Here is a 72,089-nt window from a genome sequence, read left to right on the forward strand (position 1 = left end):
TATTACTATAAATATCAAAATAAATAAATAATTTAAATTCGAATTTGAAAATCGTCCTATTTCTATACTTGATTTTTAATACTAACTTTACAACGTTAAAAAATTAGCGAATGAAGCAGAAACTAATGATGAACCTTAAAAAGAAATAGAATGAAGGAAGTATCGAGAAATTAATTATACGTCGATTAAAAAAAGAAAAAGAAAATTTGCATGAGCAAGTAATCAAAGCATCAATGTTGAGTACGAAATTTTTAATATAAAATTTAAGAATAGTCACTTAGGCTATGTTAATTCTACTGCCAACACGTTCACTATAAATTCAATACGTTCCTTGAATGTTTACCAATTTCCATTTACTATACTCATTATACTCCCAAAAATTTCTCTGCTAAATATTATTACATTTTGTCATTTTAATTAAATTCAGTTCTTGAAATTCAACAATAACACTGTCACCCACACGTGAAAGACCCAGACCATCACACACGAGTGACACGATTACCAATGTGTTAATAAATCAACAGCAACCTTTCGGACATTATAACAATCTATTGTTCCATTGAAAACATAGACAGTAACGAAAATTCGTGTATCCTATCTTCACGACCGTGTCAGGGAAGATGAACCTATCACACCATGGCCAATCAAACTAGCATACCTTTCATTCGTGCTAACTCCTGAACTGTGCACTGTATGTCTTCGTGAAAAAAGCACTAGTGAGCTGATACACGATCGTGATCCACGGATGGGGCAAGCAAGGCTTACCCTGAGTCCGCAGATGCGTAACACATCCGCCTTTACTACCTACTCTGTCGAGATGCGACGCACGTGTCACGGTTTCAGAGTTCTTTTATCGCAATAAAAATAAAAAGCGAGGCAGTGATCGTGGGAATTGTATAGCGAGATATCGATATGTTTAATATTGTAGCATAACATTTCGAAAGAAATCGCGAATCGACTACTGCCAACAAAAATAAATTATAAACCGATCAATATTTTCTAGAAGCAAATGGAAAAGTTATTTTGGATAACAAAATTAAGTTAAACGTGAAACATTTGTCTGACCATTTTTTGACAAACTGCTTAAAGAAATGTAGCACTAGAAGTATGAAAAAGGTCGAAATCATTTGTATGAGACATTTTATTGGAAATAGCAATTAGAATTTCATTATCAGTAATAGAATTATTATTATATATGTAGGATACCATTTCGAAAGAAATCGCGAATCGGCCATTGCCAACGAAAACAAATTATAAACCGATCAATATTTTCTAGAAGCAAATGGAAAAATTATTTTGGGTAACAAAATTAAGTTGCGTGGTCCCTATAGGGAGGTTAAGCATAGGTTAAGAAAAGCATAAAAGCAGGCTCCTCTGCGACCAAAACAGAGTCCTTAGAAATGAATTGTGATTGGTTAAATGAGTTAAATTAGAGTCTTTATGTGTTTTTGTTAGGTTATCTTAAATGTTACATATATTGACAAATTATTTACTCACCAAAAATATTAAAATATTATTGAAACATTAAATGTAACAAAATATAATTTATTTAATTCTAAAATGTATTAAGTTCTATTGATTTCATTAAATAAATTTCCATACATCTAAATATATTACATATTTGAGCATTAAATATTAAATATATTTAAATATTGTTTAACATTACCCATGCTAAAATCTCTCAAAAGTATATATGTAAATATAATTTCTTGAAACACCATCTATTTTATAAAAATTATTGTCAATCTCAAAATTAAACTCTTTTTGTGAGTATTATTATTATAATTTTTTCATTTTAATTTATTTGCGTATTTCTTGAAAAATTGTATAGATGAAATTATTTAAATATTATATTCTTTGGAAGATTGTGTAAAGATTTTAAAATATGGTAATTGCAAGTACATGATCAGAATAGGAAAGACGTGAGAAAATTTTGTATTCTAATCCATCCTGTTTATTTCTTTGAAATAATGAATTACCTATTCCTATTTGTCTTGATTTATGCATTCGCTTAACTCATGCGGAACCCATTTGTCCACCTTTCTTGTTCTTCTTATTTGAACCAAGTGACAAATAATGATAGAATGGCTTACTTTCGTTGGTCACGCTGTTTCTTTCACTATTTTACATAGATTATTTTCAGCAGTTTCTTTTAGAAGATTATTATCTATCCCTCCACTTAAGTGGTTTTCTGAAAACGAATCAATAATCGAAATTGCTCTATCATCCTTAGTTTTTTTAAAATTGTAAGTTTGTCTAAAAACGCACGATTTTTAGACTAAAATGAAGTATTGCATAAAAATTAAGAACATTAAGGAGGTTCATTGTTATCTTACGAGTTGGGCGAGAGTATCAGAAATTTATCAGTGTCTATAATTATAATTATTTATGTCCTTGAATAATCATAGTTGGTCATCAATGTTTAAAGATAAGTCCCCGAGTGCACTACGCATATTCTTGCACTTTTAGAAGAAGTTCTTCATCTGACATAAATTTACTAAACAGTATCGTATTCTGCAGGCTCTTCTAAAAACAAAGCTATGGAACAGAATTTTCAGAACAGTTTTCAATTCGATTAAATCAAGAAAATATTATATATGCAACAATTGCTCACTTCTCTAGTCTCGACAGTGTCATAGCTACGCATAATTCCTGTACCAAGCTTAATGGAGCTAATATATAACAATCTGCGACAAAAAAGGAAAAGAAAATACACTATTGTTATAAAATTTCAGAAAATTGACAAAGTTCAAAAGAAACTTTGAAAATTTGCAATAAATAGGATATGTCTTAAACTTGGTGCGTAGCTCTTTGCTTGGTATTGCTTCCCAAAAATTATTCTCTGGAAAACAATACCAATTACCAGGTCTCACCACGTGGAGGTGGCTACGCATCGAGACCCAGACATGCGCCCTAGCGGCGCAGCCTGCTGGCGCCATTTGCATTAAAGGCACCCTAACCTAACTTGGAGCGAATTAAGTTAAAGCGACTCTACTGACACTTTATTATATTTAGTGTCTTACAAAGGGGATTTCGATTCGGTATACTAAAACTCTACTGTCGCGACACTAAGATATTTTATTTCAACAGACCGAGTTCCCATAAAAATAGGGAATGAAATATGAAAATCGCGACGCGCCCGAACGAGTTCGCGATTATTCGAAAGACCGACTAGCCTACGCGACGCACTCCCGTGCACAAGACAACTTCAGGCCTCAGCACCCTCCCGATCGGGCCTTGTCCATCCTGCCACCGCCGACCTCGCCATGGCTTACTCGATGACCTAAGGCAGTCAACGAACCAGTGAAACACCCAGAGTCAATCCGAGGGTCCTATGCGAGGCCTAACAGTCGGGATTACGCGCATGCTCCATACCCCGGCTCTATGCAAACATAACCACATAGCCGCCAAGTGCTAGGGAGGCAGGCAGGCACGCTCTTGCAATGATTCCGACTGCAGGGCCCATCCCCCACGAGAGGGATAAGGAAATGTGTATATTCGCTCCAAGTTAGGTGGTTTACCTTTGAACCGATAGCGCGCACATGATACATAGTCTAGAGATCTATCTTATAACTGCTTACAAATTACTTATGTCTAATCGCTCGCATCCGCGTAGTCCAACGATGTATTGAAAAACCTGAATAGCTGAAAAGAAACAGATTTGTAAAAGATTAGTACAATACAATAAAACAATTACGAACAAATATAAACAAGTGAAATAAATATAAACCATGAATATCAAATAAATGGAGCGAACAACCCAACGATGAGACATTAAGAACCTAACAATGAGACATGAAGAACCCAACGATGAGACATAGGAACATAAGAATGACGAAACATTCGAATATTATACGAAATATTTGAATTTTCAAATAATAATAAAATCTGAAATGTAAAAAATAATTAAAACCTCAAACGAAACGGATTAGTAAGAGAAAACGAAATAAAAGAGGAAGGAATATAAACCAGAAAGATCTACCAAGTAGAAAGAACAACCCAATGATGAGACATAAAAACATAAGAATGACGAAACATTCGAATATTATACGAAATATTCGAATCGTCAAATAAAAATAAAATCTGAAAAGAAAAAAATATTAAAATCTGAAAAAATTATAAATTAGTCCTGAAAAAGAATTATTAAGGACCCAACGATGAAACATTCGAATATCAAGTAAAAATAAATAGAAAGGAATAAATAAGATCTGAAAGAGAAAAAATAATTAAAAGCTGTAAAAAGAAAAAATAATTAAAAGCTGAAATAAAAAAATAATTAATACCTGAAAACAAAATAAAAATTATTAGTAAATTGTTTAATGGGGTGGGATGAGGGTGGGGTGGCTAGCCCCAACCTCCCTTCGGGCCCCCACCCCTCGCTCGCAACGAAAATTTTAACGTGACACTTCCGAAGTCGAACCGACAAATGACTTCTGCCGCGTTGCGTCGTCCCTTATATAGCCGCCGATCGGCCGAATCCCCCACCCCGATCAAAAATTTTCAAACCATACTGATTCCATTATTTATTATTTTTCCGCTCTAATAGCCAATAATTTATTAATTTTTTCACTGTTATTGTACATATACGTTGTGAACAATTTGTTAGTAACAATATTAATTTGTTACTAACAATCAGTGTAATAATTTATAAATTTCTTGTAAATTATAAGTATATTTTAACACAAGTATACGTTATAATTTCTAGTTATAGCTGGTAATTTATTAATTTTTTCACTTTTATTATAAATTTACATTGTGAACAATTTGTTATTTACAATGTTAATTTGTTTTTAATAATAAATTTGAAATATTTTATTTTAGCCAAAAATCGTGCGTTTCTAGAAAAACTCGCAGTTTATAAAAGCTAAGAGTGATAGAGCAATTTTGATTACGGATTCATTTTCAGAAAAGTAAACTCTACAGGAATTACTAAATATGTAGATATTACAGATTAGAGAAAAAGTTGAGATTTGTTGTACAGTGTAATATTAAATTTTATGAATGTTTTCAGCAATTTTTATGATCCTTTTTAAAAATTTAAACACGTGAAGAATGCATATGAATATTTTCATTATTTATAGTGTTTAATTGTAATAAAACTTTTAATTTAGTAAACTTAATTTATTGCACAAAGTTAAAAGTTTTCTAATGTGACATTACGACAAAAGAAGAAGAAGAGAAAAAGAAAGGAAAGGTATTAAAATCGTATCAAAACTAACAGTACTCTAAAATTATAAATCATAGATCCTAAATCCTCGCGAATTAATATAATTAGTAATGATCTTTTAAAGTAAAAATATTCTTAAACTGAATAACAAGTAATGAGCGAGAAAGCTGTCTTGCAAAATATAGTTTCAAAAGTCTTGTTTGTTATCTCTCCATGATAATTACAGATTCAATCCGATTGTCGAAAGTGTGATCGTAATATTTCTCAATGGACGCAGAAACATGTGCACGCGATGAACTAACATAGTAATTTCGGTCGCCTTAAATAATCCTGATAATAGTGACCAAAAAAGGTTGATCATATCGCGAAAGGAAGGAGAAAGTGCAATAAATACCAAGTTAATCGCGTTTCAGTGTACGAAATTCAGGTGCCCGAGAGTGCAAGCTTCAAACAAGTCATGGACACGATACAGAACACCTTTTCTTTTTTCACCACCTGTTATTTACAGAATTGAAAGTTAATTTAAGGTTCCAGTGAACTGAAATATGAGTCGCGTCGAATACGCCATTTCTTGTTTACTTTTTACAAGCAACTTCGATAATAATAGGTAACAAGGACTTAGACTTTATATATAAGAAATACACACTCAATTATGAGTTTACTCAAAAGTCTGGGAAACTGAAGAACTGAAAAGTTGGAAGGGGAATATACAACAATTGATCAAATTCGCCTTATAAAAATTTGTTAATTTTAGTTCATCAATAGAAGGTGAAATATTTCAGTAAAAGGTAACACTTGTTCCTTAGTTTACGTCAGTGACAACTAGCGCCACGAGGACGTAACTAGTCCTACTCCGATCTGCAACAGAAAAGTAACCTCTTCTTGAAGATCCATTATAATATAATAAATTCAACCATAAATTAATTTATAGTGGGAAAAATAATTACACTATTTTTCAGTTACTTTCAATCTTGTAGAAAATCAAATTTTTAACGCCCATTTCTTTTACTATAATACATGATCAGTGTTTAATTTTCCAAGAATCGATTTGGTACTAAAATCACTAAATCAGACAAAACAATTGATTTCAGAATTTTCATTTTGCTCTTAGAAAAATCAATATTGACTTATATATATACTTATATACTATGCAACGAAGTGCATTCAGTGTACTTCGTTACGAACACTGGTATCTACAAACCGTAGGGTATTTTAAAATTATACATGATTCTGTTAATGCAGCAATTGCTTATATTAGAGCTGATAAGATAATTCTCGGCTGTCTTCCAGTGCAGCATCACGAAGGAACGACATATTTATCCTCACCATTCTCTGTTCTACATCTCCGACATTCTATTCCCCAGTGTCTTTGAGTTCCATACAAACATCGTTCAAATCATACCTCAATTTTAATTTATTTCCTCCGCGTACTCCAAATTTAATCTAACAGTGTCAGAAGAATAGTCGTCAAGCGATTATCGAGTCATGAAACACCTGGACCCTCTATCAGTGCTACCACTTCAAGCGAGGAGTGGTCTTCCTCCAGCTGCACTCCGTCCCTAGACTTCAGTGACATGGAATCAAACGTAGATCCTACTAATCAAAACGAAATCATCTCTGAACTATCCTGGTCATTTAACATATCCCATGAAGCAGTTGCAGAATCCATACCACGAAACCCTTTGCTCACAGACAGGTCCAGGAACAGGACCAATTCATAGAAGCATGTTTCAACCTATCTATCGATAATCAAATAATCGACACAATGATCACGTATACGAATCAAAAGGCAACTCAGTATTACAACGATTAATGGGACAGAACTTGGAAGCCAGTAGACAGAATAGAGATGAAAGCATTCGTCTGTCCTCTCTTGATCCTGAGCAGCTTCAAAGGGTCAATTCTCTTCAGAGAGAATTGACCACCTGTGGAATAGAGATGCACCATTACCTAGGAAGATTTACAGTTTCCATGTTATGTAATGGGTTTTTTTCGAAATCCTATGGTACATTCGTTTCGACGACCCACTTTTAAAGAGGAAAGCAAGCGATAGATTAGTTCGACTGAAAACCATCAGCGCCATCTTTGCAGCTAACTGCAGGGGATCCTTCAATCCATCGACTGACTGCATTTCAAAGTGCTCTCCAAACAAGTCAGGGAAGTATAGGATAAGATGGTGGACCCTGTTGACGTAAAGACTTTCTCTGCTATTACAATTTTGAGGTCTACTAAGAATAGAATTGTGGTAATGGTTATATAGATTTTTGAATATATATATGTTGATATAATAAAGTATATAAAAGGATAAATTTCTCATACTTAAATGTTTATTTAAAAATTCCAGATTGAAATTTCGAGAAATCATAATTAACGAAAGAGATCATTCGCATTTAACTGCAGGGGATCCTTCAATCCATCGACTGACTGCATTCCAAACTGCTCTCCAAACAAGCCAAGAAAGTATAGGATAAGATGGTGGACTCTGTGTGACGTAAAAGACCTTCTACAGACATCTGTTACAATTTTGAGATTTACTAAGGACAGAACAACGATTCACAGAGGTACCAAGAGAGACAAATGGTGAGACAATTAATGATGGATTCTTTATTGACATTTGTATATATGTATATTCATTAAATATAAATAGTTTACACTGATAGTTCTGGAATTGATAAAGCAAATTTATATTTTGTGTACATCTTAATTCATAAATCCCTCAATCATCAATCGTCATCAGAATTAAATTTCTCGCACTTAAATATTTATTTAAAAACTCCAGATTGAAATTTCGAGAAATCATAGTTAGCGAAAGAGATCATTAAACTCCTTTTATTTATATAAACTCTTCGTCCCTCTTCGATATGTTTATGCATGCCAAGAAAATGGCACGAACAACCCTAAATCCCAAAATAAAATTGAAAGAACTAATTTTCGAGATATCCTCACCTTTTTCCACTTTCCACTTTATGAAATCGAGCAATGTTAATCTAACATCGCCTGGAATATTTTTGCACGTGCATTAACATAGTAATTCGAAGTAACACGAGCTAAAGCTAGATGAAGATATACCATTTCTTGTACGTTGAATTTATTTCGCATTTACAAGAACAATAAGAGACATCCTACTGCATTCGAATTAAGTTGAAGTGAATTATCACGTCTGTTTTTATCACGCCTGAGCAGGATCACGTGCAGCCACCGGTTAATTAGTCGGTGGCTTGTAAATGCATGTATCCGTTACACGAGGTGCCATTGTGGAATCCACTTTTCCATTTGTTCTCGAATAAATTTTCCTTACGCTATTATTAAGCGAAATCATAAATTCAGGCGTAATTTCGAGTCGTGGCTGCCTTAGAAAATTTTACATTGTAAGATAATCCACTGAAAATTCAATACTACCATTAAGTCGTAAAATATATGTACACGAGCCCTTTGGATGAGATGTTTATCGAGTACTTTTTTATTTCTTGAACAAAATGGAATTATCCTTTCGATGCAGTGAATCGTCCGGTCGCATGGTGACATGCTGATAACAGTGGAGAAAGTGTGTTATTAAACGGCACAGTTGTAATTATTCTGCAATTATATAAATGCCAATTATTCCTCACTCGAAAAGAACAAAGAGAACATGTGATGATTACGTTTTAAAATGGGGATGAAGTTTTAAAATTGTCTCTCCATTTGGTTTTGGAATTGATGAAAATGGTAAATATATATATTTACCATTTTGTTTTTTAATATTTCAAACGTATATAAAGAGGAATTTTTTCAGGAATTCTTCATGGTTTTATTATTTGGTTTTGGAAAATGTTTGCATCAAAATTAACGTGAAAGTTTAAAAATTAAGAGAAATTAACTTACTTCGCTTTTTCTGCAAAGTTTCTATTTGTAATTATTTTAATCGTTGACTGTAAATGTCATAACTCTTTGATTCTCTATTCTGGAAATTAAAAATATGAAGAAGAAGATAATATAATGTATTCAAAAAAATGATCCCAAATAGTTATCATTGTTGTTATCTAAATAACATTGCACAATATTCTACAATTTTTGTTGTTATAATTAATAATATATTCCACTGTTATTGTACAATATCTCATCATATATAAATCATTAAAAATTTTCTTCAAGTAGCATCAATCTCATACAATTCATACCTCAAATTCGTCATAAAAATCCACATATATACGATGAAACACTATACAAAGTCACTAAAAATATACCTGATATTTAAATAATTACTCAATCCAACCAAAAACGAAATTTATTCCATGTTGTATTGAAATTTATATTTTATAATTATATTATATATTTAATATGTAAATGTAATATATTAATATGCTAAAATTAATTTTATCAATCCAACATCGTTTCTAAAGTTAGAGTATATATAAAGTATAAATATATAAAATATATAGTGTTTCTCAAACACACTCTAGAATCCAATCTTAAATTTGTATTTCCCACGGGACTCCTTTTATTGCGACAAAAAATGTCAGATAGATTGTTGTCAGAATCGGAGGAAAAGTGTAATAGAGAAACCGTACGCGTTCAAAGGCGAGGAAGGCGGATAAAGGATATTTATATACGACATAGACGAATGATATAGTAGCCACGTAGTTAATTGATCAACTGGTTTGGCCATTAACCGCAATTTCGATTAGTTGCTTTCACAACGTTGACGCTCGTTAACGTTGCAAGTCGTAATTACGATGCCATCGGCACCGTGTATAATTTTGAAACATGGTCGAGGTCGTTTCTACTTACGTACTCGGGAAATGCAAAGTTTCATGACGGACTTTGATTCGAAGACAATTACAAAAAAGGAGCTCAAAGTTGCTCGGCGTTTCACTATATCTTTGGTTTCACTTCCATTCTGTTTCAGAATGTGTCTGCCATTTTGTATACACGATTCGTGTAATTAGAGAAGATTTTAACGCTTTGAATTTTAATTATTATGTTAAATTATGGACTTCAATTTTTCTGAATTTTAATTACAATGTTGAATTATAGATTTTAATTAAAATATTATAATAATATTTGGAGTAGATATTTTAGTATTAATTTTGTAATTTGCAATTTGCTATTAATTTTGAATTATTGATCGTTCGTTTAGAATTAATTAGTCATTTGTTAACGCATAAATATTGTGAATCGATATACTTAATATAGATGTAAAAATACTAAGAATATTTAAAAACACGAATAAATGCAGTTTATAATGAAATAGTGAAACAGTAAAATATACTGAATAGTGAATATAGTAGATATAATAAGTATAAAAATTTGAAGAATTAGAATTTGAAGGAAAAAATACTCCATGAATTTTCAACCTTACTTTTCTTAAAAATAAAAATTCAAACGAAAAAAATTTCTTTTTTTCGACTTATTTTTTAATGTAAATAATTTCTGTTCGATTGTATTACCAATTACTAGACACCTTGTATATAATTTCGTTTCTATCTGGATGAAACGAAGTTAATATTAATTTTATCAAAACTAAATGTACGTTTTGATAAATTCTGTAGTTTTAATGTTAAATTCAGTTTGTTTTCCGTTATGTTTGTATTAGATATATATAGAGTCCACTAGTGAGCAAGTCACTCTATTTGAAATAGTCCTGTATTCCTAAAAATTTCTAAAAATTTATTTATATTTATCGTTATTGGAAATATATAGGAATTTTATTAAGAGCTTATGAATATTTTACATATTTAAGAATATGTAGGAAGTAATTAACATTTATTATAATTAAAAATTTATAAGAATGCATTACTGTCAAGAATTTACAAGATTTCATTAATAATTTATTAAGAACAGAAAAAGATAATTATTTTCTGTTTTCCTTACTATGATTATTTTTAATACTTGTGTCAAGTCATTCTATAATTAATATCATATTTTTTTACACTTTGAATTTCTAGGGCAAAGTAGAATGGTATTAAATGAAATTCGTGGTTAAAAATCAGGATTACCAATAGCATCAATATAAAATCAAGGTAAAAAATACAATATATTAACAATACAAAATTAACATAGATCAACATTTATACTTCAAATTTGATGTTTGCTTCATTAAATAAAATACGAGAGCAAAATGTAATTCGAAGTTATTACTTCATTCGCTTTACACCTAGAACCAATAAATTTTCATCGACAAAAATTTTATTTCTGTAGTCTGTCGAGGAGTATCAAAAAATTGTTTTATCTTTTAATTAGTCACTGAAGTATTATTTACTTATACTATCACATTTGAAAAAATAATTGCATGATCCCCTGCAATTTAAGTTATTATCACATATTTGAAATCAATATTCATTATTAATGAGATTTAGATGGAAACTAAAATATGATCACATTATCTAACATTTTATGTTCAACTTCTATGTACATAATGTATTACATTTAAAATCATATATATTGAATATATTATATACAATCGTATCTAATTATATGCATTAAATTATAAATACATTGAAATAAAATATAATTATTCTGACCAATATTTGTATACGTAAGTTTCTTTAAAAAATTAAAAAATACTCTATTTAATCACACAATTATAAATACCACTATTATAATTATAAATGCCAATTAAAGGTAATATTAATTTCGATAAAAAACGAGAATTTTAAATTACACGTTAACACACACCTAAAAGAGTCTCGATGAAATTTTTTTACTTGTTATATTTTGCTATTCTAATGATAGTTCTAAAGATAGATCATCACTTACACCTTGAGATAAATATCGCATTAACGCTCGAAAATACAAAATGATGTACTATCATACTAGCCAATAAATAATTCATTCCCATCACGTTGGTGCAAACCATAAATATCTTATATGATATATCTAACGATTCAATTCGAAACGAGCACTACTCGATGTATCAGCACGTATCCTGCTTTACTGATATTTTGTTGAAAAGTATCGCGATGATGACATCGTTTCAGGGCATCGTTCATGTTTTATCTAGAAAGAAACGACACGTGTGTTGATCGTAACGTGTTCCGTGTGATATGAATGAGAAAAGGTGGCCACCTTGTAATAACAATTTGGATTTAAAATTCTAATCTGATACTCGCAACACACCCAGTCGAAAAACTGGCTTTAAATATTTTTCCTGGCTTCAATATTAACCAATGTCTGTCGTCTGTGTATATCGTGGGGAAAATATTGAATAACGAATGCAACTTGTTTTTGTTAAATAAATTTTAATAATATTAATATTCGCGCGAATAAACTAAACGTGTTTAACGGTGATTTAAATAGCGCGCCAATTTTCTCGCATGCAGTGCTGTAATGACGACTTGGTTGGTCATAGAAAAAGAATTCGTGATATAGAATTATTTTAATTCCTATTGTATCATATTTCTATATTATATTCCCATTATAATAAATTTAGATATCATAGCTGTGTTATAGTGAACATTCTTATTATATTTCTCTTATTCTAGATTTTTACGTTATATTTTTATTATAGTATTTATATTATATTATTTCTACATTGTGTGTCTATTTTATCGAATTTTTATAACAAGTTTTTATTCTACTATATTTCTATATTATATTTCTATATTACATCTCAATTGTTATATTTATATTTCTCGTTAGTGAAATAACCTCATTTACAAGGCTGATACTGAATTTTTAAAATGGCGGATAAATGGCGGCAGCTGACATCTTTCACAGTGCTTTTGGCGGTATATTTGAAACATTGTTAAAATTATTGGAACGATTTGTTTCAAACTTTGAAGAAGTTTAAAATTTAAGAATAATTAACTAAATAAATATGTCCAAAAGACTATATCGACAGATAATATGATTGTCTTTAGACGATTTAATTACTTCAGTTCCTCTTTATGTAAAATATTACGTATCACTCATAAAAATTCATAACTTCTGCACTTGATATAGCTGTAAGATGTCAGATGTAATTACGAATTTGCACAAGACTCCTCAAGCGTGCAGATACCACAAAATTTGTTTCACTGTTTAATCATCGAATCTACGTTTCCGAAGATATTCGTGGCATGGAAGCATTCTGAATAAAAGATAATTATACCCTGACATTATTTTTTCTTCGGAGAATATCATAATTATTTTTGAAGGATGTCTGCGAATAGCGTGTGTGAGATGTATTCGAAGATATATATTCTTTTATCAAGGAGCAGCATCAGATTTATGCGACTGCTACGAACTGGTTAATAAATTTTTCTCTCTGACATATTTGGATGGGTCATTACAAAAATTCTCTCTCAAATACACATTTACTAAAATAAAAACTGAAATAAAATTAGAAAAGGAAAATCTCACAGACATTTTATATAAGAAGTAATAACAATTAATAAAAAATATTAATAATCAATGTGAAATGAAAAAGAAGTATTTCCATGCGATTCAAAAAATAGCATAATATTGCAGATAAAAGACAATAGCTTCTCGATAGCTTTTATCAAAATTTATATCTCGCGAGATAATCATTTGATTTTAATACAGTTTCTTACTTAATTTGTTTATGTTTTTAATTCAGCAGAGACTTATAACGCTAATTATAATTATGCTTCCTAACTTTAATTGAATTTTTGTTACTTGCAGAAATCTGGAAGAGTTCTTGATTGATTAAACTAATCGAAGTATGTCATACTGCACCGCCATCTTGAAATAGAAGACGTCTTCGTCGCTCTGATTTAATCCATATTTAATCTTCCACATGATAAAATAATAGGTATTAACAAAATTCCATTATCGTTAAACTTGTACTTATTTTCAAATTAAAAGATTATTTATAAATATCCGTATATAATACCGCGAAACGTGTATACAACGGTGATAAAGAAATTAAGTACTTACGACGTTTATGTATTTCGATAAGAAGTAAAAATCAGAGTATAACAAAGTTTAACAAAGTAATCTTCTGTGATAAAAATACTTCTCCTTTTCTTGGCATTAAATACAATATTTGCTATTAAATATAATAGGTCTGTAAATATATATTAAAAGCAAAACCAAATAAAATTATAATTAAAGACAAGTTGAGAATGAAATATTAAATATATAACACAGTCATATCAATACATATTTGCTATGATTTCCATTTGAGGACTATAACAAGAAATTTGCATAAATTTCAAAATTATTGATCACAGTCAAATAAAATTTTTTATATTAAATATATAGGATTATATGCCATAAATATATTAAATATTATTTACATTAACAATACTTCTAAATAACATGATATGTAATATATTTATAACTTTATCTGTAATATATTAAATATTATTTAGTATTGTTAATATAAAATATTATATTTAAATTATTTATATTAAATACACTGAATTATGTAAATATATATTAAAAACGAAACCAAATAAGATTGTAATTGAAGACAAGTTAAAAATGGAATATTAAATATATAACACAGTAATATCAATACATAGTTGCTTTGATTTCCATTTATAGATTATAACAAGAAATTTGAATAAACTTCAAAATTATTGATCACAATCAAATGAAATTTTTGTATATTAAATATATAGGAATATAAGTTATAAATATATTAAATATTATTCATATTATTTAATAAGACTATAATTCAACATTTAATGTACGAAATACCATATTATTTAGCATTGTTAATATAAAATATTATATTTAAATTATTTATATTAAATACACTGAATTATGTAATATATTGTATATATTAAGAATATATTTGAATTATTCATATATCGAAACGACAATATTTTATACGACAATTATATAATTTATTAATATAAGGAATTATCTGATACTTCCTACAAACATATTTCTTACCTTAAAAAAATATTTTAATTATCCATCCGTTGGAAGCCAATTAAAGGTTTACATTCTACCAAAATTGCAGAACAATTCTGGAAGAAAAAATACCAGGCAATAAGCGAATTTACATTAAAATCCGTTTGTTATTAACAGCATGTACAATTTCGTACCACGTTTAGCTTTCATTCTACAGCAGTCCATCGTCGATTATCTTCCAAATATACGGCCATCCACACCTGCGACACGTCGGGCATATTTCCATGCCTTTACATCGTTCGCGGCGCAGGTGAAAGAACTAATTGAATCGCATGGGTGTAGGTGTGTACAGGTGTAACCGTTAATTCGGCTGATATATGAGGAAATAAAGCGTGACAACTCCTGAAACTTCAGGGACCTGGTGTTCAAAAGAAAAAAGAAGAGAAGGAAGGAAAACGTCAAGGAAGCAGAGACACGCAGAGAAAGAGAGAGAGAAAGAGAGAAAAAATATTTAATAGCCTCCATTTAAGGGAATCGAAGCTTTCGCGAGGAAATTTACGATTTCGACCTGTGAACTAACGATTATTTTCGCGTCAAACGCTTTCGAACGGGATTTTACGTCTATGAGAAGGATCACTTCCTGCGAAGTGTCAAACAAAACGTCAAGAATTATTAATTGCCGGGATAATAACACTTTCCCTTTATTTTTATGCTTATTATGTGTGTCAACGAATCGAAATGTCCAGCTTTTACAGGAAGGAAATTTTTGTAAGAAGTAATAACAATTAATAAAAAATATTAATAATCAATGTGAAATGAAAAAGAAGTATTTCCATGCGATTCAAAAAATAGCATAATATTGCAGATAAAAGACAATAGCTTCTCGATAGCTTTTATCAAAATTTATATCTCGCGAGATAATCATTTGATTTTAATACAGTTTCTTACTTAATTTGTTTATGTTTTTAATTCAGCAGAGACTTATAACGCTAATTATAATTATGCTTCCTAACTTTAATTGAATTTTTGTTACTTGCAGAAATCTGGAAGAGTTCTTGATTGATTAAACTAATCGAAGTATGTCATACTGCACCGCCATCTTGAAATAGAAGACGTCTTCGTCGCTCTGATTTAATCCATATTTAATCTTCCACATGATAAAATAATAGGTATTAACAAAATTCCATTATCGTTAAACTTGTACTTATTTTCAAATTAAAAGATTATTTATAAATATCCGTATATAATACCGCGAAACGTGTATACAACGGTGATAAAGAAATTAAGTACTTACGACGTTTATGTATTTCGATAAGAAGTAAAAATCAGAGTATAACAAAGTTTAACAAAGTAATCTTCTGTGATAAAAATACTTCTCCTTTTCTTGGCATTAAATACAATATTTGCTATTAAATATAATAGGTCTGTAAATATATATTAAAAGCAAAACCAAATAAAATTATAATTAAAGACAAGTTGAGAATGAAATATTAAATATATAACACAGTCATATCAATACATATTTGCTATGATTTCCATTTGAGGACTATAACAAGAAATTTGCATAAATTTCAAAATTATTGATCACAGTCAAATAAAATTTTTTATATTAAATATATAGGATTATATGCCATAAATATATTAAATATTATTTACATTAACAATACTTCTAAATAACATGATATGTAATATATTTATAACTTTATCTGTAATATATTAAATATTATTTAGTATTGTTAATATAAAATATTATATTTAAATTATTTATATTAAATACACTGAATTATGTAAATATATATTAAAAACGAAACCAAATAAGATTGTAATTGAAGACAAGTTAAAAATGGAATATTAAATATATAACACAGTAATATCAATACATAGTTGCTTTGATTTCCATTTATAGATTATAACAAGAAATTTGAATAAACTTCAAAATTATTGATCACAATCAAATGAAATTTTTGTATATTAAATATATAGGAATATAAGTTATAAATATATTAAATATTATTCATATTATTTAATAAGACTATAATTCAACATTTAATGTACGAAATACCATATTATTTAGCATTGTTAATATAAAATATTATATTTAAATTATTTATATTAAATACACTGAATTATGTAATATATTGTATATATTAAGAATATATTTGAATTATTCATATATCGAAACGACAATATTTTATACGACAATTATATAATTTATTAATATAAGGAATTATCTGATACTTCCTACAAACATATTTCTTACCTTAAAAAAATATTTTAATTATCCATCCGTTGGAAGCCAATTAAAGGTTTACATTCTACCAAAATTGCAGAACAATTCTGGAAGAAAAAATACCAGGCAATAAGCGAATTTACATTAAAATCCGTTTGTTATTAACAGCATGTACAATTTCGTACCACGTTTAGCTTTCATTCTACAGCAGTCCATCGTCGATTATCTTCCAAATATACGGCCATCCACACCTGCGACACGTCGGGCATATTTCCATGCCTTTACATCGTTCGCGGCGCAGGTGAAAGAACTAATTGAATCGCATGGGTGTAGGTGTGTACAGGTGTAACCGTTAATTCGGCTGATATATGAGGAAATAAAGCGTGACAACTCCTGAAACTTCAGGGACCTGGTGTTCAAAAGAAAAAAGAAGAGAAGGAAGGAAAACGTCAAGGAAGCAGAGACACGCAGAGAAAGAGAGAGAGAAAGAGAGAAAAAATATTTAATAGCCTCCATTTAAGGGAATCGAAGCTTTCGCGAGGAAATTTACGATTTCGACCTGTGAACTAACGATTATTTTCGCGTCAAACGCTTTCGAACGGGATTTTACGTCTATGAGAAGGATCACTTCCTGCGAAGTGTCAAACAAAACGTCAAGAATTATTAATTGCCGGGATAATAACACTTTCCCTTTATTTTTATGCTTATTATGTGTGTCAACGAATCGAAATGTCCAGCTTTTACAGGAAGGAAATTTTTGTGGCATAATACCGGAATTGATTTGCGGTATTAGGAAATTTGGATGGGAGCCTGTTTTATGATAGACTTTTAAATTATTTAAGGCCATCTGCCAACGTGATTTGTCTTTTAGTATACGCATAATAAATTTTTCAATATTTCCTCTTATTCCATTCTTTTTAAGTTCCTTAAAAACCCTCTTTTCGTTTATCTGTCATTTTAACCGGTCGTGGTAGGTCTGTTTTTAAAATACAAAGACAAATTTCAATAAAAGATACACGTACACATTTCTACTGTTTAGCACTCAGTAAAATTTTGTCCCCATTCGAAAGTGTTCCCTGACTAGAGAAACACGAGAAAGGGTTAACACATTATCTACTACGCAGTGTTTATATGGCGCCCCCAGGGGGCACGATACAATTCCCACGGTGGACATTTAATATGCAAATGTAATTTAAATGTAAATATAAATTTAATTTTCTCAGGCTGTAGTGCTGAGTTATCAAAAAATATGGCAGGAGAAGAAGAAAATGGCGCAAGTTATCAATATTCTTTATTTATTCACGTCGTTCAAATTTCCCCCCCCCCCAAAAAAAAAAAAAAATATGAACGAGTACCACCGATGATCGTAATGACCTCACTGACACAAGCAGTCATTGGTGTCCACCATGACAGTCAACGTGGAGCAACACGAGGAAAGGTTAAGAACCACTGGCCTATAGACTCACCTCGCGGAAAACACGGTTGAATCAGAAAGACGAAGACGGCACCGCGTGCTGAAAATACGCCGACCCCTCCCCCCCTCTTCGGCTTTCATTGACCCGCCAAGGACTCGTTCGGTACCTTGCTTTTGTTGTATGTAAATTAACAGACGAGAGACTCCGCGTCTTTGTGTCTCCTTTCATATTCGCGCGTCTCTCCGCCACTCCTTGCCCCCTCTCGGCGCCATTATGCGCAAGAAGAGCGGCGGAGGGGGTAACAAACGCGAGTACGAGAGGGGAAATTTTTCCAGTCGCGCAATTTCTGCCTGCGCCGTTTTTTTACCTCGTAAAGCGGATTTAAGGGTCAATAAAACGCTTCCTCTATCGGGACGACCCCCTTCATCGCGTGGCCGTTGGCTAGCCTGCCGGCCGAGTGGTGGGGGGCAAGGAGATAATCGAACGGGGCTCGCGATCGAAAAAATCAGATTTCCATGGCGTCATTTCGGGTCGTCGCGACGAATGGCGTGACGACGCCATTATCCTACCATTTAACCCCTTACCTGACCACCCTGTGACAGTCGTGGACTAACTGGGCACCGGTTATGCTCGTCTCGAGGCCCCCAGCGCGAAAAGCATGGCCACCGTGGGGTTCTACTTGGTAAAAATCCGACATACCCCTTCTCCTTCGCCATGGGTCCGGGATATTTTTGGATGATTTCTCCCAGGTAAAAAAAGAAATGACTAGACTCGATCGCGATGCACAGTGGGGAATTTCGCCGAAAAGTTGGCCAAAAGTCAATTTTGCCAAGTGTAAAACTGCGTTTTGCTTTTATAGCGTACTCATTCTATACATTCCATTGTATCAAACATCGCGTGAAATTTTGAAATATAATGATCAATTCTGGAAACACAGATCATTAAGGTTGACAAAATTTTGTGTTCCTATATGTTTTAATATTTATAGCATGTTTAATCTATTGGCATATCTTGAACTTACACATTTTTAAACAATTTTAAATATTTTTCTCATAAGCTATATTCTATAAACGTAAATCGCACAGTATACGCCCAAAAATTGATGAAATTTGGAAAATGACTTTGAAAAAAGGACTATTTTGTCCAAAATAAATTTAGTGCCGCGATTTCGAAAAGATGCATTATCATGTTTGTACACGATTGCAATACAATCGAGTTACAGTGTTTCCAATGATTGATTTGCCAATTGTGTAATTCTGGACTTATGTTAGTCCCTTTCACTTTCTCGTTTCGAATAAAATATTACTGTTTACTTTCTGTTGCTGGTTCGAATCTTTATTGGTTTCGAAGGAATGTAGAATTAAATGTAAAATGTAAATATAGTCACTTAAAAATGAAATAATTTTCGAACGATCTTTTATGTTTTAATGATCATGCGAGTGGCTGACTGTGGGGATTGGTAATATTTGATTTTCGAAAGATAGAATTAGGATGATGCATAATGAGTAAATAGGGTATTTATGAATTAATGGTTGGCTACATGGTCATTGAACTTAATTTAGATGATGACTATAGTCGACACCGCTATCTGGAAGCTGTTTTTGGACGACGACTAAGTCCATTTCGCGGATGATGACTAAAGCCAGCGTTAGGGATGAAAGGGTTAAGAGCCTTTAAATTGCAGTCAAATTGAGTTAATTAATAATAACATAATTCTACGGAGTCAGTCATAAGAGTGTAACAACCTGTGTTACTTCGAAATTATTGCAGACTTCGCATGAGCTTTGTTTTAAGTTATATATGCTATAATCATTAAGAGTGAGATAAATTTTGAGAGAGACAAGTTCTGAAAATCCAAAAAGTTTCTTTACTTACCTGCTTAAATGGAATATTTTATTTTGAAATAAAATATATTAATATAAAATTAAATATCATTTATTCGACACAAATTTTTCTGTTATGCAAGTTTGGGAAATTATTTATGGCACTATTATATAATAATTAGGTAATTTTTATATATAAAATTATATTTCGTATAATATTGTTATGTACAATTATATGCTATAAATATATTCTATAATCATTAAGGGTGAGATAAATTTTGAGAGAGACAAGATCATGACAAGACAAAATTAAAAATTAAAATTAAAGATTGAAGTTAAAATTAAAATTAAAATTAAAAATTTTATTACTGATATGTTTATTCAATAATTTTATTATTTTACTTATTTGTGTTTGCTTGAATTTTATTATCACATTTTTATTAAAATACTGCATTTTTTTATTATCTCTTTTATGTAAGAAAACAATTCTGAACCATTCGATGCAGCTTGTAATATTTTTCACAAAATTTGTAATACTTGGAAATTCAATCTCTCTCTGTACATATTGAGATTGTTTACTTGTTGTTTAATTATTCAGTCGATTTATTTCGAGTGCTCTTTATGTGAAATCTTGCTCGCGTTAACCCGTGATATTGATATAAACTATAACGTTGTTATTGAATCGTTAACTTTCCAATAAAAATTTTATTTGATTGATTACTTTTTGTTCTTTTATTTTAATCTAAAATCTGAATACTAAAATTGCTGTAAATAGATCGTGTAATCACGATAAACCTGTATATTAATATAATACAGTCTATGTTTTGTTCACGTTTAGACTGAAAGGTTATCTTACCATGCCTTATAAACAAAATTTTATTATAATTAATTAACTCTTTCAAAAATTATAACATCTCAAGGATGCATACAGACAAAATATATTTTCACCATTTAGTGTCTCTTATATCATAAATTATTTAAATATTATCCACGTTTGTTATTTACTCTGATATTACAAAATTCTTTCAACGACAGAGACTAAAATTCTTCTGGAAATTATGAAAAAGATTCTTTCAAGAACGTTTCATTAACGAGTCTAACATTTCCCGAAGGAACTAAAATTTTTAGGTTATCTCAAACATGGCGGCGAGTCGCACAAACAGATGTTTCACGTCATATTTAATAAGGAAACAGTTAAATGAAAATACAAAGCTTCTTTGTTTGCCAACAACTTGTCGCAAAGTTTCACATCGATTCGATATGATCGTAAACGACTGAATAATTAATTCATCATAACCATGTTCGTAAATATGTCGAATCCTAACCTCAAAATTTCAATGTTTGCACTACGGAAGACGAACAATTTGAAATTGAACGAAACTCTGTTAACGTGGAACGATTTTATTGAATTTTGCGTATTCTCTGGTCATCAAACCCAGTCGTAAATTTTTCCACGAGGACCAAAGTTCGTGGTGACGCGCGTCAGTGGACTTTCCTTGCTCGAAAGATACGAGCGCGTGTACAGTTTGACCAATCGATATGTATTTATTATTGTTAACGCGACATTCCGTTGTCTATCGAGCGATAAACCGACTCGATTACTAATAATCCTTTCGACTCGCTGTGACCTTGGGGTAGAAACAAGAGAAAAGGAAAGAAACGAAGTTGATGTCACGCATTATGTCCGCCAAGGATTTCATTCTGTTGGAGTTGCACATAAATCGCCTGCGTGTTTGCGTTTCCACTGGTAAACAAGGTGTCGCATGTGTAATCCAGGTCCAATGTGCGAAACGCTCTGACAGAGAGCGTCCTTGGCAGATTTCGCGCGCTTTTACATTTAATCTAACCTAGGACGAGGCTACTATAGTACGTTCAACTCGAAAGGTTACGAAGTTTCGTCAAAACAAATTTGTTTTGCTACTATTCTAATTTTAGATGTTGGAAATATTTCGTATAATCATCGTATTGAGCACAATAATAATATAAGAAATTTAATTTTATGTTAATAAATAAAATATAATATTTCAATATTATATAGTATAATAATAATAATAATAATAATAATAATAATAATAACAGTAACATGACAACAGTGTATTGAAAAATAATAGCAATAGTAACGTGATAATAGTATATAGTGTAGTAATACTAATAATAGTACACAGTATTATACCAATAGTAACAGTAATGCTATAATTCATCATGTCAGTTTTAAGAGTCAATAAAAATGATCGATTTTCTTTGTATTTACGGAAATATTCCAGAAATACTTTTATCAAAAATACTATCGTATGGTAAATATTAACTTTACTCTGTAAAATCACACGTGACTTATAATCATGATTCCTTTTCTCATACGATTTACACCACTTGGAAATTGTTCAAGAAAGACTGTAAATCGTGGAGTGTGCTACCATTTTGTCGCTTGCTATAAATTTCGGCAGAATTGAAATTTTCACGACCGAATGTGCCTTGTAGCCTAGAGCAGTGCACCAAGCCGTAGTTCTCAAGGATGGATTATGTACTCAAAGGAGAGAAGAGGAGGAAAGGTAGAAGAAATATTGTCATAATTTCACTCTCAAGCAACTCAGGACACTAAGTGCCTTAGCAGTTGTCTTCAATTAAGTTAAGTCATACGATTTGAGAATTACAGTTGTTGACGATGATGTTGCCTTTGTTCAGGACTTAGGGAAAATATGTCATCTAGAATAATTATGCTAAATATTTTCTGGTTGTTTAAACAATGTTTCATTAACCACATACATATATTCGGATATATATAACAATTTTAAATATTATTACTGTATTGGTAATATTATTAGCAATACACTATATTACTAATACAGTAATAGTATTTAAAATTGTAGAAATTCAGAGCAATTATGCTAAATTTTTTCTGGTTGTTTAAACAATGTTTCATTAAGCACTTACATATATTCAATTATACATGACAATTTTAAATATTATTAGCAACACACTATATATGCTATAGCATATAATATAGTACTATACAGTATAAAATATTATAATTATACTATATATCACACTACACAGAGCTCCTAATAATTTCTAATACATATATATGATGCATAAATATGATATTAAGCTCAGTGTACTACTACAAAGTAAAAATTCTATAAAAATTTTAATCATCGTTCATTTTATGCGATTATACTAAGAATTCCATTAAGCAAACTCCTTCAAGTGTATTTACGTTTCTCCATATCAATTGAGTTAAACAAATTATTTTAATTGCCCTGGTAATTTTTACATGAATCATTCACGTCACCTGGGTCAATGACCATGGTCATTAAAATTAAAATATTCGCCGAGGGAATAAATACGTTTCTTCGTCTCACACGAGCACCGTCACCATAAATGGAGTCGCTCTATCAAAATCTTAATACTCTCGATATCCTTCTGCAATTAAATATTCTTCGGTATAATTCTTCGATTTCATTATCCCTTCAAGGACCACGATGCTTCCCGATTTCTTCCCAGTTGGTCGGTATTTCGTCTAATATCAATTTTCAGTGTGTATCAGAATTAAGTCAAGCTTTCATGTATTTTTTAAAAACAGTAGAACCTCTGCTATGTGAACATTCTATTATATACAGTGATTTGCTATGAAATTGGTATAGTACGTTAAATAGTGAAAATAATAATAATTAAAAAATGTCGTTGTTATGGTCTAATATTATTATAGTAATATGACAATACTGTGATCCAGTATGAAATCAGTATAGTAGTTTATATGACAATAATAATAATTAAGTAATATTGTCCTTATGGTGTGATATTATTATAATAACAGAATAGTAATAAATAATAACACTTATCTGACATAATGTTACCAAAAGAGGAACAAGAAGTACTAACAATGAAATTATGTCACCATGATTATGTGATCATCGTCAAATCTAAAGATGAAAAATTCAAGAAATTTAATGGGAAAATATGATCAGTGCAAAATTAATCACTATAAATTTTATTTCTCTAATTTCCTTAAAAAGAAAATTCGAAATTGTATGTATTCGAATTGATTTTGGTCTTTGAACAAATATTATTCTTTTAATTTAATTTTGTATCTAATTATTATATTAAATTATTAGATACATTAATATATAAAATTTGAATATTATTTTCTCTTTTTGATTTTGATCTTTGAACATTTAATTTAATTTTGATTTTATTTAATTATATTTAATTTGAATTTTAATTTTAATTTTGTGTTTAATTATTATGTAAAATTGAATGCTAACCGCGGGTTCTATCACATGAACATTCTCTTATGCGAATGTTTTTTGCCTCCTAAATTAATTCATACAATGAATACACCACTGTAATTCCTCGACTTTAGTTGGAACTTTGTTTCCTTGCAGCACGACACGTGACGTTATTGATGTGACATTTTTCCTTCTTGTCGATGAACCATTGTTAGCGACGACGCGTTAACCATCCCTGTCTGATAATTTTATTTCACTTACGTGCCAGGAATATGTAAACATTTATTATTAAGACGCACAAGCCTTGTCTCGAATTTCCCATCGAATTTATTTCTCCTTTTTCCCCGAGCAATAATTGGTCGTCGATTCACGAAGGGGGAATTGTTGGATTTTGTTAGAAGAATGCACGGTACAGTTAGGTGATTCTGAGGATGCAAATTAGGATAGGGTCGCTCGATGTAAAATAATTTTTGCTACGCGAGAAAAACCGTGGAACAGGTACAGTCGATTTAATGAGCGACAAGTTCACTCGTCGCTTGTAATTCGTACTTTGATTTTTATTTAATTTGCGCAAAAACTGAATAAATTAATCGGTGGTACAAGGGTAAACACCTTAAAGTGGCAATAATAAATCTTAATGGAACAGTCTAACGCCTTGGCGAATGGTGAAAATAAAAAGTGTCACTAGCCATGTATGAACATGGCTTAAAAATGAGTATACTATATTTTATGTTAAGCCGGCTGTTTATTGGGCTCCAGCCAATTAATTAGCGTGTTTTAATTATATATCGAAGTATCGTTTTTATTTATTCGTTTAGTCTTCGCAAATGTTACATTCAATGAAAATTTATGGCGTACGTACAGCGTGCGTATGCGTAATTCAGTTAACTACATAATTATTGCGAAATGGCGTATAAATTATTCACGTGCACCATTATTTGACACGTAATAAAATATTTCTTGTTTCGTGTCCTCTTCTTTAAACCACATGCCCCGTCTCCTTTCATTTTTAACGCTGTAATATAATATTGCGATATTCCGTAAAAGAAATTTTATTTCGCTGCTCGTTCTCAGAATTTCTGAAACTCTTGATAATTGGAAAATTATATATGTTACGTCACCTTGGCAAGTGTTATGTTTATTTTACCACACGTGTCTACTAAATAATCAACTATCTTCCTTTTTTCCTTTTTTTAAGAATTTATTAAGCGTGAAACGCGTATATTTGGTGGTTCGATTACAAAAGAGGTGCAACAGTCAATGTGTAGATAAAAATTATATTTTAATATGATAGAGAAAGCTACTTCTCCTCTTTTTACTGATTTGTTGTTGAAAGGAAAAGATAAAGTTTCCTATTTTCTTGTAAATATTTTTGAAAAATGTTTAATTTTGAAGAAAGTGGATATGAATAAATGTAATTTCCTTAATAACGGTAATTTTAGATTGGATGTTTTGGTGCTAAAAGAGATGTAAAATGAGTCTATAGCGATTGTTTACTAATGCATCACGTATGAAAATCTTCGAACAACAAGATAACAAAAGGTTTTTGATAAGAGTATTCTATCACATAAATCCATGAATAAAATTTAACAACAGCTGCGACGTGGAGATATTAAATAAACCTCCGAACGAAATAAATTATTAAAAATAATTTCAAAGTTAGCATAAGACAAAATACCTGTAAATAAATAATTACTTTTGAAACCATTTTACACTTTACAGATACTTATACTTTTTTAAATAGTTCAATTTGTAATAAAATTAATACCATAATTTATTTTAGCAGTTCTATTAATTATTTTATCTTTTAAAAATAATTTTTATCAGCGAATATTATTAATATTTCACTCTTCAAATAGTATACTTTTGAAAATATTTCTATTTATTACTAATTTTTTAAAATAATTGGAAATAAAGGTAAATCCTATTTCAGAAACTTTATAATTTACTGCAAACAATTTATACAGCAATAAATATTGCTAAATTAGTAATACAAAATTTTTCTCACTATACTATTTCCAAGATAAATGAATAATAACAAAAATTTTTGTTATAAGAATTAAATTAAAAGCAATGATTGAAGTTTCACCTTATCAGGTGAACAATAAAGAAATTATCAGACTACAGAAACAAGCCTAAATTCATCTGAAGAAAATCCTGCTTTCCAAATTCCTCGAAATAAACGTAAACATTCTTCGTCTTCGAAGGGACATAAAGATAAAGACAGATTGCTTCATTGTAGCAAATAAGATTTTCGTTTTCATTTTGTTCAAACTAATTTACAACTGCAGTACCGTCGCGAGATTCTGTTATCGTTAACGTTATCGTCTCTCTGTCTTATCGCGCATTGTTTAATACGTTAAGCCTCATTATCTCGTTATTATGTCGCGAACAGAACGAACGAATAAAGTCGACACCACTCACTTTTTTACCGCCATACTTATTCTACTCCTGTTAGCAGGCTATTGTCATTGTAATTAAGGAGGACACGAACTCAGACGCGGACGATAAGGAGCTTTTATCACGGACAAAAGCTTATCTGTTGACTCTCCTCGCGACGATTCTTGTTATACCCATTCAGAAATAATGCGAATAACAACCAACCAGTGCAACAATTTTGGTATACCGGGAAACGAGTCGAGTCACGGTTATATTTATTTTTGGGGGAAATATGAGGAATAATAAGCTCGCAACTATATAGTAAACATTTTGTTAAATGGAATTTTTGATAAATATGAAAAATATTTATATAAATATAAAAAATATTATTTAGATTAATATAAATATTATTAAAGTAAAATATACACCTATATTAATATATTGTATATTATATATTATTATATTATATATTTTAAATTACTGTTATATATAATGTAATTTAATTTCATTAATTTGATTTAATGATATATTATACTACAACATAACATATATATTAATGTACATAAATATGTTTATTAACATATTTTATTAGACGAAAGCGTTCCTTAAAAATCATTATTAAAATGTGAATTGTTGCTTCAAATTTTTCAGCGAATTTGAAAAATAGAAAACGCTGATTCACGTCTTCTCACATTTTGGAATTTTGGATATATTAATATACTGTTTACCATATAACATATATAAGGTTAACGAATGGAATTATAGATGCTTTTGAAGAATATGTTAATTACTTGTTTTGAGTAACGTAGATATTTTATTGGACGAAATTTTTTTGAAAAAAATCGGTATTAATGCACGAAATGTGATTTGTCTTCTTAGATCTTTTTTGAAACCTGAAAAATATCTGAATAAAGTAGATTTGGATATTTTGTCTTTTAATGTCTAAGAAGTAAAAAATAAAGATTCACATTTTCCATCTTCGATATTAGGAAATAAACAAACTTCGATTCGCGTTTACTGTCAACATAATATTAGCACATTGTACGTCAATCTCACGATATTATAGTATTTTGCTATTACTATATTTATATACGTTTTTAACGTTTACAGGCACTTGTTATCGCTTTTCCTTCTTTTTGATAACCATTAATTTTGACAGAGGATAGTAATGAGAGGTGGAAAATATAATAAGCTGTTTTAGTAACAATTTAAGGTCTAATTTTATATTCACGTATAATTTCTAATTAGTTTGACTGAGGTGGAGATAAAATATATCACGAAATATGTAAAGCAAGAATATATTAATAATTAATACTATATCAAATTTTAATTTTAAACGTTTCCTTTACTCGTTCGTCAAGGAAGAACAATAATAAATCAACAAAATGACACCAATTTGATGACTTTTGATATCATTTTTCGAGTAACTTCGAAACGATATACCTCTTCTAAAAAAAATCACATGTTCACAAATGAAATTTAATTTTGCAGTAGATAGTTGATACTATATTACTCTGTTGACAAATATGTTGAAAAAAATTAGTATGTGTCAAATACTTTCGTGAATATACCAAAAATTGGTATTCTTTATCTATTTATTTACTAAGCTCGACTTTACTCCATTTAATTTTATTTTGTTTATTAAATTTCGTTCAGATTAGAGTGTTTTAAGTTATTTTTAATTTCATTCATTATCGATAATTGTGAATATATGGACTTTTTCAAGATTATACAAAATGTGTTCGCGAAACCGTGGTATAGGTTATGTTTCGCTATTGTTCTTCCTTGATAAACGAGTAAAGGAAACGTTATTCAAATTAAACTTTAATAAGGTATTAAATATTAATATATTCTTGTTTTACGTATTCCCTGATATATCTTTTTCTAATCTCGGTTAACTTAATCAAAAATTACACGCGAACATAAAATTACACGTTAAATTGTTATTAAAGTAACAAATTTCGAGAATTAAAGATTTCATATTAAATTCCCAATAAATTAATAAGCAAATACAATTAGAAGTTGTACACTAAATTACTAAGAAATTATTAAATTTCTATAATTAAAAATTACGTATCGAGTTACTAATAATCAAAGAAATTACTACAATAAAAATACTATAAATTACAAACAAGTTAGTAAATTACTAAAATAACAAATTACATATTCTATTCCTAACAATCTAATAAATATTAATATATTCTTGTTTTACATATTACCTCATATATTTTTTCCTCACCTCGGTCAACTCAATCAAAAATTTCGAGAATTAAAGACTGCATATTAAATTCCAAATAAATTAACAAGCAAATACAATTCGAAGTTGTACACGAAATTACTAAGAAGTTATTAAATTTCTATAATTAAAAATTACGTATCGAGTTAATAATAACCAAACAAATTACTAAAACAGCAAATTACATATTCGATTTCTAGCAATCTAGTAAAGAACGAAAATAAAAATTGCGTACTGGACCGCTAACGAGTCAATAAACTGTCATAATTAAAAGTTACACATTGAGTCTTCAATGATCTACAAAATACCTGCGAGAGAAGGTAACGCATAAAATTACAAACCAATTATCGAGCGGCTGAAATAAGGAATTACTCATTAACTGCCTAATAACTCGGTAAACGACAATAATAAAAAATGACACAAAATTAGTCCGTGAAAAATTATCGATGCTCCACATTATAATCTCCGGTCGCCCTATTATGGCAGCCAAGGTCCCGTTGCACAAGCTCGAATTCTCATCCATATCGCGACTAATGAGAAACTCGAAAACTCATCCGCTCTTAATGTCCCTTAATCGTTCTTAATAAATATCATTTATTTCTCATTTTCGTTCGCTCGTTTGCATGTTATAGAGTTTTCTCGGTGCATGTTAAAAACGTGAAAAAAGAGAGGAGGGAAAGAACGGCAGAGGGAGAGAAGACGAAACGTGGACGAGGACGGTGAACGTTTTACGCGCATGTGTTTCATTAACAGAGTTTATGAAAACACGTCTTGTCCTTGTCGAGTGCATCGCACCCGCGTTCTGGCTTCGTCCTCGTTGCGCGCGTCACGTAAGCTTTGTTTTTTCCGAAAGAACGCACACGCTCGAATGTTGCACAAAGAGGTGAATTATGGTAAGCCATAAAAAGACGCTGCTTGTCCCACAACTAATTCTGATAAATTGGCTCCCATTTTTTTTACCCTTCCTCCTCGCTCCGAGACCACGCTCCTCCACCGTTCTTTTCAGTTTTCGTGCACGGCGGCCATGTTGGTTCGTCCAATTCAGCCTGTTTTAATCATTTTTGTCACTCGTGCCTAGAATATTTGTTTCATATGTAACGTAATTTGTAAATAATCCAAAGATTTGATAATTTTTCATTTCTCGGAAATAAAACAGGAATTTATTGTTTAATAAACTACTTTAATAGAGAATATTTTGTATTGTTTTCTGTAATGAAAATGTAATGTGAGGAAAATAATTATTCTTTCTTTTTTCTTGGAAAAGAAAATACGAATTTGCTGCTTAGTATGCACAGAATATTTTATAATATTTCGTTATGCGATAAAAATAATTCTCCTTTCTTTTTTGAAAAATGAAATGGAAATTTGTTGGAAAATTTATTTTACAATATAAATAAATTTCGTAATATTCCATAATGTAGTGAAAATAATTTTTTCTTCGAGAAAGAAAATACAAATTTCTTATTCACTATGCAAAGAATATTCACAATTTTTGTTATTGTGATAAAAATAATTTTTTCCGTAGTAAATAATTTTCGTATTGCCACAAAACTAATTGCTCCCTTGGAAAAGTAAAATATGAATCTGCTATTTAATATCTATGGAACATTTCATAATATTTTGGTATCCGACAATAATAATTTTTTATTTAGTAAAGAGTGTATAAAATCTGCTATACAAATCTGAATTCGATTAAAATATCCTTTTAATTTATAATTATTAAAATTAATTTAATAATTACTGTAGGTTCGGATATTTTATTTAATTTCTATTTTAAATAATATATTTGTGTTCAATTGTTAAATAGTAATTTATTTTGAAATATTCAGTATTTTCCTGTGATATATCGAGAAAAAATGATGTGTCAGTAAAATAAGGACAACTGTATTATTGCAATGTCAATATTTTTCTCCACTTTATTTGCAGCTGTAGGTGACTAACAATAAATAAATAGCTATAAGATGGTATGATTAATCATGTTTTAAAAAGATAAAAGAGAATAAAATGAAACTGACATTTTAATACAAATGTTTATAAATGGTGAAATAAAATTTGTTCGTATTAGGTTTTATTCTGTAAATAATTAAATTTAATGTTCCTCAATTTTGAAGAAACTTATGTCGTAATTGTATTTTTATCATTGACCTGTTATTTCTATTTTTGTTTATGACATATATAATATCGTAACTTACTGCTTATCTAATTTTCTTCCTTAGTATTTCTCTCTTCCATTCTGACTAATACTATATTAGGAAGCATTAAGAATAGATAAATATTGCACTAAAAGTTAGAGTTAAAATTGATTACTATAATAATTTTCCATTTATGTGATTACTTAAATAATTTCACTTTTTCATATACGATATTGAATTTATAATCTAAAAATACTTTGCGCTTTTGTTTTCCTTTGCTTATCTTCTTAATTCTTACCTTCTCAGAATTTCAGTTCAAACGATTATTTTTAGAACAATTTCATGACGCAATTTAAAGTACATACACAATAATTTCTCTACATTTCAAATTAGACACGTAGGATATTCTCTTTTGTTGGCTAATAAAATTCTTCTTAAATAATCATAAGATTTTAGAAATTTTCAATGTTCATAAGTTTGATTTCATACATTGTTATATAAATTAAATGAATTCAAAAAATAATTTCGAAAATTTCTATAAATTGACAAGTTTCAAAAATTTCTATGAATTTATACAAATTAAGAGATAAAATAAGAACAATTCTTTATTAAAAAAAAAGGAATATTGAAAATGAGGAATAAGTTTATTAAAGCCAATACCTCGACAATACCCAAAGTATTAATGTTATTTTCTTGACATTCTTTTCATTTACCCAGAAAAAGCAAGGATACCTAAACACACGTGTCGCTGTTATCTAAATGGGATTACCAAAATATTTTTACCCGTGCACGTTTTGAGTACAGAAGATTAACAAGTATTGATATTGCACAAGTGCGCTTTGTTTGTGAAATTCTAAATTTTCTATGTTCCTTGTGTTATAAAATCCAGAGATATTCATGAAAGTACCATAAACCATGAAACTCTTAGAAAGATAAAGCGTCTAGTACCCCATAGACATTAAAATTGCAATATTTATAGAGCACATATTGCTATACACCTTTATGACTTCAAAACATAATATCAAACCTTAAACAAAATTATAAAATAAGGAAACAATGCTACACGATATAACGTAACTTCGAGTACTTGAATTAATGAGAATATATATAATAATAATAATTTTATGTGTCAGGAAATATAATATTAATAATAATAAAAGGAATAGAAATTATTTATTTACTTCTTTTGCTAACATAATTTAATAAAATATCGTTTACTATGTTGAGTAGCATGGAATTACCACAAATTATTCAGTACCATATATTTTTCCAATACCATAAATGTTTCAGGGTTAGAATACCTTGAACTTTGTCATTTTTACGGCTTTTACAGTGCTTGTACCGTTTCCCAGCTTCTAAAGCATCTCGTTTCTACATTAGTATCATACGTTTCTTCTTTGATGCCATTACACATGCGGTGTCTTCGCGCATAATGCCCATTTCATACTGCAGTAATAAATAAAATACATTATTCAAATAGTAGGACGTTTAAATATTAAATGTTCTGAAATTAAAGGTTCAATTGTATTCTAAAATTTTATTTATTTTATTTTATTAATTTATTATATTCCTATAATTTTTCTTCAATACTATTGCGCGCTAATTCACGCGTCTTATGCCCATTTCATACTAAAACAACGAACAAAATGCACAGCTCGGATAATAAAATATTAAATACTTTGATGTCATACTTATAAAGTTTCTCATATATCTCTTAACTATACGTTTGTTCTTAGGGTCATTGCGCGCAAGTCACGAGCATAATGCACATTTCACACTGAAGTAACTTTGGAATATTAAAATAAACTGAAGCTTTGGAACATTAAATATTTCGATGTTAAATGTTCTACTATATTTCAAAAAGTTGTTTATCATTCTTTCAAGCATACATTTCTTCTTTAACCCTTTCGCTACGACGAGAGTCGTCACGAAATCTGTCAGGTAGAACGAGATGACGTGTCAAAAATGGAAACGTTACGATCGTGTAGTCTTTAGCATTCGGTCTTTTGACGAAAGTCTTTTGAAGAGAAAAAGAAAAGGAAAAACTGACCATCGCAATAGAGTTTGTAATTCTTTGTAAAGAGAGCTAAGAGGAACGGTAGCACTTGGCTTAATTTTATACTCAATTTTTGTAGCCGGTGACTATATTCACTCGTCGTGTGTAGATGGCGTCTCGTGGCCAGTGACTATAGTCACTCGTAATTATTACCAAATTCATGCTGGTAATGCCCATTTCGTACTACAATGACGAACAAAATACACAGTTTAGATAGAATATTAAATATAGAATGTTAAATATTTTAATACTAAAAATTCTATTATTTTTTACTGAGTTATTTCCATATTTTTTTAATTGTATGTTTGTTCTCTAGTAAGTGTATCACTGCATAGAAATTCACGCGTGTAACGTCCATTTTCAGCCCACAGCGTATAGTGAAACATTGGAATTGTAGGAATGCTAATACCAGATTTTAAATTAATTAGACCTTATTGTAGGAAACTTCTTATTCCTCGTTGATTCTCATTTTATCACCAGATATATAAACGTCGTTGTAGAATGTTGCTTTCATGACACCCCACGAAGAAAAATCTCGCAAAGTTACATTGAACCAAGACAAACGCTATTGCATATCTCACAAAGGGTCAAACGCCAAGAAAAATGCCTGTTCTACTTTTTCCGAGCTATCTGCATGTCATGTTGATATTAAACTTTCAAAACATTCTACATAATAAACGTTTCAACAATTTAGTAGAATTTAACACGCACAAAATTGATATAAAACATAAATCAACGAAATTATACAAAATTATTACGAAAGATTATTTGAATTTATATAAATTGTATTATATAATAATAATTACATATTATAATAATTTTAATTAGTTTGCCTGTGTTATGGTGGAGATGGACAGTTGAAATTCGAAATTGTGGGATATATTTGTGAATATTTTTTGAATCGAAGAATTTAGTTATTAGATGAGATATTTAATATTAAAATACGATTTGCATATTACATATTATATTATATAATAACAATTACGTATTATAATAATTTTTTATTATTATAATTTCTGTATTATGATAATTTCCTGTAATTTTATCCATTTTTTGATTTCCAATTATGTTTGCCTGTGTTATAATGGATAGTTGAAATTCGAAATTGTGGGACATATTTGTGAATATTTTTTGAATCGAAAAATCTAGATATAAGATGAGATATTTAATATTAGAATACGATTTACATATTATACATTATATTATAAAATAATAATTACATATTATAATAATTTTAATAATAATATATAAAATATAAATCGTATTCTATTATTAAATACCTCATCTTATAACTAAATTCTTATTATATTATATAATAATAATTACATACTATAATAGTTTTAAGAATAATATATAATATATAAATCGTATTCTAATATTAAATATCTCATTTTATAACTAAATTCTTCGATTCAAAAAATATCCACAAATATATCCCACAATTTCGAATTTCAACTGTCCATCATAAGACAGGCAAACGTAATTGGCAACCAAAAAATCGATGAAATTACAAGAAATTATCATCAGGATACGTAGTCGTATTTTCTATCATCGTCTCAGCCGACTACCTTCTCCAAACGCACCACTAAATTCTTCAAGCGAGAGACGAAAGAATTCCCTGACGCGTCCCACAATTTTCCCATTTCAATTTTTCATCTCCACAGCATCCAATCTTCCGAATATTCCTCAACAAGACGTCTCTTCGGCTTCCCAAGTCATAACGGGAACATGGAGCGAGACCAACACCTTCACCGACGAACGTAAATAACAAACTCTACGTTACTCAAGCCATAGACTCGCTCGGACAGCTCGGCAACCTTCGATTACCATCAGAATCTCCTCGTAATTGCAAGACCAATTACAACGATGGAAAAGGACGAGGAAGAAGAAAGGAAAGATCAACGCACCGATCGAATCGCTGAAACAATTGGCTGGCTGAAGTGATTCGCGTGGGCCAATGGCGAAACGCAGAAATCCCTGGTTTATTTCGTACTAAGCTACTTATCGTCCACGAATTGCACAACATAGCACGAGTCGTGACGTTCAATCGATACTCCATGACAAAAGCTCATTATCAACGACGACCTGGGTTATCAGAGTCGCATGGCGAACGCTCGGGTCCGCTTGGCCGGGGCTCATACATACGCATAAACCAGTCGCCTGGCCATCGCCATTACAGCGGCATGCGCTTCGATGGATTTTTCCTAACCACTGCTGGCGTGTCTTCCAACTTCGTTTCTATTGGAATCTTAATGACTTTTAGCTCGATTTATCGTCTAGTTTGCCCGGACGCCGTTACGTCGATTGTTTTCAGAACGTATTCCGCGAAGGTGTAGCTGCGTCTCTCGAATAGTTTGCACGTCGAACGAGCCGTTGATTAGCGAGTTGATATTCGTGGAGTTAGGTTTGCTCTGGGTGCGGATCGAACATGGGGTGATCAGCTTTGCTGATTTGTCTGTCGTCTGGGTTTCGATTGTCTCGGAGTTAGCTTAAGATGCAATGTGAGGGATTTGGTTAGGGTGTCTTCTTCATTTTTGTAATTTAGGATTATATTTAGGAAATTTTTTAATTCGTTTTGACATTTCTAAGGTTAGATTTTAGTCTTGCTGAGGATCGAGGTTGGAATAATCGGTTTTCACGATTTTTCTTTATTGTTGATCTGGATTTGTATTGTCTCAGAGTTAGCTCGAAATGGGATATGAGGGATTTGGTTAGTGTGTAATTTACCACTCCATTTTTGTAATTTAGGATTGAGTTTGGGGAATTTTTAGATTTGTTTTGATATTTTCAAAATTAGATTTTATTTTTGCTGAGAATTGAGGTTGGCATAATCGGTTTTCATGATTATTTTTATTATTGATCTGAGTTTGTATTGTCTCAGAGATAGCTTGTGATAGAATATGAGGGATTTGGTTGGGATATCCTCTCCATTTTCGTAATTTAGGATTGTACTTAGGAAACTTTTTAATTTGTTTTGATATTTTTAAGGTTAGATTTCATTCTTGATGAGAATTCAGGTTGGAATAATCGGTTTTTATGATTATTTTTATTATTCATCTGGGTTTGTATGTCTGAGAGTTAGCTGGAGATGAAATATGAGGGATTTGGTAAAGATATCTTCTCCATTTTTGTAATTTAGGATTGTATTTAAGAAATTTTTTAATTTGTTTTGATATTTTTAAGGTTAGGTCGTGTCCTTAATGAAGATAATAGATAGAATGATCAGGTTTGTTGATTTTTTTATCGTTGTTCTTAGTTTATATTATTTTAAGGTTAGGTTAAGATTTAGTATAAGGAATTTGATTAGGATATCTTCCCTAATTTTTTAATTTACTATTGAATTTAGGAAATTATTGGCCTTGTTTAATGTTTCCTGGTAGATAATAAATGTTAATAACCTGTCGTTGTGTTTTGGAAATTCTTGAATTTGTTTAAGCTTTGAAAAATATTAAAAAATAATCTAATACGCGAAAATTTACATTTTCTACTTCGAGCAAATGAAATGTAATAATGCAATGATTCTTTGCTTCAATTAACAAGTCGGTATTCCTAATATTCGACCAAAATCTCGATAAGCATAAAAGATACAATTTACATTGAGAAAAAGTTTACAAGTAGCTTCATAAATTATTAACCAAGCAATGAAACGTAAATGACTGCATAATTAATCAATTTCATAGGTAATTTACTTCGATATCAAGTTACTTATCGTAATACCGATTTAATGACGTTTTCGCAATTACGTTATGGATAATAAAGCAAAAATCTATTTAATCATGTTGATGAACTTGCGTCGTGGCTTCCATCTTGGATCTTGGACTTTCGTCGTTTCATTAAAAACTCGGTGTCCAGTTCTGACTGCAATAAATTTCGAGTTGCAATGCCAATGACTCATGCCCAGTAATGCTATTTCGAGGTTGCATTGACTGTATGACTACATATCTTTCACGTATACTTATGAAAGAGATAGTAGCATTGTTTAAAATGCACGAGCAATAGAAACGAAAGACTGAAAAAGAAGTTGACCATTAACCTTGTTGAGTCGAATTATGATATTAAATTAAAAATATTCTTTAAAGGACTACTGTATTCACAGTAAAATTTTTAAAATTTAATTTCACTCGATATACCGATAAAAAATATATTTTTATTTATGAACTATCAAATAAGAAATAACAAATAGAAAGATATGTCTTCAATTTAATTTTAATATACCATTGCAATAACACTAATCGATCATTTCGACAATAAATTTGCTGTAAATACTGTACGTAATAATTTATTACATAATTTAGAATTAATCAATTATTATTAATAAATCATCGATTTAGTTTCTCATATTTCCAATATCATCTCTTGCCATATTGTGGTATCCAATTGTACACCACATTACTCCAAATATTTTCATTTAACTTAATTTGCATATTTCATTTGTCAAAAATAGTATTGCATAATAAATATAAACGTCCAAATATTTTCATGCACGAATATATCTGTATAAAATATTTCTGCAAAATTATAATCCTTTTTTAAATTAACTATGAAATTGTTATGTTTTCAAGATAATAATATTCTATAATAATATACAATAAATTATATTTCAAATTATATAATAAAATTATAAAATTAATATAAAATTTAATTTAAAAACTATAAATTATAAATATTTATGCAAAATATATAATTTTGTAATTTTCATGCATACTTACATACATAGAGCGAAACCGCGCGAAATTAAATAGCCAGTGCAACTCATCGCCGAAGGGTTAATGCCTGGACGCGTCCACCAGAGCGCGACACTGTTTTCGGAGGCGCGCAAGAGAGGCCAGCTATTCCAGTGTCAGAAACGAAAACGTTTTTCTTGTCGTGCTTTACGAGCGCTGCTGATAAATCCACATTTTTCACCGACAAGTGTCTCCCGTATGTTTAACTTCCACGTATGCTGCGCAGAAGCTTCACCTCCTCTCTCAGCCGCCACTCTTTTTTCCTCTCTTGTTTTTTCTGCCCCCTTGTTCTCAACGCTTCTTTCCACTTCACCTTCTGCTTTCTCATGTTGTCAATCTTTTTTCTCCCTTTATTCCTCGTCACGTCCTTTATTTCGCTTCGTATCGTTCATCTGTACAGCTCGACATTTTCGTAGCTTTTTCTACCTCTTTTTTCTCCCTTGGCCAATTCCGGGTCTTCGCCGGCGACGGCCAAGGTTTCTTTCTAATTGTTCGTTTAACGTATTTTATGTGAACGTTACCTATCGATTTATTATTTATTTGCATCTTTTTCATTGGAATTTTATACTTCGATTCCTTTATTTTTATATTTACATTCCTTAATAATATTATATTTTAAATTTGTTTTTTCGAAATTTGTATTTTTGTCTTTGCGTCTTCGTATGGGTATTTTTAAATGTATATTTTTGTACGAGTATTTTTAAATCTGTATTTTCATATTTCTATTTTTGTGCTTGTATTCATACGCTCGTATTATTCTATATGTATTTCTATATTCGTATCATAATATTTATATGTTACGTATTTCGAGCTGATATTGTTGGCACAATGCAGGTAAATGTCGTTAAAGCAAATTTTATTGCGTTCCATTTTATACATTCAACCTATTGTTAGCAATCTGAGTGTTATACATTGATGATTGTATATTTTACAATAGTGTTTATTATAAATATTCGGATTTCGTTAAAATCAAACATTCCGATCTTCCCTCAAAAATTTCACTAGTAAGTAAAAATTAAATAAATTTATAAGAGATTTTGAAAAATTTATGAAAATACTATTGATAGACACTAAAAGCATTTCAAGGAGACTAGAATCAGTCATTTAGCGTAAACACTGCCAAACTGCGTACTAAAATACACATATACTTTATATTAATTTAAAAATTGAATTTTCTTTTATACAAAATTCGTAAAAAATATTTCCTATTATAGGTGTAGTAAATTTACTAGCAAATGTTACCACTTTCGCAACATTTTATTCGCAATTAAACAATCAAATCTGATTTTCAAAGCGAGCCGATTCACTTTTCGCCGCGACTGTACGTCAAAACGAAAATGGCGAAATGGAGTGACCAAAGCGATAACGCAAAATGGAGAATGTTTATTTCAAAGCAACAATTTGAAAACGATTGTTTACGTTTCAGAGTTAGTATTAATACAAACACACGTTCACGAACACCCACGCACGAGGTCCAAATATTCAACAACCACACACGTGGCTCCAACACAACGTTCCGTTTCCTTCCCTATTCTCCTATTCCTTTCTTATTTACTCCCTGTCCCGCTCGCCCTTTCCCTTCCTATTCCCCTTCCCCCTCCCGGAGTCCCTTCCTCCACCTTCAGCCTCCCGGCTCATTTACCCTTTGACTTCTTCCTTTTGCTCGCTCCCTTCCCCCTCCACCTCCCGCCCTTCACCCATTATCCCCCTTTCGCTCCTTTCTCGCTCATCCCCCGGTTCCCTGGAACCGACTCTCTTTATTTGCCTCCCCTTCCCCCCCGCTGCCGCAACTTATCAACCCATCCACTCCATCTCCCTTCCCCCACCATCGGGCCCCGACTCGTTCCCTCCGACGAAACTCCGCTTTGGTGCTCCTTTTACAACGCGCTTTCATCCTCCTCGACCGGCCTCTCCCTCTCTCTCCCTCTCGTTCGCACCCTGTCCTCTTTCACGCGTTGCACCCGGTTCGCGTGTTTCTTTGTGCAGTGGCAGCGTGTGCGCGCGCAAAACACACGTGGGTGTAACTCGATGTGTCGGTGTACACATGTACGGGCCGAGGTTTATGGGTATATTTTCCATACGGAAGAAAGGGAGACGGATATAATGAGAGGGGGAGAGAGAGAGTGAGTGATAGAGAGCAAGAGAGGGAGAGAGTGATAGGGAGCAAGGAAGAAAGGGAAACAGGGAAAGAAAAGAGCGAGGAAGAAAAGGAGACTAGGAAAAAGAGAGAAGAGAGAAGAGTGAGGAAGAGAGAGAAAGAGAGAGAGAAGAGTAGAGTACGCCTACCGTAACCTTGCACCGGGGAGTCAAGTGTTGCCAACCACGGTAACTTACCCCGTAACCTAGAGCGATGAAAAATATCGCGCGGACGGATCAGCCCCCTGCGTCGCAGGTAGATCTCGAGTGGAGAGGGGAGGGGGCCCCGTGCGCAGGAACGAGTCCCCGGGCCGCCTTTTAACGCGGCCCACCGCTCGGTACCGTGGATCCACGGAAACGTTGCGTCGAGGTATTTCTTGCGTTACAACCTGGTATACGCCAAGTGATACAGGGTGTAGCGAGCGAAACGGATGAATTTCAGGCTCGAGTCGGGTGTGTAGAGGTGTAGGGAGCTGCACGAGAGTGGGATTGATTATGTTCGGCGGGGTGGGTGGTATTGGTTAAGTGGATAGAGTGGTGCTCGTTCGTTGGGTATACGAAAAATTCGACTGATAATGGTACGACGATGTTGATTGCAGATATAGCGAGGAAAGATATGTATATAAATATTAGGTTAGGTTTCAGGGAATCGTAGGTAGAAGATATTGGATTTTTTGTTAACGTTGATTCATTTTCTGTGGTATTTCAATGTAGGATAAATTGTTCTCAGATGATAATGTTACGTGGAGAGAAAGTTTGTTAGTACTGAGGAAACGTGAGTAATTTTAGGTTAGGTTGGGGAGAATTATAATTGAAGATTTTCATTTATGTTGATCTTCATTCATTTTCAGTTGGGAATTAAATGTAGGATGGATTGTTGCGGTGATAATAATAATAATGTTATTTGAAGAGAAATTTTGTTAATAATATGAAGAGATTTGTAAATGTTAGGTTAGGTTTGGAAAAATTATTGTTCAAGACAAATACACATTATATTAACATTGATTCCTTTACAGTTATTGAGTGTAGAATAAATAATGTCTTGATGATTCCAAATAATGATATTTGGAAATAAATTTTGTTAATAATCAGACAAGATGCGTAAATTTTTGGTTAGTTTGAGGAGAGCAATAATTGGCGATCGAGAGATATGACTTCGCAAAGATTGAACTAGATGTCACTACATTAGAAAATCCAATATAGATTCCTGTAATACGTATTTTTGGATAAATGTAAATAAGTGTTTATGTATAATAGCAAATAAGTCCTTCATTAAATATTAATATGAAATGCTCAATTCTTTTCTGGTATAAGTATATTAAATATTACTTAAAATATTACTTACTTGAATATTAAAAGAATTAATTACATTAATTTCACAAATTATTTTAATAAAGTATTTAGATTACGAATTTTATGTTAATAAAATAATTAGAGCACATGAATTAAAATATCCAAAACTTTTTATATAGAATAACCCTGGAAACGACCTAGCTTATTAACTACTATGTAAACCCGCAGTAAAAAGAAATTTGTAAAAATTTTACAATGATCATAATTATCAAATGGAAATTTTTTGAATGGAAAATGTAGAACGTGTAATTAAATAAACATATTTAATATTACAAAAGCATATTTTGATTGACGAGAATAATATAATAAATAAATTTCAATGGAAGGGAAAATTGGTAATTAATAAGTTAAGATAGGTAAAAATAATAATTAAAAAGGAAACGATACTTCCAGACAGATATATAAATAAAATATATAAATTTATTGCTCAATATTGATCAATATTTTCATTGAATCGTATACTTTTATCTGTGTACATTATATTCTCTTAAGTACATGATCTTTTCTGTTCATTCACTTCAGTAATTATTTCATCAGAATTATTTTATCTCATATCCTTCTTGCTTTTCATATATTCAACTTATTTTTCACTTCTAATTATAACCAAATAATCTTCTACATGACAGAATCATGAAATTAATATCAGGAATTTCAAATTATTTAGGTTACAAAATAGTGTAATAAACTTTGTTAACACAAATTATTTGTTACCAATTACAAATAACTATTTTTCCTCCTAATCTATTTTTCCCAAATATTTATTCGCAATAATTCACGCAACGAAATCGCAGAATTAATATCACAAATTCTAAATCTAAATTAAATTATAAAAAAAGAAGAAATAGAAATTCTGCAAAAAATTTGCAAATAATTATATTCGCTATTCAATATTTTTCTACATTCGCTAATCAATAATTTTCTCCATTCCAATTCCACAATTTTCACACAAAAAATCACAGAATTAATATCACGAATTCTATACAATCCTAATTATTTAAATTAGAAGAAAGGAAACAACAAATTTTCCAAAAAGAAAAGAAAATTATTTGTCATTAACTATCAGTTTCCTCTGATATACAATCTTCTTCTATTTATCTTCTTAATTTAAATTATTTAAATTATAAACAAATTCACCAAAGAACAATGTTTACAAGACTTTTATTTATAAGTAAAATTATACATTCAGCCTAATAGTCTGTCATTAAAATCAGTTCCCAAAATCGAAACCCTCGCTGGTTTCGTAATAATACTCGTAATCTGGTGCAAACGTGACGAAAGTGACAATCTGGCGAGACGTCTCGGAAAATGTCTCCGGTGCAAGTGCGATCGAATGATGCAAACGTCAAGACACGTTTTATTGTATCACGCGTTCATTCACCCTTCTCAATCTCCTTATCTTGCTTATCCTAACTTCGTCATCGTCGTCGTCGTTCTTGCCAGTGATCTTCACACCAATTCAAAGTGAATGTTGTTCCAGTTCTTCGAAATCGAGTTCGTCACGTGGAAACTTTCAACCTAATCGAAGGATTATGATATATATATAGAAAGAGAAATTTGGATATTTTTAAAATTGTGTTACGTGCATTGCAATGACTAATGATAAATATTTTTTTGTATATTTGGATCATTTTTTGTTTTAAATTCCATGATTGATTTTCTAAAATTTCATGATGATTTTTGTAAACTAATATTGGATAAGGTTGTTAAAAAGTTTCGTTGTAATATTTGTTTAGTTGTTTATGAAAGGGGAAATTTCTTTTTACTACCTTAAATTTTTAATAATTCTTTATATTCTTCTATAATAGTCTCTTAAATATTTTTAATATAATTATATATAATATAAACGAATCCTTGAATTCTTATAATAGTTATTTGATAATTAAGTTAGTTTAATGATTTGTAATTTATTAACTTATAAGTAACTTAGATTTTTAATAACCCTTTTTGAATGTACGTTATTTATAATGATACAAATATTAGTATAAATATTATTATAAATTAACTCCATATAACTCACAGAGAGAAAAATTTGAGTTTGGCAGAACAAAAATATTCTCCAAAACTTTTATTTGATATTTAATACATAAGAATTTATAGCTTATACTATCTTAGCTACAAAAATAATAATAATAATCTCCTATGTATATTGTATAATAGAATAAATTAAACTAATACATATAAGAACCGTAATTTTATTAAATTTGTTGTAAAATCTTAAAAAAGAAGAAAAGAATTATCCGGGATACTTAATTAAAATATAATACAAATTATAAAATTTTTAATTTATGAAAAATCGTGGGTCGAGTTAAATTTTATTAAAAAAGCTTATCTTAATATGTACTATTACACTCAAAATTATATTATACTATTATACCTTAAATTATACTATAGTTGAAATATAATTTATAAGTGCTTGAAAATTGACAGCGAAAAATGACGATTGATTGTTTTAAGGTACTTAGCCCTTAAAGCACTTTTTTCACGGTGGTCTTCGATTATTACATCTCACTTTCATCTGGAAGTCAATTGCGAAGCGAGTAGACTACCTGGTGCTAGTATAATGATATAGTACAGCGAAGCCTTCAGTATCCCGAATTAATAGGGTGTCGCGATAGCCCAGGTAGAGGAACAGGTCACTATCCGTTATAATAATTACCTTACATTATCATAAAAAGAATAACATACCCAACAATGGTAACTAACAAAAGTATAATAAAAATATAATAATACATTTTATTTATGACCACCATTTCTTCCTTTTTTAAAAATATTAATTAGCTCCGATTTTTTAATATATAAAATTATAGAAATGGCTGATTGTTAATACTGAAAGCATGTTAGGATGAAAATGTTTTGCATTATGTTAATCTTCACAATGTTTAAGATACTTTTATCATTTTTCAGCTTCCAAAATAATTTTGGTTTTATTTCAACAGTAAGTATCCTATACTTCATTATTGACGCTGTTACATGTTAGATTTAAACGCGTATAATGCCCATTTCACACTAACGAAACGAAAATAATAGGATGTTTGAGTAATGGAATGTTTGATAGTGAAATATTCGAATAATTTAATTTTTCAAGAACAGAGATCCTACTATAACGAAGTAGAAAAGTATAATGATGAATAAGTAAAAGAATTTTCAGCGGATAATGCCCATTTCGCACTTGAGCGACGAAGAAAATATATTGACCAGATAATAGAAAATACAAATAATAGAATTTACTGTGATAAGAATACGACATCATGGTGATAAAAAAAAAAAAAATGGAAGAATTTAAGTGCATAATGCCCATTTCATACTAACGTAACCAAGAAGATACATCGTCTGAATAACAGAGCGTTTGGATAATGGAACATTTGAATAATAGAAGGTTGGTATAATAGAGATTCAACTAGAATAAGAATACAATAGCACCGTGATAAGTGAATAAAAGAATTCACGCGTGTAATGCCCATTTCATACTAGAGCAATATCGCAGATATGCTGTTCGAATAATAGAGCGTTTGGATAATGGAATATTCAAGTAGTAGAATGTTCATATATTACAGTAATCTCTGAATAATGGAGAACAATGGCTCACTGACGAGTGAACAACGTATCAGTAATGTTTTCGAAGTTGTATTATTTTCGTGACTTTTACAGCACTCTTATCGCCTTCTATTTTACGAAATATCTCCTACATTGCTTCAACTGTCGGTCATTATCATTACGCACAGAGTATTCGTGCATGTAATGCCCATTTCACGCTACGGTATCATACACCTCGCTCTTACATACCAATATCATTATTGCTATCGTACGATCCGTGCTAGAATATCCACTATTTCCTTACAGTTTACTATATTCTACTATAACAAAATATTTATTTAACATACTATAACATAGAAATATTCTAATAACAAACATCCTCTTAACTAACCCAACCTAGACTAACCCTCTCCCTCCTCAATCTTATTCCCCAATCACTTATCGCATCTCCCGCGGTGTCCTTCCGAAATCCATATCTATCCATCGACATCCCGAGAATCTAATTCTCTCATACGCTCGATCGCGTCTCTCCATCTCCGTGACCACAAAAGAACCCCCGAAAAGAAAGAAAAATCCAGCCTGAAAAAATACGAGGGAAAAAAAGTGGACGGAAACGAAGGATCGTAACCGGGCCGGTAAAAAGGAAAAGGAAAAACGCAAAACGGTCGGCGGGACAAGTATGTTTGAAAATGTAACCGAGTTGAGATCCGGTGGCGCGGAGACGAGAGAAAGGGAAGAAACGAGATGAAAGAGAAGGCTGCGCCGCTGCGGCGCTGGCGGCGGCGGCGGCCGCGGCGGAGTGGGGGGCGCAGGGTCGGTGGTGGGGGTGGAGGAAGAGGTCGAAGATAAAGAAACAGAGAAAATCGCCGGCGGCGGGAGGGGGCGGGGTGCATTGTGGTAGGAAAAGAGACGAAAATAAACGGAGAGAATAAGAGCCAGATAAAAGCCTGGCCGGGGGGTGGGGGGTTATGTATTATGTATATGCTTTGAGGCGAATCGGAGGAGAAAAATAGAAACGTTCTGAAAGAAAGAGAAATTGCCCGTTCCATCGCGGGGGGAGCAGCGGGGATGAACGGGGGGAAAAGGAGATGGACGTTCGAGGAAGAAAAATTATTCCATGCGTATTTCGCGGGCGAACGGGGGCGGGGGCGAGTGGGGCGAGGGAGGGAAATTTATTCGGAGTATATTTTATAACCGGAAGAGAGAAAAAAGAGGGAGAGGAGAAATTGTTAGGAGCTGCAGTTGACGGAAGAGAGAGAAAAGGGAGCTTTCCTCGACACGGTTTATTATAACGAGAGGGAAAAGGATTTAGTGGACGTTTTTAAGCTTGGTCAGGGTAAATTAGTGGATATGTGGTTACTATAAGACGTTTTTGGGCTCTTGTATATTTGTCATCTATAGTGAATACTTTTTTAGCCTATTCAACGTTTAGGTGACCAAATACGTTGAACGTTAAGATTTTTTTGTTAATCTCGCATCATTGGAATCATTAACACTAGGTTTACGGATGCTATCTGTATACCTATTTCTAAGGATACCTGTCAAATTAACAGGTAAAGGGAATCACGTGCCGTTTTTTTTAACGATTAGTTTAATTTAAAAACAATTATATATTATATTAACAGTCTTAATATAAGTTAACTAAATTTGTTACCATCGTATAATTGGACCAACCATTCCGTCAAATTGACGGGTTCCTTAAATCTAGTGTTAAAATCATGTAAATGCTTTGGGGAAAATTAATACTGACTTTTATTGAAACAGGAAGATTATTACGTATACTTTTTTCTTTTTATTGTACAATTTTTATTATAGTTTAATATTTAGAGAATTCTAGTATTCAGTATTATGTTTTCAATTTTATTTTATAAAAATTGATATTATCGTCATTTTTGATTGCACAGATTGTACAATTGTTATACGTGAATGTACAGCGTAGCCAACATGGCGGTGCAATTGTAAATGAAGTTACGTTATTTATTACACGAAAGTATAATAATTGGAAGTGCAGGATAAAATTTGTTTAAGAAAGAGATTTGTAAATTGATTGTTGGAAGAAAATTGACTAACTACTCGAATACTTTGTGAAAGAAAGAAAATGGTTCTGTAAATTTTTAGGTTAGGTTACGTAACTTAGCTAACGTTTACAAATTTTATTGTAATTTCTGTTGACAAAGTTTATTCGCTTTATCTTCTATTTATGCGTTATACTACGTGTGTGTTCAGTAATAAATGTAAAACTAGATATCCAAAATTACACGAACCAGACCGCAAACAAGATAACGCATTTCTACACGAGCATTTGAATACACGTGAAATGCTGTTTATTAATAAATATTAGTAATACTTAATATTATCTATTAAAAATCATGCATGTATCAATGACTTTAGAAAATTTTCAATATTTTAAAAAATGTCGCCTATAAAATGCAAAAATTCCAAATGGCAAATAATACACAAAGAAAGGCCATCGACATCGATGAACTGTACTTGAATCATCAAGACTACTTAAACTTCTTAAAAATAGAAATATACTTTGCCTACAAAACACGAGATTATACCCAACACCTAATACATATTTCTCTAATCACTATTTATATGATACATATGATATACGTATATCGTAATATACTACGTGATGCATCATAATCATAATGATTTCAATTATGATTAATTATTCCAATAAAAGTATCATGGAGGGGAGATTGAAATAAACTCTGTTTGTTAATCTTCGTGTGATGACTTCACTTTAGATAGCCCAAGGGTACGGAGAAAATCGTTTGATATACCGATAAGTAGGTGGATGAAAAAGGATGGAAAAATGGAGTCATTAACCGCATGATCTGAGATCAGCAGTTGGGAGAGGCGCTAAGAGACGAGCTAATTATTGTATAAATCATGAGGGGAGAGGCTTCACAGTGTACGAGCTAAGAAAAGAAAAGAACAATGTATTCTTCGTGAAGCTAAATTAAAGGCTCGAGTGAAGTGACAATAATCTAAGATAAATAATTATAAGATAATAAATTATTTCATCGTCGTTGTTATAAATTATCGAGGCAAAATTCATGGAAATAAAAGGAAGCTTTCTCTTCGCCACTGATACTCTCATAACTATAGTCTTATATCTACAGAAACTAGAGGTGTCCATAAAATAAATCATGATCACCGTTCTTTTTATTATTATTTATTTATTACTAGAAAAAATCTAATACTCGCATACTAAAATCCCTAAGATCAATAAATTATCTATAAACATTCATTGTCATAACAAATTTTCTATGGCAGCCAAACACCTAATTGATATGTCAAATAAATTCTTTTCTTCCAGTTTTACACAAAAAACAAAAATTTTTGCACGATGTACATCTTTTTCTGCTTTGTTGTACAATACCAAAAATATCAAAATTACTAGAATCGAATTAAATTATGAAAAATTCTATAAAAATTATTACACTACCAAGAACCTAACCAAACAATTCTAAAATTTATCAATACCATTCCTACACTAAACACTACAATACCACGATACAATAACACAACACCAAGTAGGACAAAAATGGAATCAAAATGTAAAATATCTCGTGATGGACGAATCCAAAGCGAAGAAACAGATTATGAGCGATGAACCTGTCAGGAAACCAAGGGATCCCGTAGAAAATGGGGTGAAAACGGGAAATCGAGGTACATGGTGCAAAGGGTGAGCGAGGAGGCGAAAGAAATCACGCAAGTACCATATGTTGTTGGATGGAGAGGGGTGAGGGAGAGAGAGGGAAGGAGGAAACGCGAAGGAGAGACGAGAGAAGGCTGGCAGGAGGAAAAATTATTAACTATAGATGGTTGCACGGGTCGGGGGATGGTGAAAGAAAGAAAGAGAAAGCGGGAAAAGCGAGACGGGAGAGTGGTGGCCGGGAGAGGAGCGAAAACGGTCGAAAGAGAGAAAGATGAGCGAAGGAGGGAGGCAGAGGCGAAGGCAAGTCAAATGTTAGCGAGTGCACGGCGAAGGAACGTCTTTAAGACCAAGGAGGGACTTATATAAGAAAGCAAGATGGCAACCGGTTGTCCCTGAGCCACGACCGGCGTTTATTTGCACATTTTTATCTATTTTTCGTGCCGACCAAAAAACTTCGCGTAACCAGTTCGCCCGATGGCGCACACGGGTCGTGCCTCGCATCGCTGTGATTTTTCTTTCCCATGGACGGATGCGTTTTTATTGTCACCCAAGGTGTCACACCATGCCCGTTTTAGCGTTCCTCGTTGCACACTAGGTCTTATACTGGGTGCTAGCTTTGGCACAGGTTTGCGTCACCTTTTATTAGGTTTGGGAAATGGTTTGAGGACCTGTGAGCTTGTGGTGTCCGCTGAGAGGAGCAAAAGGTGTCTATTAGACATGGATCATAAGGTTCACACCTTTTAATGGAAAAATTGAAAGGTGGATAGCTGATTGTGAGAGTCTTCGAGGTGTCTTCTTATTGGACTAATACGAACCTAACGAAGGAACGAAACGTTCCTGATGTATGTGAGCCTAAGGTTTATACTTTTGATGGAAAATTCGAAAATTTGGTAGCTCTGAGAGTTTTCAAGGTGTCTTCTTGTTGGTCTGATATAAGGCTAACAAAGAAGTAAAACGTTCCTGATCTATGTGAGCCTTGGTCTATACTTTTGATGAAAAATTCGAAAATTTGGTAGCTCTGAGAGTTTTCGTGGTGTCTTCTTATTGGTCTGATGAGATGCTAACAAAGGAGTAAAACGTTCCTAATCTATGTGAGCCTTGGTTCATACTTTGGATGGAATATTCGAAAGTTTGGTAGCTGGTCTATGTGAACCCAAGATCTATGCTTTTGATGGAAAATTCGAAAGTTTGGTAGCTGTTTGTGAGAGTTTTCGAGGTGTCTTCTTATCGGTCTGATGAGATTCTAACAAAGGAGTAAAATGTTTCTAATCTATGTAAGTCTAAGGTCTATACTTTTGATGGAATATTCGAAAGTTTGGTAGCTAATCTATGTGAGCCCAAGGTCTATACTTTTGATGGAAGGTTCGAAAATTTGCTAGCTGTCTGTGAGAGTTTTCGAGATGTCTTGTTATTCATCTAATATGAGGCTAACGTAGGAGTAAAACGTTCTTAATCTATGTAAGCCTAAGGCCTATACTTTTGATGCAAAAATCGAAAGTTTGGTAGCTGACCTATGTGAGCCCAAGGTCTATACTTTTGATGGAAAATTCGAAAGTTTGATAGCTGGTCTATGTGAGTCCAAGGTCTATACTTTTGATGGAAGTTTCGAAAATTTGCTAGCTGTCTGTGAGAGTTTTTGAGGTGTCTCCTTATCGATCTAATATGAGGCTAACGTAGCAGTAAAACGTTCATAATCTATATAAGCCCAAGGTCTATATTTCTAATGCAAAATTCGAAAGTTCAGTACCTGCTTGTAAGAGTTTTCGTGGTGTCTTCTGATTAATTTTACGTAAGGCTAACGAAGGAGTGAAATGTTTCTGATCGATGTGGGACCATAGTTCACACTTATGGTGGAAAACTTGAAAATTTATTTTCATACTTGTGAGAAGTGTTAATATAAAGTAAATAAAGAAATAAAAAGAGTCTAATCGATTTGCGTACCAAGGTCTGTACTTTTAATGGGAACTTGAAAATTTGTTTTCATATTTGTTAAAAATTTTTAGGTTAGGTTTCTGCTGTTTTGATATAGGATTAACATATATCGGTGTGTATGCTTTAGCTTGGATAATATTGGCTATTTGGCTTTCATTATTCACAGGTACGTACTAGTTATACGGAGGTGGTAACTGTTTAGTGACATTTAGGTTGTTTGTTTAAAATGGTACTAGGTTGGTTAGATTTAAGCTACAGTGTCTGCATTGAATAATTCTGTTCAGTTCATCAGTGTCTAATGCACCTAAATATTATTTAATATTATTTAATAATTACTGAACATATAATTAAATTATTTATTCAATAATTGAATACCACTTCTAATTATATAATTCAATTTAGTTACAATTATATAAAAATAATACAATTATGTAAAAACATTGTAGGTATAATTAAATACTATTAAATAATTATTAAACATATAATTAAATTATTTATTCAATAATTTAATACCACTTCTAATTATATAATTCAATTTAGTTACAATTATATAAAAATAATACAATTATGTAAAAACATTGTAGGTATAATTAAATACTATTAAATAATTATTAAACATATAATTAAATTATTTATTCAATAATTGAATACCACCTCTAATTATAATAATTCAATTTACTTACATTTATATAAAAATAATATAATTATATAAAAACATTATAGGTGTAATTATATACTATCAAATTTAACTAAATAAGATAATATGTTAAAGAAAAATACCATATTTAATATAAATTTTTTTTTATAAATTTATTTAGACTGCTTTTATTATTTAATAATTTACTTCACTAACAAAGTATTACATTTTACCTAATTATAATAAATCTCTAATATTAGTACCATAATAACAAGAGTGAATAATAGGCTTGTTGATAGAAATGCCAACGCTTGTCGAGGCTAGTTAAAATATTGAAAGACGAAAATTAAACATTCTATGGTGACACACTATCCACGAATAGCTTGTAATGTTACGGAAAATGTCACATCGGACCTGATACATGATTCTTGGTTACGTTGTAAATCTCGCACAGTCCTTGAACGGACAGTGTTATTCATTTCATTTTTATAACGATGAAATGGCCATTTAAATGTCTCACGCTATCTTGTTTCCACTTAAATAATAGTAATACTATTTGTATTTAACGAGGTTGGATCTTTTCGCATTAAATCCGCCATTTAATGGCCCTTCTACCCAGCGTAAACTCTGTAACGTCGGTTTAATGCTTTGTGATTTTATCGAAACTGTGAGATTCCTGATTACACATTAAAAACTAATTCCGTCCTTTCATCTTTATCCTTTCGAATCACTTTCGTTTTTAACACAGTATCAGCTTTCTCCTATTTCGACAATAAAATACTACTGAAATTTACTTACATATTCAGTTTATTATTTACATTTTAGTTTTTTATTTTACATTTTCACCTATTTTGTCGCAGAAAATACGAATTTTCCATTTCCCAGCGAGACATTTAAAAATCGTGACGAAAAGTTTTGCAAATTTACTTTTAAAATATTACGCGTCTCAAAATCTCACTTTTCGCGTAATAAGTATATCGGTTCCTTACGAATGCTCTTATGGTTGAAACGGCGATATTGCTGCCTTAAATAAAGCGAAGTTATTTTTGAGTTGCACGATTTCGTCAAGATACCGCAGAAATTGCATTTCTCTGCGATCCAAGCGGAATATAAACTGACCTGTTTTTGCATTAAATTTATTTTCAACGAAAAAATACGTAAGAATATTTTTGCCTTATGCGAAAGAAGGTTATGCTTCTATTTAGACGGTCTTGAAAATATTTCCTCCTTTATTTTCTTCCTTCGTGCTATTCTTCGTATTAAATCATATTGAATTAAAAATAAAAAATAATTTCGCTAATAAAAATCGTCTTTTTAAATTGTTAACTTTTCATGAGAAAGAGAGACGTTTGTACTAAAAGTTATTTCCTTTTATACTATTCTAAATAATGATAATTAAATAATAAACCTGAAAAAATGATCGACTATTGACGAGAAATTTTACTACGTTTTTCAATAAAAATAAAAATTTATCTCGAAGAAATATGCTTGAGAAAAATTTGACCACAAATTCAAAAATTTTGTTGTCGACAACCAAGACTGCTCATAGAATACTAATTGCCAGTCAATTCTTTACATATAAATTGCCAATATTACCTTTACACTAATAGCTATTACATAACACAAGAAATTTGGTATAGTAAGCATCGAAATTGGAAATATAATTTATTGAAATATCAAAATTGTAAGTTTCCTTTCAAAGATTTATTAGCATTCTGTTTTTATCAATTGTTACTCATTGCTGCCGGTGGATTGCTTGAAACGTAATCCAAAGAATCGCGTGGAAAAGAGAAAAGCGCTGCTGCATTCGGTAGATACCGCCACGTGGTTAAAGCAGGAACTCACAGGCGACATCTGGCGTCATTGGAAACTTAATATTCGCGATATCGGCGCAATCACGAAAACCATAAATACAAGAAGCAACCACTGCCTAAGCGAGCCGATTAAACATGTCAGCTTATCCTACGCTGAAATCTCTATCATAGACTACACCCTGGTTCCCCGAAGGATATAAAACTCAATTAACAATACAGGGAAGGAAATATATCCTTGACACCCTGTAGACAAGAATAAACATGAACTTCCAAATGTAGTAAAAATTTCAGAATTCTTACCTCTCTATAACAAATGTCAAGATTTAATAATTTTCGGACTTTTATGGTGATATACAGGGTGTCCAATTTTAATTGATAAATGCGAATTACTCGCATCTATATCCATCTATTACACAAAAATTAATTACGCCAACTTATGACCTTCTCAAAATTATTCAATTTTTACCTGAACTATTCTTTCGCTCAGCAGCTTATCGATAAAAATTTGACACCTTGTACATATTTCGATTATTTAAGATCAATATTTGATAAAAAAGAATTTCCATAACTACTGACTCTTTATATTTTATTATACATACGAAATAAGCTCATCATTTTGGAATTCAGAAGTAATGGAGACTCTAAACAGTAATCTCCTGAACCTCCAGAAGGATTACTCGTCGCCAAGACTAGTCTTCGCGAATTTTGCGACGAGTCAGCTTTTCGTGGACTCAATTTCTCTGAAAGATGAGCCACCAATTGCAAAATTTTGATTACGTGGATATTTAGCAAAAAAAATAAGAGAATAGTACAGTTTTGGAACACAGAGGTAGTCAAGACTCTAAACAGAGATCTCCTGAACCACCAAAAGGATTACCTACTGGCCAAGACTAGTACTCACGAATCTCATGACGAATTAAACTCTGATGCACTTAATTTCACTAAAAGACGAATTGTCAACTGCAGAAAAAAGTTTTCATGTAGAAAATTGGTAAAGAAAATAAGAGAATAGTATAATTTTGGAATATAGAGGTAACCAAGACTCTAAACGAAGATCTCCTGGTCCCCCAGAAGAAGTACTGTCACCAAGACAAATAGTCATAAATTTCACGAGTTGCCAATTACAGAAAATGTTTTCACGTGGAAAATTAGTAAATATAATAAGACAATAATACAGTTTAAAATCACAGAGGTAAGACTCTAAACAGAGATCTCGTGGTCCCCCAGAAGAAGTACCCATCACCAAGACAAATATTCACAAATTTCATAAGTCAGGTTTTCATTAACGCGATTTCGCTGAAAAACGAGTTGCCAATTGCAGAAAATGTTTTCACGTGGAAGATTAATAAACAAAATAAAAGAATAGTACAGTTTTGGAACACAGAGGTGATCAAAACTCTAAACAGAGATCTCCTGATCCCCCAGAAGAAGTACCCGTCACTAAGATTGATAATCACAAATTTCACGAGTCAGGTTTTCATTAACGCGATTTCGCTGAAAAACGAGTAGCTAGCCACAAAGGAAGGTTTCCACGTGGGAAATTAGCAAAGAAAATACGAGGACAGTACGGTACCCAGTCTCCGGCAGATGTCCATCCGGTATCATTTGCATGGGCATCTGTGGAGGTATCGAATGTCCCGTCGTAATTTTCATTCAAACACAAATCACTCGTTGCTCGCATGGCGTATTATTGAAACAAGCAATTCGCCCCCTGCCTCCCGTCGCTCTTTTTCACCGTTTATACCCGGAGGACCGTACGCCCAATCGTTTGCTCCTCGTGTTTGCTCACATGTGACTGCAACGTCGTGAACGGACGTGTTTGCCTCGCCAACGCGCGTGCACGATGGTAATAATAAAAAGCGATCGACCGAGGCGGAACGAAGGCACATCGATTGTGCCAACGAGCATCCAGCAAGCTTCTCCATTCTCGTCAATTTCGTTAATCCGAGCTTGTAAGTGGACGTGGTTCAAGCAGAGAGTGGTTGAGAATTTGGGTTACGTTTGGTATAACAGTAGAGTGCTCGTAGAGATGTCGGAATGTTTTGGTGTTTGGCTGCTCTATTATTAGGCTCTTGGGCTATACGTTCTACTATTCGAGTACTCCAGTTGCGAAACCTTCTACTGTTCCGGTCATGTACTGTCTGTGGCCCAGAAGGTGCCAGTCGACTACTATTGGTAATGGATTTTGTGGGTTAGACTGGTCTATACTCCATTCAACGAGAATTGACAGGAAATATCAACAAAACTGTCACGTGATCTATGCTGCGGACGCAGATAGGTGACTGCTGAACGTGGACACTCAGGGTCCACTTTTAGAAGTCCTAAACAGGGGGCCCTGCGTATAAGGCCAGCCAAAATTTTCTTCGAAATATTCGATCTTACGTCTGGATCATCTCGAAACAGGATGTTTCGATCCTGGCCTGATCAAGAATCGTTGACAATTATTTATATTTCCTGTCAATTTTCGTTGAACGATGTATAGTCCCATGATCTGTGATCTAGTCGTAGATAGGGTGAAACAAGGATACCTTTCGCTGATTTTAATAAAAACACAAATTATTGTATGTTTTTACGAAAGATACTACAGCAATAAGTCGAAAATAATATATTGTATCGAAATAATAAATCAATTCTGCTTTTGACTGTTTCATTCTAGAAGATTCTTCGAAACGTCGCTTACATTAGACGGGACTCTCACATGTTATATTTATATTTACATCATCAATTATAGGCGAAAGACTCTCACTCATCTAACGGTGCTCACACTCATACATATAAAACCACACTCACGTTAGTTATATAAGTACTCGGGAATTCTTTTAATTGGATGGACCATGGGGTTCAAAAATTTTTATGGTTTGGATCCATGTATGAAAATGTTCGTGGTTCAGTTGATTTAATAATAATTGATTTTACGCGAATGTGATTAATATGAATTTAACGTGGCGTAATTGTCATCAATAATTAAATAATTTAATATTTTAATAATTTAATAATTATTAAATAATAAATAATAATTTAATATTCTGCTGTTCAAGATGAACTCGGGATCCACGGTTTGAGAACCTCTGGGATAGGCGATTACTACTATAGCTCTGGCAAAATGTTTTCTATCAAATGTAATAATGTACTTATTCTTTCAGTATTGTTTCCTGGATAATAAATAAAAATAAAAATTTTTTTTTCGTTTTTGTTTGTATCTAGCCGATTTATCATTTATATCTGTTTTATAGTTATATTGTAGCACTTCGTATCTAAAAAATGACGGTAGTTTTTGATAATTTCGTATTACTTCATTTGTTGGAAAATTTTTGTCAGGGACAGTACTAGAGCGAGAAGGAAAGAGAATGGCGCGTGTTAGAGAGAGACAGAGTTGACTGTGGGTCGTGCTGAGTGCCTTCTTCTGAGCTGTCTATAGTACTCGCATGTATAGTAAAGTAGAATTCTCGTCATATGAACTAATTGCGAGATAAATGTGGTCAGATAAGAGAATATTTACGTAACAGAATAACAAGCACGCGATTTTATTTGATGCTTAGGACAAAATGGAAGTAAATGGATGGGCTTTGTTTGTAGATAACGTTATTCATTGGGTACAAAATCTTTTTAATTCTGTACCATTTTTATAATTTGTTACGCAATATTTATCCATTCCCCACATTTAAGTTTCTTAATTGTGTCATATTATTTCCAATTATACTATTCTTACAATTATAGTAAAAGCTTTTTCATATTCCAATATAACGTTATATAAATATTGTTATATTACCCTGATAATATTAAATTATTTTCCATAATAATAGTTATCACAATTATCGAACAGCTACCACGTAATTAAGAATAACTGTTGTTATTGCTATTGTAACTGCAGCAGTATTTAATTATCATTACTATACATATGTATAACGTACTATGACTGTTTCATATTGAATCACTGCGAGGGAACAGGAGGAAATAAACACTTTGTATGTTTATATACAATACTTATCTGGAAAGATATTATTCATATATCTAGTACAATAGATCGTTCAAATAATAGAATGGTCATGTAATGGAACGTTCACATAACGGGTGTTTACATAATGGAGATTCTACTGTATATTTAGAAGTTCTACTGTTCGAATGTTTCACTGTCAGTATGTTCTATTCAATGACTTGATCTTGCTATTGTTTACGTATTTCATTATTGAAATGCAGGGATTATGCGGAAATTTAATCGAATTGCTTGTTATTCCGATGTTAAGATTATCTAATGTTCTTATGTATGGGTATTATACTGTTCAATGTGCTGTTATTTTAATTACGTGTAAGGATCATTAATATCAGTACTGTTTGAATATTGTGTTATACTAACGTTATACTATTCGAATGTTCTTGTATTTAAACGTGTGATTTTTGAATGTTGTATTAGCCAAATGTTTTATTTTTCGACTATTTTATTATTTAATTGACTTTTTTATCTAAATGTTCTACAATTCTAATACTTCGCTATCGAAATATTGTATTGGTTTAATGATGTACTATCTGACTGTTCTACTAATTCAATATTCTACTCTCTGACCCACTACTAATTTAATATTCCGCTATCTGACGTTCTAGTAACTTACTGTTAATCTATCTGACATTCTAGTAATTTAATGTTCTACTATCTAACGTTCTACTAATTTGATATCCTACTATCTAACATTCTACTAATTCAATGCTTTACTGTCTGACGTTCTACAACTCGAATACTTCGCTATTCAAATGTTGTATTAGTCTAATGATGCATTATCTGACGTTCTACTAATTTAATATTCTACTATTAGACCTACTACTAATTTAATATTCCACTATCTGACGTTTTAGTAATTTACTGTTAGTCCATCTGATATTCTAGTAATTTAATGTTCTATTAAATCTGACCCACTACTAATTTAATATTCCGCTATCTGACGTTCTACTAATTTAATATTCTACTATCAGACCTACTACTAATTTAATATTCCATTATCTGACGTTTTAGTAATTTACTGTTAGTCCATCTGATATTCTAGTAATTTAATGTTCTATTATCTAACGTTCTACTAATTCAATGTTTTACTGTCTGACGTTCTATTAATTCAATATCCTACTATCTGGCGTTCTAATAAGTCTACTAATTTAATGAACTACTATCTGACGCTCTACTAATTTAATAATCTAGTATCTGACGTTCCATTAATTCGATGTTTTACTGCCTGACGTTCTATTAATTTAATATTCTACTATCTGGTATTCTACTAATTAAAAGTTTTACTATCTGACGTTCTACTAATTTAATATTCTAGTATCTGACGTTCTATTAATTCGATGTTTTACTGTTTGACGTTCTATTAATTCAATATCCTACTATCTGGCGTTCTAATAAGTCTACTAATTTAATGAACTACTATCTGACGCTCTACTAATTTAATATTCTAGTATCTGACGTTCCATTAATTCGATGTTTTACTGTCTGACGTTCTATTAATTCAATATCCTACTATCTGGCGTTCTATTAATTCTACTAATTTGATATTCTAATATCTAACATTCTACTAATTCAGTACTTTACTGCCTGACGTTCTATTAATTTAATATTCTACTCTCTGATGTTCTACTAATTAAAAGTTTTACCATCTGACGTTCTACTAATTTCATATTTTATTACCTGTCATTCTGCTATTTAAATATTCTACTACACAAACGTTCTACTATTCGAATATTTTGCTGTCGAAAAGTTCTGCTATTCTAAAATTCCAGCATTCAAACTATGTAGTATTTGAATGTTCTACTGAACAACTATTCCGCTTCACAAATGCTCTACTATTTCAATACTTCTCTATTCAGATTTCGCACTACTTGAATATTTCACTGTCAAAGTGTGCTTTTCAAATGCTAATATATTCTAAGTGATCGTAATGTTCTACCGTGCGGACGTTCCACTGTATAAACGTTCTACGCTTCAAATGTTTGTCTGTTTAATCGTTCTCCATTTCTAACGTTGCACTCTGTAGCATTTAGGTATTCCTGTATTTAACTAGTCACACGTTCTACTTCTCGGACATTCCACGTTTTAAACGCTTGTAGTACTAAAGGATTTCCTTATCTAAATATTCTACATTGCAAATACCTCACTGTCAAAATATTCTACTATTTGAATATTACATTATTAAGATTTTACGATGTGCGTATTTGCTATCCAAATATTCCACCAGTCGAATGGTCTTCCATCCTAATCCAAACACCATTTGAGTGTTCTACATTTCGAATGCTCTAATCGTGCACTATCTACTTAGTCATGCTACTGTCTGTCATTCTACAATTTAAATGCCCCATTACTCAATCATTCTGCTACCCAAATATTTCACTATTTAATCATTTCGTTACCCAAATTTTCCACCATTCGAATATTCTGATTCACCACTGTCTAATCATTTGCTTGCATCCTACCTTCTTTTCTACCTAAAATTTTAATATATTATTTTATAGAAAATACCTTTTCTATTTCCAAAATTTTCTACGTTTTTTTTTCCTAAAAAATAAATTAATTTATGCCCATGGAATTTCTACAAATTTCTTCTAGTGGTGCCCAAACCGGAATCACCATAACGGATACTAATCTGCCAAGGTGCATTGGTATAAATCACAGGAAGTTGAAATTTCATTTTTCCTATCAAATCTGATACACTCGGCGTGATTTGTGTCGCAGTGGTGTTGAAATTGTTCCAATTTCGAGACTGCTCCACGGTCTTCCTGTGGCAGGCGAAATCAGGGGGCATTCGCTCCGGCGTCGACCGTGAAAATCGAAAGATAATATTACTTTTTGCGCTGCTTAGAAAGCTAAGCGAAATTGTCGCCTGCTGGTTGGGACGGGGCCGTAAATTACAACTGGTGTTCCCATTAAGCTGTCGCAAATTTTCTTGTATCTGTCGCATGTACTCGTCGCTACCACTATTTTTATCGAACTTGCTGCTAACCGGCTCGTAGTTGCAGCTGTGATTACGAGGGCTTATCATTTCATGTTGGTCGTGTTTAACCAACACGAATGGATTATTGCTACTGGTAATTGGGAATATTTAATAGCGGCTAGTAATCGCCAGGGTAATTAGAATTCATAATTATATAACTATAATTGTTATTAATGATGGCCGTGGTAATAACTAACAGTAATAATAGAATTTTATAATAAAATTTATCAATAATAATAATAATTCTAATGACGGTAATTCCAATGTTAATAATTAAGAATATAACTAACAACAATAGTAGAATCTTATAATAAAGTCGAGCAATAATAATAATAATTCTATTAACAGTAACTCCAATGTTAATAATTAAAAATATAACTAACAGTAATAATAGAATTTTATAATAAAATTGAGCAATAATAATAATAATAATTCTAATAACGGTAACTCCCATGTTAAAAATTAAAAATACAACTAACAACAATAATAGAATTTTATAATAATATTGAGCAATAATAATAATAATTCTAATCACAATAATTCCAATGCTAAAAATTAAAAATACAACTAACAACATTAATAGAATTTTATAATAATATTGAGCAATGATAATAATAATTCTAATGGCAATAATTCCAATATTAAAAATTGAAAGTAATAATAGTCTCAGTGGTAGCAATTGCAATTTAAAAATTAGTAATAATACCGATATTAATAATTAATAATAACAATAACAATTATACATAATAAATTGTAAAAAAATTGTAATTACAATGAAAGTAATTCTAATTTTAAAAATTAGTGAAAATTCTACTACTAATAATTTCAGTATTAATAATTCAAAATAACTTCGATAATAATTTATGACAATAATTAATAAATTTAATCTATTTCTAAGAATATCTTATATGACGTTTCATATAAAGGTAGAAGTAGATAAAATAATTTCTTCTATCTTACAAAATATTTTATATCTTGTTAAATATTTTAATACCTTTTATCTTTACTATACGTATGCTATAATACTATCTAGCATCAACTATATCCTTCCTTTGACTAGATAATTAATAAAATTAAACAATTGATAGAGATCCTTGTTTATTTTGAAGTACTCGAATATCGAAGAATTGATAAATGATTAGAACGTTGGGAAATAATAAAACACAGAGGTTCTACGAAAGTAAATCTGTTATGGTTCCACTGGAAACACGATCCACCATGATGAACGTACTACGGTTTATTTTATTGCAGATATAATATTAGATATGCTATGATATGAAATGACGTGAACGTAACTCAATATTTGTTATTTTAAATTTTCATTAACGGTTCAGTGTGACACAGAGAAACTCGTTCGATGAAATTTACATAATATAATACATTATACGTCTGTTATTGAATATATGCAAGGGAAACGTTAATTTGCTGCGAGATATAAAATAAATTCCATTCCAATTCCATTTGAAATCATTTCTTATTCTGAAATATAACACCATAAATATATATTATTTAATTAAATATTATTATAATAATAAGCTATATTATTATTTAATACTATATAATAGTTTAGTACCATTTTTCATAAAATATTTAATATTACGTTGTATAATACTGTATTTGACATTATACAAAAAATCACATTTAAAATTTAAAAAATTTTTCCATAAAGCTTTCCATAAAATCATGCATTATAAATTATAAAATTACTAAGTTCTATATGCAAGCTTCTGAGCTCGAAACTTAGAAACAATATCTATTATTAACAAAATTCCTTACTGCACAAATATTTAGAAAATTTTCTTCCATAGAAAATCGAATTACAAATAAAAGCATCCTTTTATAAAGAATTTTAAAATTAAAAATTTAGTAAATAAAATATAAAATAACAAATTTCACATATTATTTCAGTATACAAAATTGGAAAGAATAAGAGATTCTCTTCATATTTTAGAGTACACGTAAAATCATAAATATAAGACGGCAAAGGGTAATAATAATTGCAACGATTTATTATCAATTCCATTAACCCCTGTTTAAATCAATATTACGTTTAAATAGTTTCAAAGATAACGAATCAAAATATTGTTACGTTGGTTCGCATGTTGCAGCATGTCTTGCTCGTTAATTATTCCAGCATCGATCGAAACGAAACAAAACGATCGTTTCCACTTCTGTTTGGTCGAGGGGGGAAAGATCTTGAATGAAGATATTGTCTCGTTCGCTTATCCTTAAAGTTACGCGAACTGGCAAAAAGGCCAAAGGAAGCGAGTCGATGTCGATCCGTAAACGATATACGCGTTTCTTGTTAACTTTTCCTCTTCAGATCGCATAAATCAGTGCTTCTCAAATGTTTTTACCATTTTCGCAGAAGGAAGGCATTCACTATTCAACGCTAATTGATAAATGTGATAAAATTATCCTAGATTGGAATGTAGAATAAATAAGACAGGGATGAAATTAGCATTGAACTGTTGAATAAATGCAAAGGAAATGTTAGTATAAAAGAGTTGAAGCAATGCACGCTGCATTCAAAAGAAATGCTAATTTTGTTGAACAATTGCGTGGAAACGCAATGGAAGAAAACTGTGAATTTTTGTGAAAATATTAGGAAAGTAATAATCATGAACATTATTGAAATTTGGTGAGAAAGATTTTTAATACTTTGTACTGAACAATAACTCTAAAGGAAATTTTAATGCCTGAAGTAATTAGTATGAATAATATTAAAATTTTGTTACAGGAAGATTTTAATACCTTTTATTGAAGTAATAAGTATGAAAAGTATTAAAATTTGGTAAAAAGATTTTTAGTGATTTCATTAAAGATTTTTAAAAATGTCTGTTCTCGTTATTAATTTATACTTAAACTTGATGTTTTCATAGTTCCTATTTTCAAAAAAGGCAGTAATAAAAGAGAAAATTTTGAGACCGGTAACATTGCCCACATACATTTTAATATCCCATGAGAAATAGTAGAAAATGTGATTTATCGTGGCTTTCACTCGTGATGTCCAAATGGTATTTACATGGAAAATTTCTTTCAACACTAAAACCCTAGGATCTCATCCTATTCGTAAATATACAATCCTCAACCTCATGTGATTTTAATAATTCTATACGCTTAATTTTTTAATTAAAAATTGCTATCAAATACAGATTTTATCACAAAATCTTATAAATAAAAGTATCAAAAAATAACCTAAACCAAAAGTACAATAATCACAAACACAGCGTGATCAACTTAATGTACATTGAGACCTTACAACGCAATAAGGTACAGCAGACCTTAATTATCTTTAGTACAAATTTTGTTGTGAAATTTCTTTCGGGACACCCCTTAGAATTTTATGCGATCAGGCGAAAAAATAGTCTACACAAAATTTAAAAATCTTTTAATTCTTGTAATTCGTTTTTCGCCATTACTCTCTATCCCCTTGATATATTTCTATACCCCTTTAAATTCCTCTTTCCACGTTCTATGAAAGCGTATTAAAAACAAATATTATCGCATTAAAAAAGAAATAAAAATTTCGAAATTCCTAAAATTTATTTCGTAAAAAAGATCTTTATTCGCGGTTACATTTATTTCACCAAACTGTACATATTTCATTGAAGAAATTTTTTCGTAAATATGCAAAAACCATTGTCACAGTTATTACAGTGAAACGTGGTTAAAAACCTAATTCTGTCACGATGAAATTCAAGCTTCGATGGGAAAACAAGATCCGACGAAGAAAACGAAAGGTCGATGTGACAAGAAACGCGGAACACGAAGAAATTTCGATCGTACGAATCTTCTTACACGCGCATGTCTGACGGACAGAGCGACGGTGGCGCGCTCTGAGAGACACTGGCGCAAATAAAGCGAAACAAGCGCTTCGACTTGGGTTCATCGGTGGAAACACGTTCCTATGAATAGGCTTACCATACGTCCAGGTTTCAGGCACTTGTCCCGACGTCTCGGCTAGTTCATAAATTTGTCCGGATGCGTGATTCTTTCCTTCGCGTCTCGGCTTTCCTCTCTGCCCGATCGAAGCCTTCGCAACATCATTGCGTTTCATGTAAAGCCGCGTGCACGCGAGTCGAATAACAGCTCCTTGCGATCGTGATACGCGCCTCGTCCGTCTCTGTCTCTCCCACTGCGCTCCTCGGCGTCGGTCGCTGCTACTCGCACTCGTGTCCAGCCTACTTGCCACTTGTTGAACTCTGCGACAGAGCTTGATAGTCTATCGTTTGTTCCAGAGACTATATTATGTCAAATGACTTTTTCACGAGGTACCAACACGTTATTCATGGGGCGCCATCGATGCTGGCATCGATAGTTGTATCAGGATTTTTGAAGGATTCGAACGGTGAGGTTATGTGCATATGCAGAGGAGGGTGTGTTGGATTATACAGTGGATGTCAAATGTTTCTAATTTTGAGTTAACCTTTTGCACTCGAGAGGTGCCTTTCAGTTATCATTTGATAAAATTTCGAAAATCTATATTAATTAATATGTCAAATTTAAAATAATGTAATGGTGCACGAGGTACCCAAGTCAAATAATTCTACCTGTTAATTATTATACGATTCCTTATTTACTGTCCAAAAAAATATTTTCAGATTTATAGCAGAAAATCTTTGAACTCCTACTTTTCTTTAGTCAAAAAATCGTCGAGTGCAAAGGGTTAATTTAATAACTTGGACAATTAATAACGTTCTTTTTATACAATGTGTAATAATTTTGGATTTTGTTAGCTATTTGTTGTACTAGGATTAATTATGTTTGTAGAATTTATTTCCATTTCAGTGTCTGGAATTATTTAGTACGAATAATGCGAATTGATATTTAATTCGAAGAATGGTGTTTTGGTTCTGTGGTATCTGATGATACTATGATAATAAAATATAATAATAATATGAACAATTAATAAATTGTTAATTAATAACGGAATTCATAAAATTCTTTTTATACAAAATGTAATAATATTGGATTTTGTAAGCTATTCATTGCACTAGAGCCGGTTATGTTTGTAGAATTTATTTCCATTTCAGTGCCTGGGGATTCTTTACGGAATTATTTAGCATGACTAATGCGAATTGATAATTAATTTCAAGGAAGGTATTTTGGTTCTGTATTAATAAAATATAATTGTATAGTAAAATTTGAAAGATACGAACATTGAAATTAATTTTTTAAAATACCAACTTTCAAAAAATTTATAATTTTGAAAAATGTTTAAATTCTATTTTGTATGGTTTGTTAGTCACAGGTTTCGATATATTATTAAATATAATAGGTACTTTATTTACGTTCTGTATATGTACACTGGAAATTCATAAATTTTTTATTTTTGGTGCACAATACTCGAGGTCAGTCTGCAATAGAATTGCAAACGTGCATGCTCAGCGATTTAATTGATACAAGATGTTCTGAATCAGTTCACGATTTGCAATTACAAGTATTCTTGTAAATCGATCAATGTAAATAATTTTAAAAGTCTATGAACATTTTCGAACCATGTGATTTCAAAAACCAACTTTAATTCTCCACGAATTCAGTTTGTTAAATCGAATCGAACGTTATATGATCTCATAAAACCATTGGGTCTTATAAAATATACAAAATCATTCTAAATTAACAAAGGAAATATATATTTAAGAAATTTAAATTCAAACGAAATTGTATGAATCAGGCTTTAGGTAACACGAATACCAAATAATAATCCCCGAATACGAATATAAAATTAAAACTAATAATATCAGAAAATATCCCTGCGATAAATAAACTTCTAAAATTAATTTCGCCGAAAAAGGTAGAAATGGAGAATTTATGTTACTTTTACACCTGCGCTCAGAATTACAGACCCCGAAAGTCGCGAAGAATTTACAGGATACTCCACAATTTACGACGCATTAATAACACATTTTTTTATTTCCAAATAAAGCAATAAACGAAGATAGTTCGTTTATTAACGAACGGTTGAACGCAAAGAAGATTCCGCTGTGAGTAAAGCGCAAATCACACGTGGACTTCGAATGTGTCACGATTCGCCGCTTTAATCGCCGCGCCGTTGCGTCGTTTATTTTCCATGGCTATCGGATAAACGAATTACAACACGAGAGGATACACGACACGTGTAACCAACGCGGCAGAATTATCAGTCGACTCGTAAAATGGAAATACTTTCACGCCGGATATTCTTTCCCCTTTCTCACGTGTGCGCGCGCATCCAGAGAGGTTATAATGGCGACGAAATTAAATCGCCTATAAATGGCGAATCCCTGCTGTATAAACCCGAGGGGAATTGAATCGAAGCAGGCACGAAACTTCCATATTACGAGCTCCCGCTTGATATTATTCGCGTTTCCTCTTCCGCAACGGTGAGTCACTTAATTGTTAATATTTTTCCTCTGACAAGTTTACGATCGGCCGCTACGCGTCGCTTTCTTCCAGGTTTTGGCGCTGCTCAAGCCACGCCGATGGATGATTTATTGACCGACTATCAAGCTTTATTATTTTCAAATGTAGAAATAGATACGTGACGTGGAAATCGATTGGCAAGTATTGAAAAGAATATCGAAGTATATTTGGAATTTTATTATGACTTATATGATATATCTGAATATATTAAAGTATCGACATATTTAGGGTATTAAAACATGGCTACCACTTCCTAGAACCTGGATAGTTTTTCTATTGACAATACTTTCATATTAAATAACAAACACTCTTAATAAACTGCTTATTGTTTATTATATTAGACCTTCTAGTACTTTTATTCATTATAATATTAATTAACATGTTTGTTAGAAATAAAATATGGTTGCCACTTTGTGAAAACTGTGTAGTTCTTTCATGAAAATATATTTATTTTAAGTATTAATATTTTCTTAAATTTTATTTTCTTATTTATTATGATATTAATTAACATGTTTGTTAGAAATAAAATATGGCTGCTACTTTGTAGAAACTGTATATTTTTTGCATGAAAATATATTTGTTTTCAGTATTAATATTTTCTTAAATAAACACTATTTAATGCATTATAATTTACATCTTTTTAATGTATATTTTAATTTTCTTATGACTTATATGATATATCTGAGTATATTAAAGTGTCGACATATTTGAGGTATTAAAACATGGCTACCACTCTTAGGACTTGGACAGTTTTTCTATTGAAAATATTTTTATATTAAATAACAAACACTCTTAATATACTACTTATTGTTTACTATATTAAATCTTCTAGTTCTTTTATATATTATGATATTAATTAACATGTTTGTTAGAAATAAAATATAGATACCACTTTGTAGAAACTGTGTAGTTTATGCATGAAGTTATATTTATTTTAAGTATTAATATTTCTTTTAATAAAATTAAAATTAAATTATTTAGTACATTATAATTTAAATATTTTTGAAATATATTTGAGAATTTACTGTGATTTATTTTTATATATATTATAACACTATTTGGCACATTCGATGCTACTAGTATAATATTTTGTTCTCTAGAAGCTGTATAGTTCTGTCATTAAAAATACTTTTGTTTTAAATACCAAAGTTTCTTTCAACACTCTGCTTACAGTGGGAAAATTTAAATTCTCCTGATGTATATTAGCAACTTTATTATTATTCGCATTTGGAAATATAATAATGTTACTTGATATATTCGCTGCTAAATATAGCTACCGCCCACTCTGAGCTGTATAGTACTCTCACTGAAAATATGTCCATGTTAAGTAACAATGTTTCTTTTAACACAAGTGCTGATATTGGTTACTGTCTCTACATTGCTTTTCTTAAATTTTTATTGACAGTGCATTAAATGAATTTATGTTACCCACCATCGATTTCTTTTCGCAATACTGGCATACGTGTTGTAAAAAAATTCTCTTCTTTCGTAACACCTTTCTTAATAAATAAACAAAAACTGAATCTACTTATAAATAAATCAAAAGTTACAAAATTGAAACAAAATTTCAAAAGTGGAGAAGTCTTAAATAATCCTACTAAATACAGTAACACAGAAACCAACATAATCTTACATAATTTTCGTTAACATTGCATAAATGTATAGGAAGCTAATAAAAACTAAAGTTGAAAATTTGATGCAGCATACCAGAAATATAGTAAAATAAAACGTAGATAAAAATTCTGCTTAGAATTCTCAAGAAAATTAAAGTGTAAAATTCTTTTTAACATTTCAAGAAATACATACTCAAGTAAATCAAAATTAAAAATTTCGAAATACATTTAATGCAACTAAAATATAAATCTTGCTGCCTAAAATTTTTGTTTTAACATCACAAAGATTCCATTGCCTGACTATTAATTTACTATTAATTATATTAATAATTAATTTAAAATTCTCCTCCACCAAAAATATATAACATCCAACTATAATCTGAAACAGTAAATACTTTAAAAAAAAAGAAAAAGTATACGTAAATTCATCAAAGTAGAAATTATTACCTTAAATCTTTTTTTGTCATTACAAAAAATGCCATTGCCTCATTATTAATTTATTATTAATTGTGTTATTAATTAATTTAAAGTCCCCCTCCACCAAAAATATATAACACCCAAGACACGAAAATTAAAAATTTCTTCAATATCTTAAAAAAAAGGAAAAAGATAAGGTCAAAGGTATTAAAATGGAAATCATTGCTTCAAATTTTTTCTTTGTCATTACACAAAATTCCATTGCCTTATTATTAATTATTATTATTAATTGTATTATTAATTAATTTAAAATTCTCCTCCACCAAAAATATATATACCCTCAACTGTACTCTGAAACAGTAAATACTTTTAAGGACACGAAAATTAAAAATTTGTTCATTATTCAAAAAAAAAGAAAAAGAGAAAATATTTGAAGGAATGAAAATTAAAATCCTGCTACCTCAGCGACCATCGAGACACGACATCGCTTCTGTCGCAACTCGTAAACAAACTTGTGGAAACGGCAGACGGTGATTTTTAAAATGGAAGGCAATTTCAGCCACGACTCGGTCGATCCTCGCGATAATTCCGGTTGCTTTCTTTATGTAACGCCGCAGCCATCGCCGGAGCTGCACGCGGCGAATCGGCTACGTGTATCTCCTTTAATCCATTTTGCATCGAATTGTTACGTGGCCTCGCCGCTGGACGCATGAAATTATCATTCCCGCCAAATAACTCGGTATCGAACTCGCAATTTCCGTCGGATTAAGGCTGTTACGCGCGGGCCAAACAGGCGGGACGCGATTGGCTTGCGTAACCGCGTCAGACCAGTCCTGTTGATTCTCCAATTTAACATAATAAATCAGCGTGTCCAACGACCATTTGAGAACCATACCATCCGTGGATCGACGTGGAACGTCCGGTCTTTAGACACCTTAATGCCCTTTTTCTCCTTTGACGAGCAAATTGCCGATCGATTTGGAAAGTTATCACGAACGGTGCACCTCGCTGCGGCATTTCTCCGGCGCAAAAAACGCGATCTGTTGAGAATAATGAAACGTTTCGCGCTTCTAAAGACACCTTTTGCTATTCTTTTTCCCTTCCTCTCCTATTTTTTCTTGCTTCCTTTCGCCCCGAATGGCTGTTCTGTATGTATGCATACGCGCAATTAGGGTTGAGTATGTTGGCGTTAAACATGTGTGCGCGTGTAGCAAAGGTGTTTTGATACGATTTGTTTGATTTGAAGGGTGGACGCGATTTACGTGGAATTTTAATAGCGTTGACAGGTTCAATGTGTCATTAAATTTGATAGTTTCGATGGCTGCCTGATCGGCTATTCTGATCCTTTTATTGGATTTATTGCATGTGTTGGGGGAAGAAAATGGAGCCATTTTATATTTTAGATACAGATAAATTGTGATTCAAGATGAAACTTTATTTTAATTTCATTTTTGAATTTTTAATCGTGGTAATTAGAGTTTAAATAATTTTGGGAATCCTAAGTAAGCGAATACTATGAAACAGAGTGAATAGAAATTTTTATCTTCGAAATTTAAATTGGTGCCATTAAAGTTCTTGTAACTTTAACGAAATCAAATTTTGAATTAAATGTAAAATGACGTAATTTATTTTAACTTATTTTCTATTATTTTCTACCTAAATACTGGCAGGATGTTCAAAAAATATTTCCACTATTCTTCAGGATTTATAATCTCGATCATGTATGACCAAAATTTTATTCGTTGCATTTACGGCAAATAATTCGAATACTTCCTTAAAATTTTTCATTGTAATTGCTACAAAAAGATATATTACATAATTTAGCACATAATAGAATACTACGCTAGTACATTAAAAAGGTATTTTTGCAAATATCTTGGAAATTAAGGCCAAGCTACAATTATTGTTCAGATAAAAGGTATTCAGAATCTCATCCTTTATAACATGTTCAAAAATCATAGGGATCAATTCACGCATTCTGTAGTATTTAACAATTTTATGTTTTTTGTCAAAAAGCTAGTAAAAGCACGTTACTTTCTCAAGCCCCCCGATCTATATTTTTTATTGAGGCACAAGTAAAGCCTTTTGTGAAGAAAACGAAAAAAGCCAGTAAACTGCATATTTACCATAAAATGAAATTAACCTCTTGCACTCGACGATTTTTTGGCTAGAGAAGAGTAGAAATTCAAAGATTCTCTACTAAAAAACTGACGACACTTCTTTGAGCAGTAAATAAAGAATTGTACAATAATAAAATTGTAGAATTATTTATTTCGATACCATGCACAGTGTTACATTACATTAAATTTGATATATTAACTAATATCGATCTTCCAAATTTTATAAAATGGTGACTGAGGGTCACCTCTCGAGTGCAAAGTGTTAATATTCTAAATCTACATTCTGATCGCAGTACAATAAATCAATAAACTTATAGCAGCCTGCATATATGTACAAACTCACAGTGCACGAAGAAACTTTTGACAGCCACTGTACGCATCTCGACAAACCTTAAATTTCTCCTGGTAATCTAATCACGGACACTTTTCTCCCATTATACAAACAATTTACATCACCGTCCTCGTCGCAGCGTCTCCACGGCAACTGAAACATCCTCCAGTACCACCAAATATCGTAGAATCCTCCATACCAGCTATAGAATCCGACACAAATCTCTCCCCACCCACTCTCCAGCACCCACACGCATCTGAAAGCGTCCCCGACACTTCACGACTCTTTCCTCGTCGGGACACAAGCATGGACGAAAGATCGGAAGACCACCTGTCGCGTTTTAATTACCCCGCGAAGCCCCTAGGTGGCTGTGAAAGGACGCAGAGGAGGATCCGCCATGAAACGGCGTCCACAGAGCCGAGGGACATCGAGGTTGTAAAACGAACTCGGTGCCTGGAAGGGTCAACGAGTGTTCCTTTGATCGTCTGTAGTCTGAACGGGAAGGGTAGAGGCTGTACAAAAGCGAACAGAGGAAGATGAAAGAGAGGAAGAGGCCTGGCTCGCGGGTAGACGTTTAGTTTCGCAGAAATGCAACGGAGGAACCGGGGTCCTTTTTCCCCGGCACCTTGGTAACCGAGTAACCAAGTAACCAAGCGACCAAGTAACCACGCTGCGGACCAAGGAATCGCGGGATGCACGAGGGGAGAAACGCCAGATAAGCGCCATAGTAGCGATCTCTTGGCGAAGAAAGAAAGAGTAGCCTGGTCGGTGGGACGAGGAGAGGTTAGGCTTGGTGGAGGGGGCCGGAGGCGGCGGCAGAAGAAGAAGAAGAAACGGAGTGGAAGAGGTTAATGGCCTCTGACACAGTGGTGATAAAGAGCCAAAGCAACGGAGGCGAAACCGCAGAGAATTCGAACCGACTGTGTAGAACACGAGATGAGTGCAGGCTTGGGAAGAGGAAGAGAGCAATGGGATGGAGACGTAT

Source organism: Eufriesea mexicana, unplaced genomic scaffold, assembly GCF_001483705.2.
Source record: "Eufriesea mexicana isolate 0111107269 unplaced genomic scaffold, ASM148370v2 scaffold1801, whole genome shotgun sequence".
NCBI classification, from domain to species: domain Eukaryota; kingdom Metazoa; phylum Arthropoda; class Insecta; order Hymenoptera; family Apidae; genus Eufriesea; species Eufriesea mexicana.